The 62,058-nt window shown below is 35.1% G+C and overlaps 1 protein-coding gene across 2 annotated transcripts; it reads right to left on the reverse strand.

Moving 5' to 3' along the window:
• Positions 1-27,299: 27,299 nt before the first annotated feature.
• LOC128994195 (autophagy-related protein 13) lies at positions 27,300-60,608 on the reverse strand. Of its 2 annotated transcripts, none has more exons than XM_054418573.1 (7): positions 60,482-60,608; positions 57,860-58,057; positions 40,432-40,548; positions 37,106-37,316; positions 29,920-30,100; positions 28,422-28,800; positions 27,300-27,733 (listed from the first exon to the last, which is right to left on the reverse strand). In XM_054418573.1, exons 2-7 carry the CDS (start codon positions 58,055-58,057, stop codon positions 27,524-27,526), a joined length of 1,296 nt encoding a protein of 431 aa, XP_054274548.1. In that variant the 5' UTR covers positions 60,482-60,608; the 3' UTR covers positions 27,300-27,523. The 2 variants fall into 2 exon arrangements, with proteins under 2 accessions (XP_054274548.1, XP_054274549.1); XM_054418574.1 differs by lacking the exon at positions 60,482-60,608 and adding an exon at positions 60,294-60,382.
• Positions 60,609-62,058: the final 1,450 nt, after the last annotated feature.

Below are 62,058 nucleotides of genomic sequence, written 5' to 3' on the forward strand. Positions count from 1 at the left end.
TCGTCAGCATAACATTAACTTTTATCTCTCTCACTTCATGCGTTCCATTTTAGTTGGACTGTTTGCAATAATTGTCTTTGGTTTAAAAAACTTTCAAAATGTTTAAAATAATTTGTAATTTATCAGTTTAGAATTTTTATCTGATATATAGCTTGATTTCTATTTTATACTTTTTGTTGTATTGTTAACTCTAAAACACTCTCGTATGGTTCAAGAAAAATAGTGTTGATTCAAATGTTTTTAATAGTTCAATAGGACTGTTTATTTATAAACTCAAGGAATGTATCCCGTTAAACTATTGATCCTAAGGCAGATTTAAATCAGTTTTATTTTTTTATTTTGGGTGTTTTACGCCAGTGGCATTTTTTACGTTTTGAAAAGGAACGGTCCAAACCCTGGTATTGTTACTGTTGTTCTTCTTAGCATCATTAATTTATATCCCAATGACAAATGGTATTTGGGTCTAGAAACGATCACGCTTGGATTCGAACCAGCGACCATCAGATTTGAAGTTGAGCACTATAACCATTCGGCTACCCATACAATTAATTGTTATTATATAGTGGCGAAAGCGGCAACACCAGCATAGGGTTTTGAAAATGTTATTGAAATGTTTGGTTTTTATATAATTTATAATTTTGAAATACTGTATATTGTTGGTTTAATATTATCTACGGAACAGGTCACAAGTTACTTAAAAATCACGAAAACATTTAGAGAATTGAAGTTTTCCGTCAGTTTCTAAAATATGTTATTTGGAACACAGGCTATACTCTACGCTGAAAAATGAAATTTTGCAAAACTCTTTTTCAATTGTCCATCGATTCGCGAGGCTGGTCTTTAAGGCATTTTTAGAAATGTCGGAACTAACGTTTACTAACGAATTACAAACTAATTGAGAATGCAAAAAATACCCATGGTAGGAACTATATTCAAGATTCTATTGATCACAACCCATGCCATTTATGTATTACAAGCAGTTACCCGGCGCGCGTTGCTGCGCTTAACAACTATTATTTTAAATGGTAATTTGTTCTTTACGATGAATAATAAAAGTGTATACCAAAAATAAAAATTGAATATTTTACTTAATTGTCAGTGGATAAACAATGTTTTTGTTTTTTCATTAGGTGTATAAATATATACGTTTTGGCGTACCTACCACCACTGTGGGTATAGAACAAAATATAAATATAAGATTTACCAACAGGGTGGAGCACTATATTGCTAATTTGAGCTAAGCAGCAACAACAAACTGTGATTCGCAATGAGAACTGTCAAACTAGGATTGTTTACAGTTATATTTATGTTTTTCATTTCATGAATATTTTGTGATATTTTGCGAATTGTTGATAATTTATTTTTCTCTATTGTTTTGGTGAAGTGGTAGAACATTATGGCTATGGTAGATGTGTAATACTATAGAATACTGTAAATTTAAAAAAAAACAAATTTTATCAAACTGTGTCCTCCCTTATTGCAAACGCAAAGCTTGAGTATAACTGCAATAAGCATGATATTCCAAACCCGTACGAAGGACGGGTACTCTGCTAGTACATACATAGTTCCTATTTTATAGATATAGATTGTAAAATGGTATAACTGCTTAGAGAAGTCCTATCCTATGTTATAATAGTCTATGAGTAAGGTTTGCATAGCATCTGTATTTTTCGTAATCCAAATGGTTGCGGTAGCAACTAGTTTCGGCTTAACGCTGGAGCCATCATCAAGCTTTACAAAGACATTGTCGCTTCTTCAGAACGTCGCCACAGTTCACACATAATCACAAAACATCAAAACATTAAAACACGACACGCTTGACTAGGTACAACGACACTACTATAAACAGTAATATAGTAGGTGCGTTTTCGGTTAGTAGTTAGCAGGAGCTTTGACGGAAGGTAGACTACCAACAACACAAACGGCCCATTAGACGTGGAAGGTATGCGGGTAGAATGGTTCCAATCAGCAACTAACAGATAATGATGTCATTATGATGTGACTGACAGCTTGAATAATTGACACCTCCTATTAGAAACTCGAATTCAACGGCGCAGCGTATATTTTCAGTCATTACTATAGATTGATTTTTGGTTCTATTGCATTGAAGACGGCTGTTTTCACTATATTCGTTAAGGAGTTAGAGTCATTTTATGTCTAGGGTACAATAATCAGTAGATTTTGACTGCGGAATATTTGTCTCGCTTGCGATCTTCGTCCGCTCACCCGTCGTCGGAAAATAGTTCTTTCTCGTTAATACAAGTTTTTTCGAAATATATTTTACTTTTGTAAATACTGTATAGAAGATACCACGTAGATGCCTTTATCAATATTCAGACTAGTTCAAACTATATTTCAGTAATTATAATTTTGATTTTTTTATCGCGCTGGTGGAGTAATACCTTCTTTATTAAACTTTCTTCATCGCCATTTATATTTCTTTGTTTGGCTGTGTCAAAAGTGATTATTTTTAACTAATAGAGTAGTAAGGGCAATATAAATTCCTTCAATCGAACTAAAAATATCTTTCCGACCCTCAATTATTTTTCCTGAATTTTAAGCTTAAAGTCGAAAAGTATCACTCTAGGAAAATGAAAAATACAGTACTACTTACTACCTTTAAATCAACTAAAAAAATGTAAGCATGCTACTGTACGATTCCAAATACTATAATTTAGTCTTTTATCGTGAGAAAAAATAAAAAAAGAATTAGATAGTAGGCCTAGCTTGATCAGGTGGCGTCGTCCTGTAATCCAGCTACTAGGAGGTGACGAATTGTGGATATTTATAGGCATGCACTGTCAATGCGATACTCCCTGGTGTGGATTAACGTCCGCACTAGTGAGTACTACGACTATCCAAAGTACTATCCTGATAATTAGACCAATTCGTTAATACCAAGGCAAAATGTGGTTCAGATTACACTATAAACTGTAGGTCCCTTAGTTGCCATATTAGCTTTTTGGGCTATTAATCAACAGCTGTGCCTAAGGAATATGTCGGCCTTAGCCACTAACAAGACTACAAGATCGCGCCACTCATCCTACACTCATCTCCATTCATACTTGGCTTAAAATACCTACTTTGTATGGTCGCCATTTCGATTTAAAGTATTAAAAAGTATTACAGTATCATCCATGTAGCCTACAATATTACAGCAACATGTCTAATCTCGTTTTAAATAGTAATACATGCCTTATTTGTTAACTTTATTACAAATTTTGTATACAAACTCCAAATTTCCCCCCAAACCTAAATGATGAGCTTTACTGACTGTGCATTATGCAGATAGTTGATTCTTAATCCTTGATAATTTATTTCTAAAAATCAATTAATGTAAAATATAATTTGTCGCTTATCTTCACTACAAACATTTTGTACGCTAATGGTGGTTAGTGCGTAAAGCCACATATAAATTATATAAACCACATTTAAAATATTCGGGGGATGTTAAGTTGATGTATCGCCTGTTTAAACCCCTGAGTGATAAAAGGGCAAATGAAATCTGCTTAGCATTTGTTTGTTCATCATTAGCATTTACATATGACACGAGCAGAACGTGTTTTATCTACTCTGGATGTTTAAGCAGATCATTTTGGCGGGGAACAAGTTTAAAACTACCGAAATTTAAATAATCCCATTTAGTCCAGTGAATAGAGGTATGTTAACTTACAAACGGTCCGGTAAGTCTAAATTTTTTATATGTTGTCTAGGATGGTAAGTAGGTGTTAAAACCGCAAAATGCACAATTCTACCCCCTCCGCGCCCGCCGCCATATTGAAAAATCAAAAAAATCTGTACTTTCTTGAGATTTTCGCCTATATCTCCGTTTTTGTGCGTTTTAGCGAAAAATATGTAATTGCAATGTTGTAGACAATTAAATTTCCTATAATATAAGTATAACAATTTGGTTCTAAGACTTATAAATACGAAAATATTTAAATTATTTTACAATAAAACGTAATTTTTTTTGTTATTTTGCTAAATCTCTTTCTTTAGATCGCTGTAATTCAGTAATGAAATATTCTAGGATAACAAGTATCCCAAATACATGTATAGAGCATTTAATTACCTACAAGATGCTTCTATTCTTTAGGCCAACCGTTTGATGTGGGGCTGAAAAACAAACAAAACAAATTAAAAGAATGGGTTTATTTGTTCGCTTTTGTGACCTAAAAATTGACAAATTAACTTTCTGTTTTCAATTTAATTTTCAGTTAATGATACCATACTTACTGTACTTACTACATGTAACAGTGCAATGCTCATGATGCAGGTACTATATTCCTCCCTTAAAGTTATACACTGGTGAGAGGAGGTGTTAAAACAACCTACCAACACAGCAAGTAAATTTTTAAAGATTCATTTATTTAAACAAAATAAGATCAAATACTGTAATAACAAATGTTTAGTAAATAAGTAAACTAATGGCTAATAGAATTAAAATAAACTAAATAACTAAGACATAGGGAATGGTGCCGGTTCATACGATAGGTAGTTCTGCAGATCTTCTTCTGATTGTTTCGCTATACACATGCGGTTAAACAATGTGAGGCCTAACCAACTCACAAAACTTAGATTCAGAAATATAATTAGTTTAGCATAAATCTTATGAAATAATCTGCACAAAGAGTACTTACCTTTACTAATACTGCAGACGCACTACTAAAAGTTTATTAAAAAAAAGTTTAAGTTATTTATTGTTATTGTTGAAACTCGTATATTTATTGTTTGTCGTTCATTTATTTTTTCACTTACTATTCTTATTTGTTGTTCTTGTTCATTGGTTGTTATTTAAAGTTTTGCTTTGTGTACGTCTATTTCGATACTGCTCAAATCAAATTGTATTTACTTACTGCATGTCATTGTCAAAAATTATTTTGTATGTTATGTTTAAGTTAGATTAAGTCATCTATAACACATTGTAAATTGGTTCTTGGCCGTTGGAAGGTAAAATAAAAATAAAAATAAAAATAAAATAAAGTAAACTATTCAAATTATCTCTAAGTTTAAACGAGAAACAATGTTTGTATTAGAGGTGATTCGTGATGAATGAATGCAACAATAGAAACTAACATATTATGTTCATGTTATGTGAAAGCGAACAAATAGACCCATTCTTTTAATTTGTTTTGTTTGTTTTTCAGCCCCACATCAAACGGTTGGCCTAAAGAATAGAAACATTTTGTAGGTAATTAAATGCTCTATACATGTATTTGGGATACTTGTTATCCTAGAATATTTCATTACTGAATTAAAGCGATCTAAAGAAAGAGATTTGGCAAAATAACAAAAAATTTACGTTTTATTGTAAAATAATTTAAATATTTTCGTATTCATAAGTCTTAGAACCAAATTGTTATACTTATATTATAGGAAATTTAATTGTCTACAACATTGCAATTACATATTTTTCGCTAAAACGCACAAAAACGGAGATATAGGCGAAAATCTCTAGAAAGTACCGATTTTTTTTTATTTTTCAATATGGTGGCGGGCGCGGAGGGGTTAGAATTGTGCATTTTGCGGTTTTAACACCTACTTACCATCCTAGACAACATATAAAAAATTTAGACTTACCGGACCGTTTGTAAGTTAACCCCCCTATTTTTGTCTCTATTTACTGGACTAATTATGATAAAAACTTAGTGGTTTAGCAAGTGTTTAGTTTCTCTCTAAACGTTGGCTCATTTTAAAACATTGAAAATCTCTGACGTTATCTACTTATTCTAAACTTTTCCTTAGTGCTGAAGTTTGAAATTAAACTTAAATACTATGCTTAATTCAACACAGTTCTTATGTGTCCAAAATAATTCGTAAGTGATTGCTCAACATTTATATTTCATATTATTATGGACCACGCACCTGATGACGTAGTTATCTCCGAAACGGCCGTAGTGCAGTATCATCCCTGATTGCATACACGGTAAGAACAAAATATATTATTATTCATATTTCAATTAATTACTTCTCTAATTTGGAATTTTTTAACTTTTATAGGCTTTATCTATGTCCAAAAATCGTACAACTAGGAAAACCTACTTTTCAAGTCTAAATCAATTACAAGATGATAATAGATAGTTTTTACGAAAAACTACTGAAACATGAGTGATGTGTATACTTTTCCCGTGTATTTGGTAGAAAAAGCTTTAAAATAACACCTCATTTATGAAAATTTATAAAGAAATAAGGAAGATATAGCCTACCAACAAAAACACTTTAGAAATTATAGTATATAAAGATTTTTAAAGTACCAAAAATATTGATTTGATTTAAACATTTTCATTGTAACTTCGAAGTTTACAATGTTTGCTAAGACACTGTTAAAACGGTTAAAACTAATCGATCGATCTGTTCTATAGAGGCAATGCTTATGTAAAAAGCGTTCTTGATCTAAGTACTCTTAAGGTAAGAGCCTAAGTGATTCTATTGAACTTTCATACAATGCTGCAGATATCGGAGCAACCTTCATACAAAATGTGAAACATTTTGATAAAACACAAACTGTTTAAGTATACCGAACAAGAAGGCCAAAGTCAATTATATCAATCAATCAATTATTTAAGATGTGGACTCCTCTATGTGTGTATTTTAACCCAAATATGAGTTTAGGATGAGTGGCGCGAACCTGTAGTCTTGTTTGTGACTAAGACCAAACATGTTCCTTAGACACGCTGTTAATTAATAGCCCATATAGTACAGGTAAAATAGGGTTTTATAAACAACAAAATTTGTACATTCATGAAATTTCACCTGTGAGTTACTAATAATATGAGAAATGAAGATCCGATGAGTCCCCAAAATTTTGGGCGTCCTAAGGCCCTTGTTGGGGCCCTTTTTGTTCCGAAGGGCCCTTGTTCCTGAATAATTTTTTTTTTACATTTAAGGTCAAGTGAAGTGTGGTTTTCGATGGTTTTAGTTATTTTAAATCGATTGGGACTAGTTTTAAGCGTATTAAACCGCTCCATACAGGGTGTTTCGAAATATTATTACTTTTTACGATATTTAAACATTTATTCATAAAGTAATAAAATTAGTTACCTCCATGCTCTATATAAAAGGGAATTATTGAAAATAACTGTAATTCTTTACTACATAAGGGGAAAGGATCACAAGGAGTAAGAGAAAATATTGAATACCCCCGTCACAGGAAACCTGCATACCTAGCGAATTTCCATTTTACTTACTTGATTTTCAATTAAATCTAAGATAGCATTGCGTTTAACGATTACCTAGGTTTGCTGCTACAAGGAGGCTAATAAAGTGTGTTTATAGTAAAATATTAATAGCCTAGTATAAAACAAATAAATTTGACAAGTTTGATCAAAATATATTAACAAACAGATAAAATCATTTTACACTATTCTCCTTAAGAATAGGCTAACATGGAATTTTAAATTTTAAATTTTAGTATTTTTTTTTTCGTAACTAATAGGCCTAACCATACAAAAACACGTTAATATACCAAATTATATGTTTTTAAGCTATTTAAAATGTTCTAGAGAAAAATTGGGAAACTTTGTGTTTTGAGGGTAAAGTAAATAAGAAAACCCATTTTTTACCCCACAAACCTCGTTCCCATTGTTCAGGACAAAAATGCTTGTACCGACAATGCTGCTCTGATGTCTTAGTGCTGTCCTGGTCGTCATGACCACGAAAGATAACCGTACTTGTATTGATTGAAAATAAGTTTGAGGAACTTAAAATACAAGTTGCAAACGTCAGTATGTATGAAAGGTGTTTTTGCACCACATTGTTCGTGCTTTAAGATTGGTGTTGCCTGTTCTGCAATATGCAAAGTTTTAGGTTTGTAAAGGGGAATCCTGCTTTAACACCAACTTGGACAAAATCAGTAAAGATGGACAAGTTGCTAAGAATAATAAAATTGTTAATGAGTCGTCTGAGAATAATTATGGTGATGAGGGAATTGTAAAGAGAGATACTACGGAAATTGTAGAAAAATAGCTTTAGTTTAAGTACTTCATTTTAATATGTAATGTAAGGTTTTATAAAAATACAATTGTTTTAATTTTTAATAAATGTAAAAAAAATAACTTAAATAGCTACCTAAAAAAAAATACATATCAATTTGAAATTGGTATTAATAGATTTGCATAAAAAACACATTGAAAGATTGTAAATAATAGTTATTTGTGCAACTAGTGAGAAAAGTGAGCAATTGACTCACTCGAGAGAAATCCTCACTCACGAGCCGTAGGCGAGTGAGAAATGTTTTCTCGAGTGAGGCAATTGTACTTTGAACTCGAGTTGCACATTATACTTTTCCTACAGTTACCATAAAACAAATAAATTGGTGAAGAAACATAACCTATTTTTACACAGAAGTGAACTTTTAACATAACATTTAATGTGAAGTGACAAATACAACAGTACAACAGCCGACCAGCTGATTTACAGCCAGTGCTGCCAACGTATTTCGCGCGCATACGACGTTGCCTGCATGTTACGCGCTCACTATTTCGTGCCTTCACGTTGCAAATCTGGAGTGAGACAAAGTAATTAGAGTGAGACAAAGTTAACATTGTCTCACTGATGAGCGAATTGGCCACTTTGCTTTCTCAAATCAGTGAGAGAACATGTACATTGTTAGGTAACTGTAGGAAAATAACTATTGTTTGTTTGTTTATACAGGGTGAGTTTTAATTGTCCCCCCCCCCCACTTTTTTCTACATTTTTTCAAATATCAATCCCAGACCACTTCCAAACCTTGTTAGGTAGTAAGTACTTCATTTTGACAAGGTGGTCATTTCCGGCCGCCATCTTGGATCCGCCATATTGGATGCAAAATTTTTTTTTTAAATGTAAAGGTAGGGTTGTGACCCATTATTTCGAACTACATTTTTACCCTAATTACAATGCCGCAAACTGTTTTTAAAAATCTTGATTCATTCTAAAGTTATGAGGGCTTTTCAAAACTTTATTTTTAGCCCATTTTAACATTGTGCATGTGCAAACTAAGACCATAATCTCAAAATAGTGCTAGATAAAGATAAGTATACACTACCAGTAATTGTTGACCTATTTTCACTTGGTTATGACTGATGTATTTTTTTCGGCCGCCATCTTGGATCCGCCATTTTGAAATGTGATAAATTATTTTAAATATGAAGTGGGTGTTGTGACCCATCATTTCTAACTACTTTTTTAAGTTAAACTTAATTCCATGATCCGTTTTTCATTTTCATTTTTTGATTTTTAAATATTGACATTTTTTACAAAAAAAATTGCAATATTTCATTAATAAAACTTGATAACAAAAAATGGATTGCGGCATTGAGTTAAGCTTAAAAAAGTACTTCGAAACGATGGGTCACAACACACACTTCATATTTAAAATAATTTATCACATTTCAAATTGGCGGATCCAAGATGGCGGCCGAAAAAAATACATCAGTCATAACCAAGTGAAAATAGGTCAACAATTACTGGTAGTGTATACTTATCTTTATCTAGCACTATTTTGAGATTATGGTCTTAGTTTGTACATGCACAATGTTAAAATGGGCTAAAAATAAAGTTTTAAAAAGCCCTCATAACTTTAGAATGAATCAAGATTTTTAAAAACAGTTTGCGGCATTGTAATCAGAGTAAAAATGTTGTTAAAAATAATGGGTCACAACCCCACCTTTACATTTGAAAAAAAATTTTTGCATCCAATATGGCGGATCCAAGATGGCGGCCGGAAATGACCACCTTGTCAAAATGAAGTACTTACTACCCAACAATGTTTGGAAGTGGTCTGGGATTGATATTTGAAAAAATGTAGAAAAAAGTTGGGGGGGGACAATTAAAACTCACCCTGTAGATATGTCTTAATAAAACTTGTCAAATTTATTTGTTTTATACTAGGCTATTAATATTTTACTATAAACACACTGTATTAGCCTCCTTGTAGCAGCAAACCTAAGTATTCATTAAACTCGATGCTATTTTAGATTTAATCGAAAATCGGGCAAATGAAAATTCGCTCAGTCTGCAGGTTTGCTGTGACGGGGGTATTATATATTTTCTCTTCCTCCTTGTGATCCTTCCCTCTTATATAGTAAATAATTACAGTTATTTTCAATAATCCCCTTTTATATAGAGCATGGAGGTAACTAATTTTATTACTTTATGAATAAATGTTTAAATATCGTAAAAAGTAATAAAATTTCGAAACACCCTGTATGGAGCGGTTTAATACACTTAAAACTAGTCCCAATCGATTTAAAATATTTAAAACCATCGAAAACCACACCTCACTCTACCTTAAACGTAAAAACAAAATTATTCAGGAATAAGGGCCCTTCGCAACAAAAAGGGCCCCAAAAAGGGCCTTAGGACGCCCAAAATTTTGGAGACTCATCGGATCTTCATTTCTCATATTATTAGTAACTCACAGGTGAAATTTCATGAATGTACAAATTTTGTTGTTTATATGGAGTGTTTTTGTATTATTTATCTGTACTAATACAGCAAATAGCGGACCTACAGTTTTTAGTGGAACCCGAACTACAGTTGTTCCTTGTAATTAACGAACTATTGGTCTAATTATCAGGATAGTACTGCGGATAGTCGTAGTACTCAGTAGTGCGGACAATATTACACAACAGGGAGTATCGCATCCACAGTGCATGTCTATAAATATCCACAAATCATGACCTCCTAGTAGCTGGATTACAGGAGGACGCCACCGTCACAGTCTTTTATTTACTGCATCTTTTAAATCCCCATCAACCATACTGTAGTATGAAAAACTTGATGAAAAAACTCGATGAAGTTCAAAAGAGGCAAATTCTACAAGCTTTTGGTTGGCAAGAGGTCGGCGGACACTTTTATCCGTAAACTATAAATTACAAAAGAAGAAGCTCGGTGTAATTTGAAAATTGTTTACAACTATTGTGGTGGTAGCTGGATTATAAGAGGCTGTGGTTTCATTCTTTTCACACAAAAAACGCCCATTATTTTGTCGAAAGAGAAAGCCTGAACCTCCCCCAATCAATTCAAATATTACCTTATGAAATCTTCGTGACAACTGCCACTTGGAAGCATAAAAGCCCGAACTGAAGCCTCCGTTGATGAATACTGCAAATTAATTATGCAGATTGCGATGCAGCCAATTGTATTGCGAGTTTCGCAATAGAACCAATTTTCACTGGAATCGTGTTGTATTTCATTATGCAAATAAAACAATCCTACGTAAAACTAATCAAACCAGACTTTTCATCATGAAATGTCTGGAAAAATTATTACATGTGCAATGTGCAGTTTGAAACAATCGAAATGGATGGATTTTAAAGCTGCAGGGTGTTTGTTTTGCCCTACATTATTGTTTTGATTCGGTTGTTTGTTAGATTAAAGTTAATTTGCCACGGAAAATACTTTTTACATGCTACCTTGATTAACTGTATTTATAATTAGAGTGTAGTGATTGCTAAAGTAAATTGGATTTTATGGAAGTCCAAATTTTGGAGGTTTCCAAATTAATTAGTTTGTTGCTAAATTTAAATTCATAATTTCGTGGAAAGAATTTTAGTTTATTTCTTGTTCTCCACAATCTTACTGAGTTGAGTTATATTTTTTTTACTCCATACAAATTGTAATTTGTTTGATGGGTTTGGTAGGGGAAATTTAGAGATCTTACTACACATATGAAATTTGATGTTTATAGTTTTCTGCTTAGTCCAACCCCCCTAGCTTCAGCATTTGCACATAAAATAAGCGTTTGGCTATTAGTAGGGTCTGAACCTAGCAAACCTTCGGTCGGAAATTGTGTACTATATACCAGATGTAAAAGGAACAGTCACAATCCCCAATTGGATTAACAATAAAATTGTTTAAATTATAAATAATGGTTTCAAGTCACAATAAGGATATTAATACCCCTACATCGGTAAACCTGCAAACTAAGCGAATGTCCATTAACCTGGTTGGGCTTTCACTATATAATATTCACTTCAATTCAAAATAAAAAATAAAAATAACTAAAATTTTTATGAATACTTAGGTTTTTTGCTATAGAAAGATAAATAAGTGTGTTTATCTTTTAGAAAGGTAGATAAATAAAATTATGGTAAGTTTGCCAAGTTTGATCAAAACTTATCCATAAACAAGCAAATTGCAATAGTTTACTTATCCATAAAAATAAGATGGGAATTTCAAATTTTTTTAAATTTTCTATTTAACCATTAACCTAACCGCACGAAACCCCTTCAATATACTAAATTGTAAGTTGTTTTAGCTCTGCAAAGTGGTTTATAGAGAAATTGGAAAATTCTATCAAAAATTAAAAACAAACAATTTTTACCCCATAAAAACCCAGTTCCCGTAGTCTGTTCAAGCTGTTTTGCAAACTCGTTTGAATAAATGTATGTTTATATGTTTGTAGAAAATTTCATCAAAATTGAATCATTTTTACTAGACTTATATAGTAAAATTTATAAATACTCTCACAAAACCAGTGAATTATACTCACAAAATTACTAATTATGTTGGTGATTTACCAGTATTTACTTTTCCTATACAAAATTGGATTTCGATTTAAAATTCAAGCATATCTCTTTTGTTTAAGACTTACCAAAGTAAAATGTTATTTAACGTCAACAGCTGATTTTCCACTTCCACCAATCCGTAAACCATGCCTTCACCATATCAGCCCGGTACACTCAACCGATGTTTTACGCTACACGTTCTAGTAGGGAGAAAACGTATAAACATTGCAAATTTATAGGTTTCCCTCAAATAAATTAACATTTTACATTTTGACTCATATGAATTTTACCCAACAAAGCATGTTATCACTATTGAACACACGGATGGGCCTACCGGTACTGAAAGTTTTACTATTATTTGTTGGTCAAAATCCGTTACGTGCCCACAACTCCAAAACTTGTTAATATGAACATTAAAGTGCGCAAAACGTAGTTGAATCATGAATGAATCACTGTTGACTTGTCGCAACAATGAGATAACATTAAAATTTAGTTAAAAAATAATTTTAAGCTGTACGAGAAGTTTGGTTGGGTTAGGTTAGGTTAGAACAGTGTCACCAACTTTGCTTTGCTAGTGTAGGTGCCCAAGTGAGCTACACCAATTTTTGACCCTGCTTAGGTTTCTCATCAACGAGATAATAGAGTTCTTTTTAGAATGGGTTTATGAGATAACGAACCTAAAGTGCTTAATGAGTTTTAAAAAACTCCAATGGATACAACAGAGCGTTCTGTCCTTTGGTAAAGAACCGAATCAAAACTGATATAGGCTAAATTTTTTCCTGCTGGTAACAAATTCGACTCAAATAACCATTCATTGAACATGTAGTAAAGAAAATACATGAGGTGATATTTGAAGATGGAATGATTAAATACATAGCATGGTTGGTAGCACTTGGTAGGTATGTCAAAATGAAGGCTATGTCGTGAATAAATAAATATAAAAGCTAAAGAATGCAAGCGGTACTTACTTTTGAGTTGTTTAGACTTCTTTAAAGTGAATACACGGGATTTCATTTACGGGGTAGATAAATTTTTTGTCGTCATGGATGAAGTAAAGACTAAACACTTTGATTTACGAAATTATTCGTTTGTTTTGATTAATTTAATTCACATGATCAGCTGATAAAATAGATGATAATAGACAGTTTAAAAAAATACAGAAAAATTATTGATTTGAATATTCTCCCGTGTGGCATGTAGTGGGTAAACAAAGCTTTAAAATGACACCTAAATTATTATGAAATTGGTAAAGAAATGAGGAAGTTATGGCCTACCGACAAAAGAGCCCTTAGAAATTATAGGCCTTATCTATTATATAGATTTTGTTTGCTTGTTTTGATCAGCTCTGTTGCAGGATTAAATCAAAGCATTTTAAAATTTAAACAAGATCATGATATTATAAAATACAAAAACCTTAACAAACATATCAAGCAGTAGAATTATGTCCAAAATTTAAGGATTTTGTACTTGATGTGGTCATTTGGTCCAAAACAAACAATAAAACACAAACTCTAAAACTCATTATTCCAGAAAACTTAATAAAAATATTAGAGTTAATACTTTCTATAGTGCTTGTAAAAGTAAGCCTTCAGTAGATGTATTGTCAGAAATACAGCTTCACGTTATATTATGCAAGTGTAAGTAAAAATTCAATTCCAGGTTATAAAAAAATGCTACTAAAAAACTTGCATTATAATTTGGGAAAATATAAAATAGTTGGTATAAGTAATAACAAATGTATAATGTAAAACTATCAAGCCCAACAAAGCAAGTTACATTGAACCATAGTCAAATCTCTACAAGTTAGGTATTGAATCAGTGCCTTTAGCTAGAGCTGAGTCTGGAGACAATGAAATTCCATTAGTGACATTAGCATTAGCTCAGGCATTAGAGGGCATTAGACAGGCATTAGGCATTAACACAACTCACGCGATCAATGAGTTGCAATCATGAAACACAGTTGACAATATATATTGTAGGTTAATAAATATTATTTAAATTGTTTGCAAAAATTATATTTATTCATATTTTGTAAAACTATTCCCTTTACATTTTAATGTTTTGCAATTAGGAGTGTGCGAAGCAGCAAAAAATTTTCGATTCGAAGCAACGATTCGATTCAAAATCTCGAAGAAATACGAATTTTTTCCTATTCATACTTGTCAATGGAGTGAAGTAACAATAGGCCAATTAAAATTTACTACATTTTTGTGTAATGCAAATTTTTGTTGATGTCGCACTACGCCTATACATATGGCATATATGAATTTTAGGTGACGAATATTTATTTTTAATCACATATTAGAATAACCTGAATTGCTGGAAATATCAGTGAGCTGCTTTACTTGCTTATATCATAATTTTTACTTGCAGAATTATATTGTTAAACATGTTACCTATTTTATAATTTTTCAAATAAAGATATGTTTTGGTGTAAACAAATATAAACATTTGCAAGATTTATACTGAAACTTTCAATTGGTTCAAATTGATAAAATGAGAGGATAGAATCAGGCCTACAAACTACAAGGAATACATAGCAGACAAAAAAATACCAAATTTCAAAGTCTAAAACATCAATTACTAGTTAAGTTGCGACGATGTTTTCTGCACTGGAAAAATATTACAAATAAGTGCAGTCGTCGCAACCGTTTGCCGGGGATAGCTCAGCCTACAATGGCTGGGTAAAGTTCCAGGGTCTGCGATAAGGTCAGGGAAACCACTAGGCCGATAGCCGGGTCTAACCGGTATAGGACTGGCTCATACACGGGCACTGTGAACAAGTCAAAAACAAGTCACCAAAACAAACGTGCAATAATCACTACCAGGCCTACGCCGATTCTCCACACTCCTAGGGGGTCGTTGCTGACTACGCAACTCGGGCTTCGTCCTAACTATCCAATAGTTAAGCCCAGAGTGCCTAAAACACGGTGAGTTACACGACGACTTGCCAATAAAAACCACAACGCGTGTTATTACCAGGCGGGGTCTACTAGGCCACTATAATCCAATACACAACTCTAATGCCCAAGCTAACAATCAAACAGTTCACTCAATAATCGTACCACATAATAATATACAAGTACACTATAGGTCGAGTGACTACACCACTAGTAGCTGGTCTCAATAAATACCAAGCCAAACAAGCAAAACTAAATGGCAATTGCACTATTAAAATATTGAGCTACTTAGTAGCAGATAAATAAATATTAAATACGTTCCAAACACTAGATAAATATATTATCTGATAGCCGGTACTCCGCTATCCAAGCTACCAAGATAACGTGTTGGACTACCAAACAAGCTGTTCAGGTTAAATTAAAATAATCAACTGAATAAACAATAACAACCCTATTACTGCTACTGCTACTACCAACTTTATGTTACTAGCTGGGCTTCTGTTAATTGGCTAATAATATTAGCTACTAGCCTACTGGCCACGTGTTTCCAACTACGCACGCTAAATCGTGCAGCCTAGGTTTGTCGGGCCTCAGAGTTATTAGTAATATAACTAACTCTAGGTATAACGCAAAATAATATCTACTACAGTCAATTAAATTATATTATTTGCGCTCTAGCACCTGCCCAGAACCGTCAGGAATACACTTTAATATTATTCCTGACTAATATAAATCCTAACTACCGTCAGGCTTTGACCAGCACGGTTACAACTCTAACTATCGCAATAAAATCAGATAATAATATTATCAACTCTTAAACAAAAATGTAAGGAACGTCGTCCACTCACCAATAGTGGGTCTGTACCCAACTTACACCAACACTCGGCGCGATCACACCACCAACGTACTCCGACACCACTGTCACGTACACTCCTCTCTACGTACACCACACCGACGTATCCCAGTCGTCCACAAGACACCACACTATCCTCACTGTCCAGGATCCACGACTCGAATGTCCGTCCTAGGCTATCCTGAAAATCTAGGATATCCCAGGCTTATCGGCACTGATAAGCCGGGTCAAAGGGCGCTCGCTTGCCTCGCTGCCGCCGCTCGCTCACCTCAACAATCGGTGCCCGGCCAAATAGCAAATATTTACCCCCCTAGGAAAATAACTCGTTACATCCCCCACTTACATCGGGATGAAAAAAAAGAAAACGGCAAAAAAAAAAAATCTTTGAACTCCGGCCAAAACAAAATACTCCAACCCCTAACCCAATGGTGAACCCTACACCACAGGTCTCAAACTTAAAACAAAGAAAAACTCTTTTACTCGCCACTACCAGCCAACATGGTGCTGAATGGTCATCAGGAACCAGACGGGGATTTCCATTGCAAGGGCCTTCGGGGTCTTCGTCACCAATTTTGACACTGTCCATGCGGCCCCCTTGGCCAGAACAGTCATCACCCACGCCCATTGTTATCACCTCGGTCACGACCGTCACAAGTCCGAGATCTCGTATGGCATCCATACCCAAAATCATATCCGTGGTAAGAGTGGGAACGTACAAGGCGTCTCCAACCCACCGTCTTCCCGCAGCCTCCCCTGCCAATCGGAACGAATACTCGGCCCTAGACCGTGACCCATCTGCCATCCTTAGAGGAGAGGGTTTCTTAAAAGGTTCTACCCCCTGGCGTTGAAGATGATCGGCGACTTCTCGCCCAACCAGGTTAACTACTGACCCAGTGTCCAATAACGCCTTAAAAACGCTGCCCATCAGCACAACTTCAACAAAGGGCCTTGTCTCCGAAACCAGCCGGTTCTCGTCTACTCCACCAACCAGGCTGTTTAGTTTTCTGAGCCACTCGGACCACTCTTCTGAGGTCGTTCGTTTTGGGTGGCCTTGCCCAGTTGACCTCCTGATGTCTGAGCTGGCCTGCCGTTTCCCGCCCGACATCCACACTGACTCACCGTCAAACCAGGTTTGCCACATCCATAACAGGAGACGGTCCTTGGTTTACCACATTCTCGGGCAAAGTGACCAATCTCCTGGCACCTAAAACATTTCACCGTCCCCTTTGGACCCTCAGGCGCTCTAGCTGCCGTCACGGGCCGTTGACCGTGGACCCGATCCGACTTAAAAGTTACCCGCCCACGCGACTCAGCTTCCGGATATGGTCTCTCGAAACTCCGCTTCTCGACGGTGGCAGTTTCGGCGCGCTTCTCCACCTTCTTTTTGGGTGTGTAGGCGGTTTCCAAAACCAGCGCTACGTTCGGAGAAAGAGGAGGTCTAAAGGCCGCCTTCTCTCGCAGATAGGCCTCATAATCTTCGGCCAACTCAACCATCTCGGCCAGGTTCCTGAAGTCACGCCGGCGTACCATGAGTTTGTATTCCGGACGCATGTTGCTGTAGATTAAGTCTAATCTACCATGCTCCGACAACGTACCGCTACGCCTAAGCAAGGTACTTATGGCAACAACGTAGTCCCGGAATTGCTCGCCTTCACCCTGTGTCCTTTTTCGGATCTCCTCATCCAAATTCCTCTGATAACCAGGTGGAAGGAACTGGATCTCAAATTGATGCCGAAAAGCGTCGAATGAATACAGGAGCTCCTTGCAATTCCTGTACCATAGAAGCGCTGAGCCTTGCAACAGCTCCGGCAGCGCTCTGAGCAGGTCCTCTGATGTTATAGAGTACGAGACCATCAGCTCTTCAAGGCGCTCCAGGAACGACACAGGGTCTCGTCGGCCATCAAACCTTAAACCCCACTTCCGTACCGTGTTGCATACTTTGGAGCAATCCTTTGGCTCCACCCTGCTGGCCTCATTTGAGAGCATATCCGAGCCTCGTGGCAGCTCCAAGCTAGAAGGCCGGGCTGGTCTCTCAGAACTATCATTGGGCCGCTGCCATCCCTCGGGTCTACTAGGTAACCCAAAGGTAGGCATTGGAGCAGCCACAACAGGGGACGTAGGGTTGGCGGGTCTTTCGAACCCATAGCCGACCCCATTACTCGGCGAGCCCCTCGCCTTCCGCACCACCAATGCAAGTTGTTCTCGAAGAGTCCGGGTATCAGTCTCCAAAGACAACCCAAGAATCTCTTTGACCGCCTCTAACTCCCTGCTAATTCCCACTACCTCGGCTTGGTCAGATTCCGTATTACCCAGTACCTGAGGTACGGTTCTCGGGGGGTCAGGAAGCTCCACAGTTGTAGTAGCTGGCGGTACATATGTCGGTGCAGCAGCCCCAGCCGTACACAGCCTATCATCGCTGTACCGACGGGCATTCCGCTGCTTCCAAAACGTTGAAAATCTCTGCCGTAATTCCGCAGAAGTCCCAGTGGTCACCAAACCATACTGGTCCATCGTTCTCATGAGCTCCCCTTTCGAGAGGTCATAGATCCAACCCACGCGACCGTCCCGGGGCTGCGACCCCAAGGACATAGTCGCTGGCGCGGAATAGGTCAAAGAAGTTGTCACCGTCGTAGCCACGACCGATGAAATAGTCGGCCAAACGAGCGAAGACGCCGGCCACAATGACGATGTCGTCATCACCGACAGTTCGGAGCTAACCCCAGAACTAGTCGTAGTAATAGCAGACGTAATAGGCGTACCGCCCAGCACAGACGTCGTACTCGTAGTGACAACCATATTTAAAATTCAAATCCCACGACAAATCCGCAAAAATAAGAGCGAAACCAATTAAAATGTATTTAACACCGTTATAATAAATCAAACCAATTATATGCGTGAAAGTCAAACCACAAATACACAATAAGGGTTCTCACTCAAATAATATTCAATGATAAAGCTCAATTAATTAGCAAAATAATATTTACCAACTAATATCTATGTATACAACCACTAAATAAATTAGGGTTCACAACACACCACGCTGTAACAGAAAACAGGTTAGGCCTACCCAACCGACTATAAAATCACAGCAGGTCTGCCTAAAACTCTGCTCAACAGCTCAGGTCCGCAGCCAATCTGCACAAGTCCGCAGCAAATCTGCACAAATAAAATTATTTTGTTCGGGCGCCGTTAATACGTCAGCAACTCAGCACCACTGCCAACCTCAGTCCCTGTTCGGGCGCCATCTTGCGACGATGTTTTCTGCACTGGAAAAATATTACAAATAAGTGCAGTCGTCGCAACCGTTTGCCGGGGATAGCTCAGCCTACAATGGCTGGGTAAAGTTCCAGGGTCTGCGATAAGGTCAGGGAAACCACTAGGCCGATAGCCGGGTCTAACCGGTATAGGACTGGCTCATACACGGGCACTGTGAACAAGTCAAAAACAAGTCACCAAAACAAACGTGCAATAATCACTACCAGGCCTACGCCGATTCTCCACACTCCTAGGGGGTCGTTGCTGACTACGCAACTCGGGCTTCGTCCTAACTATCCAATAGTTAAGCCCAGAGTGCCTAAAACACGGTGAGTTACACGACGACTTGCCAATAAAAACCACAACGCGTGTTATCACCAGGCGGGGTCTACTAGGCCACTATAATCCAATACACAACTCTAATGCCCAAGCTAACAATCAAACAGTTCACTCAATAATCGTACCACATAATAATATACAAGTACACTATAGGTCGAGTGACTACACCACTAGTAGCTGGTCTCAATAAATACCAAGCCAAACAAGCAAAACTAAATGGCAATTGCACTATTAAAATATTGAGCTACTTAGTAGCAGATAAATAAATATTAAATACGTTCCAAACACTAGATAAATATATTATCTGATAGCCGGTACTCCGCTATCCAAGCTACCAAGATAACGTGTTGGACTACCAAACAAGCTGTTCAGGTTAAATTAAAATAATCAACTGAATAAACAATAACAACCCTATTACTGCTACTGCTACTACCAACTTTATGTTACTAGCTGGGCTTCTGTTAATTGGCTAATAATATTAGCTACGAGCCTACTGGCCACGTGTTTCCAACTACGCACGCTAAATCGTGCAGCCTAGGTTTGTCGGGCCTCAGAGTTATTAGTAATATAACTAACTCTAGGTATAACGCAAAATAATATCTACTACAGTCAATTAAATTATATTATTTGCGCTCTAGCACCTGCCCAGAACCGTCAGGAATACACTTTAATATTATTCCTGACTAATATAAATCCTAACTACCGTCAGGCTTTGACCAGCACGGTTACAACTCTAACTATCGCAATAAAATCAGATAATAATATTATCAACTCTTAAACAAAAATGTAAGGAACGTCGTCCACTCACCAATAGTGGGTCTGTACCCAACTTACACCAACACTCGGCGCGATCACACCACCAACGTACTCCGACACCACTGTCACGTACACTCCTCTCTATGTACACCACACCGACGTATCCCAGTCGTCCACAAGACACCACACTATCCTCACTGTCCAGGATCCACGACTCGAATGTCCGTCCTAGGCTATCCTGAAAATCTAGGATATCCCAGGCTTATCGGCACTGATAAGCCGGGTCAAAGGGCGCTCGCTTGCCTCGCTGCCGCCGCTCGCTCACCTCAACAATCGGTGCCCGGCCAAATAGCAAATATTTACCTCCCTAGGAAAATAACTCGTTACAAAGTATCAAGTAACAATTTGTCAGGCCTGTGTTATTTTAGAATGATTTTGGAGTGACTTGTTTCGGCTATTACAGTAGTAAAACATGTCTCACACTGCTTACACTTAACAAAACTTATCATCATTTGCAATATCAAAACAAAAATTACTAAACCAATTTAAAAGCAAAGCATTAACGAAATGAGAACGCCTTCGCAAAGGAAACGCAACATCAATGCGCTCCTGTATTGCGGGTATTGCGTTGACTTTCTGCAGGCGTTTTTCGTACCGGTATATGGATACTACCTTTCTTATATGAATCGAGTAGTTTTTTGATCACCACTGAATCGAATCGGAATTTCGATGCATCGCACACCCCTATTTGCAATAGAAAAGATAGATGTGAGAGTATTGGTAAACATTAGTCCTAGGATTGTTAAAAAAGCTATATAGAGTGTTATGGAATGACTGTGGAAGTTACCCATTTCCCCCCATTACCAATAGAAATTACCATAGATTATAAATACTTACAAAACAATGTAAAAACTTTAATCGTTGGGTAAAACCAGCAACTGTAAAACATGATGACTCATATTCTATTGTGCTACCTTTTAAAACAAATTTGACCAATTGTTTTCCGATCTTGTAATTGTGGAAGATTACTGTGACTAACCTTACTAGTTGATTCATCCTGAATTTTAACTGGGCTATTCTATGTTTGGCCTGAAAGTATCAGGTTGGCAAAACCTTGTAACCTTACTATAGTTCGTCCACAACATTTAGGCAGTTTGAAGGGAAGTTCTCCCACCACTTTTTCCTGCTTAATGTATAGACAGCTGATAGACGTTTTGACATATCTCAGCTGTTGAGCTTTGTTTTAATTGTAGGATCATGACATGGAGATAGATTTCTTCCCCTAAACTTTGTGTGAGTTAGCCAACTAGAGTTTAGAGGCTATTCCACTTCTATTGCACCTTCAATCAGTTTATTATTATAGTTTAGACTTGTTTTGTTTCAAGTAAAAAATCATAAGTTGAGTGGTGTTAGGTGCTACAAGTAATTTCAAGAACAATCTACTACACATTTTTAAATCACAAATTGTCAATTCCAAGTGCTACGCTGTTGCATTAAACTTTTACGCTTATCTTTTAGTTGCCAAATCATCTGCCAGCAACCAACAAAACGAATAAATGCAAATATCCGTCAACAACTTAAGTTTCATACCACAGAGAAGTAAGAATCAGAGGATACATTCAATGGTACACTTATGTGGTGTCTAGCACTAGTTGTTGATGTATAGAGCAAACTCTATTTGTCGTGCTCTCCTTTCCTCCCTTCATCATCACATCTACAGCACTCACGCTGTAGGAAGGCCCTGTGCTAGAGCTGCTATACAAATATGGTATGTGAACATCCCCATTCAGGCTCTTCCTTGCTCGATACTAGTACAGTTCCACCCCAAAATACCAGAGCTAAAAGAGCACAGTTGTCCCATAAGCTTGTATCTTTATCTTACTTCTCTGTGTTTACCAATCATTACGGGGAAAATAAACCCAAATATACTTGCAAAGGAGGTTTATTTGCTAATAGTTTGGTTTTGATTGCATTAAAATTAAACTACACATAAAGCTGTAATAAAATTATTGTATTCTACACTTAACTAAAATAGGGTCAAGCCGCTAGTCTATGATTGATATTTTATGCTTTATAAATCTAAAGAAACCGAATATATCTGTATTGGAAAATATGCAAAATAAATATTAAGTTACATAGCCAATACCAGCTATAGTAAAATGTACATAAAATATCAGTCTTATTACAGAAGTAACTAGAAGCACTGGCATAACCATCCCGGCTAAAGGCACACCATAACCTAACCGTAAGTTGCAACTTTGAGTGGATGAAAACTTGGGCAAAAATAGTCAATTCTTTTAAATGTTTCAGATAATTTTTGTCGACATAACCTCACTTTCCCCATAATGTATTTTCCTAAATCAAATTAACAGTTTCAACCTAAAGTTGATTAAATTATTTTTAACATGCTGCGTCCCTCATATGGTTTCCTGATGTATTAATGAATATATTTTTATCATGTTTTACCTAATACTATTTTGTGAACAGAAAATTTTAAATTATTTTAAAACAAATCCTGTTAAGTTACACACATACAGAAAGGATGAAAAGTTACAAAATTATTAATTTGAGATGCAACTCAATAGAATTCAAGTAAACCATCAACTTACACCCGAGCAATCCAACCATTTTTATTTTGGGTTAACCTCAGAGCTTTCTGCTACATAAAGGTATACTCTTCACTAGTTGTATTTTTTCTATGTTCTATCAGGGAATTATTTTCCACATTAATTCAGATTAGGCCTAGGGGGTTTGTGGAATTATCCATTAGAAATGAGCCAAATCCTTTGCAGGAACATTGGCAATTGGCGGGATTTGAACAAAGGACCTCGGGGACCGAAGTCCCAGTCAAAAGACCAGCTCGTTTGAGGAGAGTACCGCTAAGTTTGATACTGATAAAGAAGATTTTGGAACACACTCAAAATGTTTCTAATAAACTACACGACAGATAATTAAAATGTTATCCAGCTTGACCAAGTCTCCACTCAAAGGTGCAACCATTATTAACTATTAACATGACACAATCATTTTACATCCTAAAATCAGTAACAACTTTCACCTTACAAGAAAAATTTATTTTGTGTAAATTTAGTAAAAATTGTTATTTTAATGTTCAGTTCAGTTAATTTTACTTTAAGAATGTCAAAAAAGTTAGTTAACACCAGTTTGTGAGCTATTATACAAAATATTACTAAAGATTTTTTTGTAATTAAATAGTTATTTGTGTAACTAGTGGTGAAAGTGGCACTTTGCTGCACACGAGAGCAATGTTTACGCACGAGCCGCAGGCGAGTGTGGAATGATCTCGAGTGCAGCAAAGGCCTTTTTCACTCGTGTTACACATTATATTTTTCCTACAGTCCCTATAAAGCATATAAATAATTAGTTAATTAGTCTTTCAAACACTATACAACACGTTTTGAGGTTCAGCTGGCAAAACAAATGGTGCCCTAGAGAAAGTAGTACCCACGGTCCGTATCACTCCGCTATTTTTCCTCGGCAAGAATTGTGCTCCGCGTTTTGAGAATATAGTTCCGTATGATTTTGTAATTTGAAGTGGTTTCCGTGCCTAAAAAAATGCTTTAAAGGTATTTTCTTGTTTATTAAGATAGTAGGAATGTTTTAAAAACGTTTAAAAGAAAAATCCAGAAAGTTCAGAAATACCGAAACTATAAACACGAAATGACAGTTAAATCGTAGTTATAATAGTCAATCAGCTGCTCATAGTATTTTTATCTTAAAGTGTTGCCAACCTATTTCCAAGCGTACACGGATTAGGTGTATACTAGAACCACGCTGTTTTGTGTTGTTTCGTTGGAATCCTGATGTGCGGCAAAGTATAAACCGTACGGCAAAGTATAAACCGTACGGCAAAGTATAAACCGTACGGCAAAGTATAAACCGTACGGCAAAGTATAAATATGCAGCAATTAGAAGCTTTCTGTACTATAAACAGTACAAGGAAACCAACTTTGTCGGGTGACTGTAGGAAAAAGTTCTTTAATATCCTGAAACAATACTTACTCACAACATCTTACTATTGATTGTGGTAAGAATTGAAACATTATATTTTGTCATTAAAAACCAATTTTAAAAAAATCACAAGATATAATTGTAAAAATTAAAGAATTATACATATAATTATTTATATGTATAGCTTGCCTGATGAAACCTAAACTTACAACTTTAAAAAGTTCATGCATTTCAAAATATTTAATCATACTTTCATGAAAAAAAACTGGTGATATGAATTTAAAAATCTTCTGTTTGTTTAAAGGTAAACAAAAGCAATACAAATATTATAAACAATAACAAACCAATGGCACTACATTATTTACAAACTTTCAACAGAAATTAAATGATATTCAATTTTATAACACTGCAAAATATCAAGTGAAATATTATTACTTCGATTTAACAAAAAGTAAAAATATTATATTACATTACTATATTATATGTAGATTAATAATATTTAATATGTCAGTAAACTAACTTGAGCATAAGTATTCACAAAAATGCCATCCCATTTGCATGATTTTTATTGAATTTAAATTTAATTAAAGAACAGTGGTATATGGTACTGAATATAATGTTAAATATTTTAGCCCAAAAACTTGTTTGTAGAATGATAATCCTGCAGTTTAATAAATACTTATCAATATTCATCTTAAATGTCAACACAAATTAAAACAATGCAACACTATTTATTAAGGAATTATTAATTTTTGATACCTTATCAACATTAACATTTATTTTATTAAAGTTTTATAGTCGTGTAAATAACGCAAATATAGAGAATAATTTTAACACGATACCAAATATTTTAGTTTATTTAATTAATACTGTAAAGAGCAAAGAGAAAATTAATTGTGCTCAAAATACAAAATTTATAGAACAAACAACACACATACTTAAACCAGTAAGTACAATAAACTGTAAAGTTTAAACTATTATAAATATTAAATACAAGACATACAAAAGTAAAACAAAATTACCTTGTGTACGCTTATTACATAAAGTACTTATGTAAATTATTTACACAAATAAATAGATTCAAACACACTAGACATGGTTTTATCACAATAAATTTCTTTAGTTCATTAAGGTAACTTATTCATCAACACACAAGCAAAACCTAACAAGCAAGAAATATATGCACCAATAAATTGGTATCCAAAAGACAAATTTACAGCATAGAAACAAGCTTGTAGAAAAAAAGTGTTACAAAAAGATTAAATGTATTGTTGGCTGAGGTCCAGCCACCTAAACAAAAATAGGTACAATTTACAAAAACAATCAATTTAGTTAGTGAATAGGAAAAGATAAGCACCAATTTATTCACTTCAGACTTTCCTTATGTTGTGTATAACTAAAACTCAAGTGTAATTTTTTTACAGAAAATATATTGAAATAGTTTTAGGTTTTAGGGTTTTTAATCGATTTTCAATTGTACATTTAGAATTCTCAATTTTAGCTGAAGTCTATTTTAATAAACATCATGTTGGTTACGTTTGAGTGTACTGTCGACTAAATAAATCTATCTTATTTTAGGTTAGCTTTTATAATTTTTGGTTGTATTACTTAGAATTGATCAATTAAAACAGTTTTCGGTTAGTTAAATATCTGAAAAAAACTAATGTGTCAAACAATATTACGCCCTCTAAAGTAATAACAGGAACATATTTTAAAACCGTGTTAGAATGGAAATGAACGTTCCACATGAAATTGAGCCATCCACAGAGGTTCTTACGTAAATCACTGATTTCTGTCAAAAAAGCCAATTTTTTTACCAAGCCAAAAAAGACAATGTATTGCAAGCTGAAGCATTTTGATGTAATATGAACTGTCAAAGTAACAATAATTAACACGTTGACTGCTGAAAACCTTCACTATGGCGCTCCCTAAACTGCGGGAGGAGCCCTGGTGCGCTACTGAATCAGCGATCGCTAACTGTAATATCATCATTGTAATATCTCAGTAAGACGAACCACAAAAGAGCAGTGATGATTGTTCTGTGTTACCCGGAATGTGGACGTAGTTCAGTGAAACACCGAAAGGGAGCAGCACTGTCTGGATCAATAACCAGAGTCTTTGTAATATGGCTCGAATAGAGAAAATCCCCAAAAAGGGGACAAAATCATTGCCAGACGGGATTTTTCGGGAATGTTTGGTACCAACCTATATCAAAATAAAGTCACATTCTAAGCTACAGCCTGGCAACAATCAACAATGTTCCCGGCCGTGTGCTGGGCTCATACTGACACAATGTTTGGCAAGCGCACACTACTGATATAGCAGTAGGCCGTGAGCAGTGCCAGTGCCGCGCTACTGCTATAGCAGTAGGCCACAGTCAACAAGTTAAGGGAAAATAGGATTTTAGACTGTGAGTAGCACATTCCACCTACTTAAACTATTAACATTTGAAAAAAAAAACACTTTTTTAGCCTCCCTGTTGCATCAAACCTAAGTACTCGTTAAACTAATTATATTTAATTAGGGAATAAATGTGATATTTTTAAGGAGACATTTTAGTGTAAATCCAATTAGGCAAATGGAAATTCGCTTAGTCTGCAGGTTTGCTGCGGTGAGGTTATTCTTTTTTAATCAGTTGGCTACATCAGATCCATATAGATGGGATGTCTACTTCAGTATTCAAAAGTCTAAGCTTACACTTTGTGTAATCCTAACATTTTGATACTTATTGAAACAGTAACATTAAAGAAAAACTCACTTAATCTTCCGTAATCCTTTATAAATATAAAAAAAGGCAGACGCAAATCCAACGAGATAAAACTTTAGACAAAAATCAATCTTTTAAGTTATACACAACATTTTAGAGCACAATTTCCAAACAAAAACCATGTCTACAATCACCCAAGATAGGTTTGTAGCCTGCAGATCAGCAACTAGAGATGATTCTATCACATTGGTTAGTTGTTGTTCTCCCCTTGACAGAAGGAGCTGATGATGTTGTCGTACTCTTGTAAACTAGTCTCGAAGGCCTCCAGTTGCGTGGACAGGTCTCCCAGCTGTTCAGATACTGTCTCCTCTTCGAAGGTTTGTAATGGAGGAGCGCTCTGACACTCCCGGTAGAACAATCCCAGATCTGTATTGGCGTTGGACCCGGCAAATGGTGTTTTCTGTATAAAAAAATAGGTACTTAGTTCTGAAGATGAGTAACTTAATGGAAAACTCAAGTTAAAATCTACGACAAGACCTTTCATCAAGAAAAGTTATTCTTAGGTCTTCTAGGTTGAGTTACTTTTGGTAGGTAGAAAGGTTTAGCTCATCCTTGCTCGTCAAAAGTATATTTCCTGCACAGCGTACTAGAGCTTAAATCGCATGGTAAGCGAGTTTTCTCTGTGCCTTACTTCTCTGTGCTTGCACAAGAAGAGAGTTCCAGACAATCAGCACACAAAATTTTACAACACAATAATTTAATAATTTTTCCATAAAAGGGAGGCTTCTTCACTGCATGGAATTCTTTACTTGGATAAGTTAGTTGGGTCATATAATTATTCAAACAAAAAATTAAAACTGTAGCAGACAAAAATCGTCACTGTTTTTAATCAAGGCAGATCTTAATCAGTGTCTTTACTGGAACATATTTGAAATGTAAATCAATTCTAAACACTTGTTTGCTTCACTCTTTCATTATTATATTGATAAAGGTTAGTTCCACCATATTTTAAATAGTTTTTGGAAGAGGGATGCATGTTTTAATAAAATATCTATTGGGACGTACCTTCAAAATAATATTTTCTCTAATATTGATTAAATAACAATTCTAGTAACTGAATGTTGTACAATATTTGTTACTTCACCCACCAGGTCAACCATGATGAAAGGTTCTTCGTTGTGGGATCCGATGGAGCCACACCTCGGCGTGATGTTCCCGTTCTCACTATCAGCATTCTTCAGACTGTTGTTGTCAGCGTTCTTCAGACTGATGTTGTCTGCATTCTTCAGACTTACGTTGTCTGCATTCTTCAGACTGATGTCTGCCATTTTCGCACATGCGTTGTCTGTGTTTTTCATCGCCGCAAGTGTCGGACTGGTAGAAGGGGTAGGGGGAGACTGTTGGGGTGTTGTCAGCAGGTTGCGGAACGGGATGTCGATAGGTTCTGGTTCTGGGATAACCGGCTTGATGTTGGCAAATGCTCCTATCCTCACCTGTTTTTCACTGATTGACGTTTTCATGTCCAGGCTGAAATTGAGACGAAAACTAGATTAGCTTAGAGTTTAATAAAGAGTTTTCCCATGGAAAACAGTTTAGGAAGTTCATCATGTTTAGCATACAATGGTTGAGAAAAGTTTATAGATTAAAGAGCAACAAAATAAATGAAAAAAAATAATAAAACTGCTTTATCATTGTCTGAATTCTAAATTCCTTTTACTACTAACTTATGCACTTTCCTCTATAGTGAAATAAGATTAAAAGAGTGAGATTTGAAAATGATTGTATTACTTGTGTAGGAATAAAAAATTATTATTCAATCAGTTTTTTTAGATAGACACCACCTAGGTGGGTATTTTAACCCAAATATGAGTGAAGGATGTCATGAGAGGATATGTGTAGCTTTATTGTATTACAGTAGTACTACAATATCCGAATCAATTGGGACCAAAACATTTAGATAGTAAAAAATTTGGATAATTGGATGATTACCTAAATTTGGGGTATTTAACGGAAAATAAGCCAAGCTTTTCCTACTAATCGCAAATGCATCTACGCATCGCGATCAAAAATTCTTTTGCCAAGATTATGATTTTCCGTGACCGAGGGAGATGATGATGTTTATGTCTACAAGACTAGGGAAATATTTGAAATTTTGCCGCTATCATGGAAGACGATGATGATGTTACTTTGACCACGGGAGATGATGTCTACACTGCCGCAAAAGAGGTATTGATTAGCCGAGATCACAGCTTCCGTTTCAGCCTTCTTAAATGTGATTCTGTCTGTTAACGATAGGATATTGTGCCTATCGTGTTGATACATGCCGAAGAGGCCACGGAAGCAATTGACAGCATAACACCTGGTGGTGTATTGTTTGCTACATGGTAGTTGACACATTTAATCCCATCATCGGCAAATCACAGCCATAAATCTACAGTGTGTGTAAGGCTAAACCTAAGACATTACTGATGCCCCAGATAATGCTTTTGGCAAATGGAATATTCCGAGTGATCCAAAAAGTCCAAAATTGGCAGAATACACCAAATTACACAGGCGTAGTATGAGATAGAAATTGTTGGTGACTCATGATAATGAGAACCAGTAACTAGATAGCGTTACATGATACAGGGGTGAAGAACTACTAACCAGTTCTTTGTGTTATCAGTAGGACTAGGCTCAGGTCTGAAGTGATCACTCTTCACCATGATGGTAGAGTTGTTGGTGTGGTCTGGAGAGATGGTCAGCTTAGTCCTGTATGCTACAGACATGTGTAATGTCCCTAGACTGGTGGCTACTTGTCCTACGTTCATCTGAGTGTATCCCTTCCCTGTAACAGACAGTGGCTATGTTAGACCATGATGGTAGAGTTGTTGGTGTGGTCTGGAGAGATGGTCAGCTTAGTCCTGTATGCTACAGACATGTGTAATGTCCCTAGACTGGTGGCTACCTGTCCTACGTTCATCTGAGTGTAGTCCTTTCCTGTAACAGACAGTGGCTATGTTAGACCATGATGGTAGAGTTGTTGGTGTGGTCTGGAGAGATGGTCAGCTTAGTCCTGTATGCTACAGACATGTGTAATGTCCCTAGACTGGTGGCTACCTGTCCTACGTTCATCTGAGTGTAGTCCTTTCCTGTAACAGACAGTGGCTATGTTAGACCATGATGGTAGAGTTGTTGGTGTGGTCTGGAAAGATGGTCAGCTTAGTCCTGTACATGCTACAGACATGTGTAATGTCCCTAGACTGGTGGCTACCTGTCCTACGTTCATCTGAGTGTAGCCCTTCCCTGTAACAGACAGTGGCTATGTTAGACCATGATGGTAGAGTTGTTGGTGTGGTCTGGAAAGATGGTCAGCTTAGTCCTGTACATGCTACAGACATGTGTAATGTCCCTAGACTGGTGGCTACCTGTCCTACGTTCATCTGAGTGTAGTCCTTTCCTGTAACAGACAGTGGCTATGTTAGACCATGATGGTAGAGTTGTTGGTGTGGTCTGGAGAGATGGTCAGCTTAGTCCTGTATGCTACAGACATGTGTAATGTCCCTAGACTGGTGGCTACCTGTCCTACGTTCATCTGAGTGTAGTCCTTTCCTGTAACAGACAGTGGCTATGTTAGACCATGATGGTAGAGTTGTTGGTGTGGTCTGGAGAGATGGTCAGCTTAGTCCTGTATGCTACAGACATGTGTAATGTCCCTAGACTGGTGGCTACCTGTCCTACATTCATCTGAGTGTAGCCCTTCCCTGTAACAGACAGTGGCTATGTTAGACCATGATGGTAGAGTTGTTGGTGTGGTCTGGAGAGATGGTCAGCTTAGTCCTGTATGCTACAGACATGTGTAATGTCCCTAGACTGGTGGCTACCTGTCCTACGTTCATCTGAGTGTAGTCCTTTCCTGTAACAGACAGTGGCTATGTTAGACCATGATGGTAGAGTTGTTGGTGTGGTCTGGAGAGATAGTCAGCTTAGTCCTGTATGCTACAGACATGTGTAATGTCCCTAGACTGGTGGCTACCTGTCCTACGTTCATCTGAGTGCAGCCCTTCCCTGTAACAGACAGTGGCTATGTTAGACCATGATGGTAGAGTTGTTGGTGTGGTCTGGAAAGATGGTCAGCTTAGTCCTGTACATGCTACAGACATGTGTAATGTCCCTAGACTGGTGGCTACCTGTCCTACGTTCATTTGAGTGTAGCCCTTCCCTGTAACAGACAACGGTAATGAATAATACTGTACACACATTACATCAACGTGAAATAAAATTACTCGAACGTTACCACCCTTCAATTTAAGGACTGATAAGAACCATTAAGCTACATGGGTTGAATGTACAGTTTTAAAAAGTTGTTTTGTTAAATTTGTTGTTTGGGATGGATGGCAAATTACATTTTTGTAGAAAATATATATTTTTGATCTTTTGACAGAATTACATTCAATTTGGAATTTTTTGGGAGGGTATTTGTTCCTACAGTCTGCAATTTCGCCGCGATCCCAAATGAAATGTTTATGATTTAACCGGTACGGTAGGTGTGGGTGATGTTTCCACGATCACGTAAGATTATTATAGCAATTTTGACGGTATGGTGGAGGGTGATGATGTCTCCGTGGTCGCGGTAGACGTTCAAGTTTTTGCTGGTGTTGCAGAAGAAGATATAAGTTCCTGTGCGTTTGCTGGAGATCGTAAGGTAGTGCCCTGATCTGGATACAGCACGGACTACATGAAACATTGTCAATTGCAATTTTCAAGATATTTAATACAAACTATAGGTTTCCTTGGTGCACACCAAGGAAAATCTCTTCCTGTTAATTAGGATGGAAATAAATCACTTTCCCTCTCGAGCTTAAAGTACAAACCAAAGCCCAGTTGGAGTTATCTTAATTTTAGGGGAAAACAATAACAACCAAAACTCTTAAAACTCGATTTTTCATTATTAACAGTTAGGCCTACACTATTTTAACATTCTCCCTCATTGCATAGTATATGAAGAAAGTGTGGTTCGTCAAAAATTTCATTAAAGATTTTGATGAAAATTTGGGTATTAAATTAAGGTATCACCGAAGTTTTTTTTATTTTCTAGAAATTTTGATTTTTAGTGATGATTCTTCCTATATAACCCCAAAAATGACAGAAATAAGGATTTTCACTAAAAAGGCTTAAAGGATTATGATTCAAATTTGTACAAATTAGACCTACATTAAAATTACATGTAGGGAGTTTGTAAATAAATACAAGGTTTTAAATAGATTTACAATGCATGATTTTTACAATTTGTAGCACTTTAAACTTTGGTTAGTGTCTGGACTCTTAAACAAGAATCAACAAATTCATGAACCGTGGAAGGGTCTTGTTGATAAAATGAACCAAAGGCTGCGGTAACAACACGAAGAGATATCTTATCTTACTAATATTATAAATGTGAAAGTTTGTGTGTTTGCTTGTTTGTTTGTTTGTGTGTTTGAAGTTCAATCACGCATAAACCACTAGACAGATTGGGCTGAAATTTGGCATGATGATAGCTTGTTTCAACTCAAAAAGTTGGTTCTATAATATGGAAAAGCATTAAAAAGTTATAAGATTTACCAACAGGGTGCAGCACTATATTTTTTTTTTAATTTATGAAAACAGCTAATTTGAACTAAGCAGCAACAAAAAACTGTGATTCACAATGAGAACTGTCAAAGAAGGATTGTTTACAGTTATGTTTATGTTTTTCATTTCATGAATAATTTGTGTAATTTTGCGAATTGTTGATAATTTATTTTTCTCTATTGTTTAGGTGAAGTGGTAGAACATTGTGGCTATGGTAGATGTGTAATACTATAGAATACTGTAAATTTAAAAAAACAAACTTTATCAAACTGCGTTCTCCCTTATTGCAAACGCAAAGCTTGAGTATAACTACAATAAGCATTTTATACTTATATTCCAACCCCGTACGAAGGACACTCTGCTAGTTATTAATATTCCTAAGAAGTGGAACAACAGCTGAATTTTATTAATTAGCACTAATTAGGCTACGTAGATTAAAATTATATGTGTAAGGAGGAAGGACAGGTGAAACAATCATATCAAGTGTTAATGTCCAATGGAAAAAAAATATCTTTTCAATGCCATGTCAGAGGTGAACGAAGACAAAAACTTTGGTTGCTATCTCGTTCTATAACCTTTAACATGTGATAAAATATGAACCGATCGACAATACGTCAATATTTTTGTAACTCTGACGCTACTAGGAATATCAAAACAAAATCCAGAAATAAATAGGTGCGATAACCTAACTTTAACCGAGGAAGGCTTAAATTTATCACTTGGGCTATTCTTAATGTATCAATATCACTTATCAAAAATTTAGGATGGTAAAAAGATAGTTGTTACATATTAGTACTCCTTGTGTAAATGATTTTTCCCCATGACTTGTAGAATATTAGAAATTTTTCAAGGAGAAAGGAAGGGTACACAACTAACTCCCCTGAAGAAAGTCCCAGGAATTTAAAAAACACAAAATATTAACACATATAAACTAATATTTCGTCCTTTCTCAGGGGCTTCTATAGAGGTAGAATGCTTCAAAATATAAGTTTAAATGTAGTACTTTTTTGTGTTTTTTTTAACTTCCTGGGACTCTCTCTCTTTAGGTGATAAGTCGTGTATCCTTCATTTCTCCTAAACAAGTTTTTAAAGCTAAACTTTTCCTTTTAAAATAATTAGTGTTTAATAAATGCAAACCCTTTTTAATTACAATTGTATTTCAATTTATTTGAAAAAGTGATGACGTCATTACTTTTAATCGGTTAACCGCACAATGATAGCCAGAAAATGATAAAATTAATTTATACAATTCCCAACAGTTTGGTCAGAACATCCATTTTTTTTTATGCCAATTGAGTAAAAAATCACAACAAAAAATATTAAATGATAAAAATAAAAAAGCTATGGGTATTTAAGTATTTTATATTAAGAAAGCAATGTGACAAGTTCATGTAAATAGGGAAACCCAAGTACCAGGTACGACCGGTATAACCAAGGATAAGCCAGCGACAACCGGTTTTCTTGACAATTGACTCTTGGTCTACACCATTGCAACTACTGGAGCCGGCAGATAGAGAAATCTGTCTGTGTTACGCAACACAAACAACATCCGTATACCTTGTGAATCTTGCACACATTGTGCTGTCTAATGGGTTTATTGCTCTCTTTCAAACATGGAAAGTTAGTTTTTGGATTGTTGAAATTATGACTTATGGCAATTCAAAGAATATGTTTGGAAAAAAGAAAAAAAGGTACTATATGATGTTCATTTTAACATATTTTATAGTAAATAATCTGCATGTCTTAAATTTGTGCATGATGTAGGCCTATTGTGAACGAATAAATAATTAATAATTTCTATTCAAAATAACTCGCTAAAATAATATTAAAACGGTTATAATACTACCAAAAGTAATATAAAATATAAAACAAAATTTATTTTACAGCTAATTGTGAACAAATCTGTTGTTTTTAAACTACCGTATGTCCCATAAGGAGTCAGCAGAAGTAGGTAATATCTACTACAGGGAATATTTTTTATCAACTTGTTAAAGTTTGAAGAATGAATCTAATTGGAAATGGTACTCTCTATTTATACGACCCAAGCACCGCAATTGATAGCAATTATTGATCCTATAATTTGTTTGTACATTATTTGTTGATTTATTTAAACTTTCCATTAATCATATTCTATCTGTGATGAATTAGCACACAGAACAAATTAGGGCCATTAAAAGTTTGTTTAATAATAGGCTACATATAAAATAAATTTATGAAACTTCATGAAAAAATCCATGTGCATTAAATAGAAAATATCCTATGTACAAAAGCAAAACCTTATACAAAGCTCAGCATGAACACCCACTGATACAACAATTTTTATCACAACAGGAAACATTGTTATCTGACTGAACTATTTTTATCTGTCAGCGAAAACAGTTTCAGGGACCGAGTATGAATCTAACTGTTTCACAGAGATGTGTCAACGATGAAACAAACACTCACAATCAACAAACATACCTTGACAGTGAATCAGAGATCATGACTAACTGACTTATCACTGAAAACGTTGTTATCATTGAACAATGCCATCCAAAGTTTACTACATCATTGTGTCGGCAAGTTATATTAGACAGATAAATACCTGGTATTATGACCCACATGCTTATCCGTCTTCTAAGATTTATAGGCATGGTGTTGCAGATGTTTTTAGTTTCAACCACACAAAAAAATAACAAGTTAAACTTAATTTACTATTACTTCTGTTACAATACTAAATTTAGGCGGTTTTAGGGTAAGAAACTTAAAAACAATATCCCAACAGCTGAAGTTTGCCAAAACGTCAATTAGCTGCAGCTTACATTTATCAAAAAAAGTGGTGGGGGAACTTCCCCTCAACCCGCCTAAATTTATAGTATAACTAAACATCAGTTCACAAATTAAATTTAAAAGGAGTTAGTTTTACAGGTTTTGATTTGCAGTAATGTAATTTGACAAGTGCCTGAACTTGTCTAAAGAAGGCTGATTAATGTTGAGTCAATCCTAAAGTAAATTTAGAGAGTGTGAAGGTGAACCAGGTCGCTATCCAACATTTAGATAAATCACTGTTTTAGAAAAAAGATCAAGAATAACATTTCTGGTAGAAAGATATCACAAACTGATATTAAACCCTTTTCAGTCAAAAAATTACTGGTACACCGAATATCCAATATTTGTGTGTCAATCAATCATCCAAAACCTTTAGGTAGCCTACGTTTTGTAGATGTAACAAATTTATTTTACTATAAGCATAAAAAAATTAAGCGAAATTATTATTTTCAATAACCGATACTCATTGCTAATAAACTTACGAAAATTGTGTCAATGTCAAAAACTGTTTCAAGACACAATGTTGTAACACACACAAAATATGCACAATCACATCTCAATACGCTGATGTTATAATTATAATTCCATGAGTCAAACAACATTTGACACAGGTTGAAGATAATGATGGCATGTTCGGATCCACAGGCTGGCCTTGCAGCTGTAGCAGACGACATGCTAAGTTGAGCATGATATCTGGCCTCAGATTGGCCGAATTAGCAGACAGTCTTGTTTCTTTCCGGTAAATAAGCCGCAGTAATGATTTGCTAACTACTATATACTACATCCGACTGAAATCTCAAACCTACTTACTTTCTTACTTAGTTGCAGATTCTTTTCCTACAGGCTATTTTTTTAAGTCTTTTGTGTATGTTTTGAAAGTGTTTAAATAAATTAAAAATTATAAAAATGTGTGGGGAAAGGATAACAAATTTATTTCAAAACACTTTCCAATTTTGTTTACAACCACTAAATGATTTAGGTACGTCCTTTTTTCATCTTAAGACATGGTCGGATTCCAAAGCAGGATACTTCTGTTTTACTAATCAATGATCAAACTAAGACACAAAACTTTTACTTACGATCCCCGATTTATTTGTTTAACTCTTATTTTTATCTGGAAACCTTCCAAAACAAACTTTTACTAACAAATAAGCCAATGAACTCCCAACTCTGCTTTTGGCCAATTGTAAGGTGTTTTTTCATTGCTTTATAGACCCAAGTTTCAATATGAACTCTTTATGTATGTATGTTTACTTTAGAGTATTTCCGAGTGTGTTGCTAGCCTAGTGGATAGGGTCTTGGGGTTTAGTGTGGGAGGGACAGGTTCGATTCCCGTTAAACACCAAAAATTTTAGGGTTTGAATCACTTTACTTTCATGATACGTAACTCCTTTATACAAAACGCCACTAGCTGAACCAAAAAAAGACAACTTACCAAGGCCATACAACTGTGGCTCCCCGACGTAGATCCTGTAGCACATGACGTAGTCTGACTTGTTCCGGGACAACTTGTACGCTCGGGTGAGGGTGACCAGGGACTTAAGCAGGATACCCATCCGGGTGTACAACGGGTATGTCACCCGCATGGTCGGGTCGATCAGGTCTGTCCGGATACCAATACACCATGTCTCCAATGTCATCGTCTCCTGTAATGTGAAACGTTCAAACAGTGTTGATAAGTTAATCAGTTATAATTTGAGTTATTATGCTGAACCATCATGAACTTAATGTTCCTGATCTTAGGATAAAATGTTTATCCCTTATACAGTATGAAATATTATAAAACACAGTTACCCGTTGATACCCGTTGTTGACTAGAATGTTTTTAATAGACTTATATATGTATATGTGTGTGACTTATATATTCATAATAGTTTAGTAAATATAAGTTCAAATTGTATCCTATGACTCTGGTTTTGTTCATAGCCTAAACATACAGTATACTACAAATTAAGCATAAGAATATGTTGATCTGAAATGAAGTAAATAGCTTTAAGACAATTATAGTGAGTTTATAAGCGTATTACAGGCTATACAAAATTCATTCCAAAATATCTTTAAAAAAAAAATTTTCCCTACCTTCAGCGATCAATTGTACAAGTTCATTAAAAATTACCGACCCTAATAATTAATTACATGTTTGAGTTAAGCATGTTAAGCATTAAGCATGTTTGAGTAAACAATAGTTGTTTTTCATTCCATCAAGCAGTTTAGGAAACAACGGCAATTGTAATGTAAATGTTTCATGCTATCAATCACAAGGTAAGTGAGTATGTGAGTGGGCAACTAGGGCAGACAATTAGATCTGGCAGACAGTCTGGGCTGCAACGCTACGACTTGTACGGCTTCAATGCATTTCAACCTACTCTACACTAACTGGATATGCTGACCTAGGCTAAGCAAACCATCTACTAACCAACTAACCGAGATCAAGAAATAATCTACTAGTTCTCCAGGTTACAAAAAAAATCTTCTATTGGAAATAATTAAGTTTTTACATCAAAATTTCAAGTTTTTGTACACTGACACATTTTTTTCTTCTTCTTCTAACCAAGTTTTTATAAAATTTAACTCTAAATTGACTCTATTGACCAACGCTAGAGACAAGTTTTGGAAATAATAATGCTTTCCTAGTGAAAAAATTTAACCAAGTTGAGTAACCAAAACCAAGTAAGTTTTACAACCAATCAATAATATCCAATGTTTTTCTAGCAACAAACTTTTCCAATTCATAGTGATTTTACTGTAGGCTTTGATTTTTTGTCAATCACTAATTATTAATTGGTGCTAGCCCTTTGTTCCATTAATGTATTGATAAATAACCCACAATTCCACATTAACAAACAATAATTTATAGGTAAAGTAATTATTTAAAAAATTTTACATAATATTAATAAAAACAAAAAACACTGAAATAGAAATATTATTATGATAACTCCTTCAATATTAATAAAATAGCCTACGTTGTAGAATTTAAGTTGCATATTCAAGAATGAACACTTACTGACATATGTTTTACATGAAACTACAGATCATTGATTGACAACAACATTAATGCAATTTCAAGTGATCTAGATCAGTAAGACCTTGAAGGCCGTTTAACAATCGGTTTGCAACTAAGTTACACATTCTGCAGTCCACTTTGCAATGCAAGCTCACTGTATCTTAAACATCAACTTAATGAGTTAACAACAAAGCGATTTCATTGTGGGGAAAATACTGTTGACGTGTTTTTATAAATATTAGTCCATCCTTTGAAAATCAGTATACTATTTGGGGAACGAAACCGTAAAGATAAGACTAATAATCAGATTTGACTCTATTTAAAAATCAGGAAGGAAGAAAAGTGTATTTCACTTTATAAATTGACATTCAAACTTTTTAAGTAGGCCATGACCAAGGCTTATAAACACAAGAATGTGTAAAAAATGCTAACAGCAATAGTTAGGTAGTTCTGTACTCAACTCAATGTCACAGCTAGTTAGCTCTGAGTTGTTATTTTTTGAATGATGTAGCCATCAGCAGATTTTCTGTCCTTGGTTTAAAGATGGAACAGCTTTGCAAATGAACCCTTTAAGGCATTTCCGTTTGGTTGTTTAAATTCTCTGACAACACATAGTATAGGCTATGGAGAAAGTATTGTTTTTCAAATAGTACCAGTATCATAAACTTTTGAGATGCCCTAACTTTTGATTTTAATCTGGTAATAAATTATCAGGTTTTTCCTACAACCACTGTAACAAAAATAGGCTACGGCTTTTTCATCATAAAACAAACAGCTGTTTTAATACATGTGTTGTGGGTCTAAATTAGTATTTTTACTCCCTAGAGAGTAAAACTCAACCGTTGTAAGCCATGTCAATTTCATTTATTTTTATTTCGACAAGTTCATCTATGAATGAATGCTGTTTTATCTAACGTTCTGCCAACAACCTGATGATGTACCCTAGTGGTATGAAACAGCTGTAGTTGTACTAACTACACATGGATCGTTCAACGCAAAAAGGTAAAATAAACCATTTTTAATACACGTCAATTTCAATTGTAAGCAATCACATGGATAAAAGTTATCTATTTATCAATTAATTTATTGGATTATATTTTAGCTTATTGTTGCGTTCTTGTCAATTAATTTTGATATATCAATGGTATAATGTATAGTAACACAATGGTAATTGACAAAATGATTGAATCACTTACTAAACAACTACTTATTTACATTTAGCAGGATTGAAAACAAGTCGTTTTAAGAGGTTTATGAAAAGTGTTTTTGTTTTTTTGCTTAGTTTATTAATTAGTGATGCAATATGACAAAAAATATATTTCATCAGGAAAAAAAAGACTTGAACCCTCACTGATTTTTCTCGGCTTCGCCTCCATCGTGAAACTTGAGCTTAAGTTAGAAAAGAGTCACTTTTCACCCTAATGATAAAATATACTATTCAGTAATGCATTTATATGCCTGAAAAAAAAAACACAATGCCATTTTACAATGTTAAATAATTCACACCACAAGTTGGTTGCAAAACCAGCAACAAGTATCGTCAAAAACAAAGATAATTGACTATCGGCAAAATCTTTTTTTGAAATTAACTTCCAACGGTTCTTACGATTTTGGTAGATCCTGACTTCAAATTGGAGGGTGTCTAACTTAGCTGACTCAATTAACATCTGGTTCAAACTAGTCTATAGTTTTCCTCGAATCTCATCCAAAACACAACAATACAACTTGTACAGTCAGTTTAGAGTTGTAACACTCACCTGGTCGCTAGTCCGTAGAGAGATCTCCACACACAGCGGCAGCCGAGAGCCAGCTGTGTTCATAGCCTTCTTAGCCTCCGCCAACACCTCAGGCAGGTCCTTTATAGCCAGGTTGAACTGCAACAGAAGAGGCATAGCTATAGAGTACACATTCATAAAACAAGGATTTGGTAAAAATACTTTACCCGACTGAATCTGTTGCTTTAAGTTGATACATCATTGTTGAGCTATTGAGAACATTAGGTTAATTTTCTATATTTAGAATCAGAGGTAGACTGTGAAAATAGGTTGCATCCACTAAATTAATTCCAAGGATTTTTACAATCTAGGTATAATATGCATTTAAAAAATGTTATTTTAGCAAATCTTTCACATAGGGAATAAGCTATTACCTTCTGTATCCAATAGTCAATGCTATTACCGTACTCATGGTAAGACCTTGACCTGGGACCGGTTTACATTTTTGTTTTTAGGTCCCCAGGGGCCAAAAACACCCTCCGTTCAGATTCATATAGGCCTAGGCCTATATCCGTCTGTTAAAGCAATAACTCGAGCAAATATGATCCAATTATGTAGAAATTTTTTATAAACCATGTGAACCTACATTTATTCTAACAAGTTTGTGAACCAGCATGGGAACTATGGAAAATGGGTTTTTTGGGTAAAAATTCCTTTTTCCCATTTTTGACCCTGAAAATAAAAAATACCCAATGTTTTCCTAACCATTTTGTGGAGCATAGTAAAACAAATGAAACATTTTTGCACTTAACAGTTAAGAAGAAAATTTCAAAAACTGTTAATTTAAAATCCTGTTATTATTCTTATGGAGAAGTTAACTGATATAAGTTTGCTTTTTTATTTAATTATTTTGGTTAAATTTTAAAAATATATTTATTTCATACTAAACTATTAACTTTTTACTAAAGAACACTACACTACATTTCCTATAGCAGCAAATCTAGGGGAGAGGGGTATTTATCTTAAGAATATACTGTCGTTTCTTGTAGGACTTACTACAAAAACAGAAAGCCCACATAGGTTAATAAAAAACTCCAGGATAAGAAAATCTGTTTTGTACCATATTCTACAGTACCTAAAGAGGTTTTATTCAAGAGACCTACCACAAAAAGTACTAATTCCCGTCTTTCACAATGATAATTTAATCCAACACTCAAACAAATTTTCTCAAGTACAAGTACACAAGATAAGAGGGTTATCTCAAAGAACAAGATAACAACCATCAACAAAGTTTACTTTTCATCAGAGACAGAAGGTAGTTAGAGTTACAACCAGTACTTAGACAGACAGATTAGTTGGACACTATGATGAATGAATGAGTCAGGAAGGGCCTTGGGTACAGTTACAGTTTGGCCAGCTCACTTGGCGGCCGTAGCCGTGTAGCCGTGCTACCCACACCGGCTATCCTACACTCACACACCCACAGACACACCCACTTGGCTTCCTCTCACTGATCTGGTTTCTTACAAGTGCCTATCCGTATCTAATCCTAATAGAAGAAATGTTTGCCTGCATGCTTCATTAAACATGGTCCTATATATTTTTTGGGGATGGCTCATTTGTTTTTTATTGAATGATCAAACTAGATTATAGTTCACTAAAAAATTACAAAAAATTGTATGAATTAAAATTTTTCAATTGGTCTTTTGGTTTTGACAAACCATGATAAGAAACACCTTTCACTACACTGTATCAGTAACTTTTATTCTGTCGACTAAAAGTAAAGACACTAAAATATCATCAACTTTCTCAATTTACAAACAGTTTTATTTTTAACTAGCTATTTTTAAATAGCCCTTGGCATTCAACTTTCATTTACATGAAAATCGTAAAACAACATACACAAATGGTGATACGATTGTCATCATATTTTATACAAGATTTAATAAAACATTTCAAGCGTAATGATTCAAACTTTTAACAGCCAGTGTGTCATCTAACATTACATACCATATAATTACCTACATGAAGTGACTAATTACAATTATTTATCACATGTAGCCCAACACTTGTGCTGTAGGCGCCAGACAAGGTCACCACACAAGTGTTCACTGTCAGATGGTTTGTCACTGTAGGCGACATGTAGCTTATCACGTCAGATAACCGGCCAGAGTTCATCAAATCTAATGACCACTGAAGGCTCTCTCAGCGTTGCAACATGTTGATAAACTTAAATGAAAACAATTTTTCAAGGTTGGACAAATACCATTGGCTTTTAGCGAATTTTCTATAGGGAATTTAAGCTATTACTGTAGGTTTCATGGTAAGACCTGGACTCGGGACCGATTTACTTTTTCGTTTTAAGGTCCCCAGAGACCAAAAACACCATCCCTTCAAATTCATATATGTATTTATATATGTGTCTGTTAGCACAATAACTTGTGCAAAAATGATGATTTTGATGAAATTTGGTAAAAACGAGTTCGCAAATCAGCACGATTGGACCATGGGAATGAGGGTTTATGGGATGAAAATGGGGTTTTTCCATTTTTTACCCTAAAAACATAAAATTTTCCAATTTTGCAGATGGACTTGGAACAGATTAACAGATTGTAAAGAAAAGGAAGATATAAACAAAATGTTTACAACTTTGATGTAGTAATATTATGAAACTGTTCTCTTGTCTCTTTGATAATGAAAACAGAGCCTTTACTGAGGAAAAATAAAATGAACTTAAATCCACAAGTCAACCAACATCAGAAGAGGAACAAATATTTTTTTCCTAGAAAACTAAAAACCTTTAAGTGAAAAACAAATTGATCACTAATCAAAAACTATTGCAAATACGTTAGTCGAATGTTGTGAATTATTTTAGAAAGGTGTTTGAAAGGCATGTGAGAGGTTGCAGCCTGGAGTCTGGAGGTAAAGTAGCCTTGAGTGTTAAGTGTACGCAGGAAACGCCGACATTCCTAGTCTGGTCGCATGCCAGAAACGTGTGGAAATCAGTTTGTGAAACCGACCAAGTGTTAACCAGATGTTGACAATAAAATTACTGATTGCAATTGTCACTTCCTCAAAGAGATAAGTAGTGTGTTGTATTCTGACAATTTCCTCGTAATGATAGTGAAACTGGTGTGTTTGAGGTTAAATAAAGTGATAAGTGGAATAGGAAATATTTTAATATTGTATTACTTTCAATCGAGGATTGCGTTTAAGAGCAATTCCGTAGGCCTATGTGTATCAAACAAAAAAAATTTAATTTCCACTCTTGTATTGTATGTGAAGTGAACAAGCCAAAAATATTCTTTTATTGAGTGACTCCTTAAAATACTACATTTTAACAACTTTAGAGGCAAAGAAGAGTAGCTGACTTTGTCTGCCTATATGGTGATGATCTGGCTCTAGACAAAGTTATATTAAAAGCTCATAGAACAAGGATAGCTAAGTTGTGTTGCGCTCAAAAAGTTATCGACTACTCAGAATTGAACGGCGACCTTCAACTATTAACATTCAATTACAAACTTACAAAAACCCTCGCCTCCTACCAAAACTCCTCTCTTTAATTGTTTTTAATACGGCCATACTTGTTTATTGGGAAGTAATAAACAAAATTGTTATTGTTAATAATATTTTATGTTATTTTTTAACAACTGATTAAAAACCATAATGCTATCCTCATTGCACCAATCATAGCTAAATAGAACCTCACACCACAACGGTTTAATGAGTTCTATAAACACTAATCCACGAACTAACAATACGACCACAAACAACCAACTCAACCCTTGACACAAATTCGAGGAAAACAACAAACTACTCTAGGTCGAACAGCATAGAGCTTCTACCAAAAAAACACAGGTTATTCGAGAACAGAGTTAATTGATTTTGAAAATAGCTCAATCCAGGAGTAAACAAATGTGAGTAATATGTGGTTTGCCTTGCCCCAGTCATGGGTTACGTAACTCTCCGTCGTCTGCCGTCGTGGTCGTGGTGATGGTACAGTGATGCCACCAGCTGAGGTACCGAGTCTTGTGAACATCTGTGGTTGTGCAACAGATCATGGCTTACTACTACAGCTTGTACACAAGCGGAAGATAAAGTCAGATAGCCGAGCAAAAGTGAAAGGAATAAAAGTAATAGTGTATGGGTATGCGAGTTTGTGACAAACCATCGAATGTTATGGTTATCGGTGGTGTTGAGTTATCATCAAGTCAGTTATGTAATAAGTAACTTGGCCGTTTTATAATTAATTTTTAGCAACATTCCTCAGACTTTAAAAGGAAAGATGCTGATTTATTCAGATGTTCATACTGATCGTACAATTGCAAACTTAAAGGTACAAACACTCAGATAGAGAAGGGAAGTTATCTTTTATAAGAAGAGATTCAACACAATTCAGAATCAACGTTCAAAGAAATTTTGTGTAGGCTAACTGAGAAAAGAAAAATACAGGATAACATTTTAAAACTCAAAGGTAATAACACCTCTGAGAAAAGAAGAATGTTCTCAAATAAGGAGAGCTTCAGCGAATAAACTCAAAACAACCGAATTCAAACTCAAACTCATCTTGGAAAATTATCTTCACCAAATTCAAAATTCTCTTTAGTAGGATCATCTTGTTGTCAGGTTATATACTTGTGTGCATGATTCTATTTTGGATAGGCTGAATTTCATCTCGAGCATCATATTTTTAGAATTATTATTTAATTTATAAAGGTGAATTGTTTTATCATGATTTAGAAATTAAGTCAAACTTTGGCTCTCAAACAAAGCAAGTTTTTAGTCATTTTCTATTTCCAAAAATATTCCCTTCCAAAGATTTGCAAAATTACAAGAGATTCTACTTTATCCAACAAACTTCCATGGACCAACGAGGAAAACTTTAGCACCAAAGAATCTCTCCAACACAATAGGAAGAGAAGAGAGAGTGAGAGAGATAGGGGGGGGAGAAGCAAGAGAAATCTCAAGGACGCGAGCCGCAAACCAGTAATTTACACTGCAATCGTGAGTCATCCGCAGCACCTAGCTATAATTGAACTCTCTCACACCTCCTGGCATGCAGTCTATTTATAGCCGTCCTTGTGTTGTGACAAAAACGCGACCATTACTGTGATAATGAAAAAGGTTAAATGCAGGAAAACAGGGGAATTTAAATAATTTCCTTCAAAACAGCACAGTTAATCATCAAACCCTATGATAACGCCTTAACTTATTCTGTGCCCCAATTTTTACTATTGAAAACAAAAACTATTTCAGACTTGTAAAGTGTCTCATAGCTGCAAAAGTATTGTCTTTGATTGCTTATCAATGTACTTTTTACAATGTTCAAGATTTGCAAACTGAAAATGTTGGAGATGAAATTAAATTCTACACTATTTTCCTTACCCATGCTTTATAAAGGATGTTTAAAGGGATTAATGTTACTCTATGAAACCGTTACCCACACCAGTTTAAACAAAACCATCTGAATAACATTGTTTCCTAAAATGGCAGGAGTTATCAATTAAACAAATAAATAATTAAAATGACATAGCCAACTGACCTATCTTTTCTTACTTTTCAAACAAGATAAGCACAAGCAAAAGATGAAATTAGGCTTACTTACACTAGCAGACGTAAATTTAACGTATATATTTAACCGCCACACTATGAACTGGATACTATTTTAAAACATTTAGGAACGCATGTAGAAACACTACAACACATAACAGTCATTGTTCAAAATTACTACTGAAACATTATAGAAACACTTTTTGTCCTAGGACGCTAGGCATGAGCCTGGGATTGTTTTTCACATTACTTCAGGCTAGACCTAGGGGTTGCGGCTATCACTTGGATAAAATCCATTGGTAATTTGGTAGGATTTGAACCTGGGACCTCAGGGACTGAAGTCCCGTGCTCTAACCACTAAACCAGCTGGGGTGGCGGAATTGTACCCCCCTGGAATTGTACCCCCTGCAGGTTAGTGACGTCACGATGACGTCTCATTTTCTTGACCAAAACGGCGTGTACGGGCTGGAATTGTACCCCCCTCATAAAACTTTGATATTGTTATGCACGAGTGGTTTGATTAAATCCACTGGCATCTAAAAAACTGTACGGACCGGAATTGTACCCCCTCAGTTATAACTCACTTTTATTTGGCTAGTGTACGGGGTGGAATTGTACTCCCCTGGAATTGTACCCCCCGGCAGTCTAGCCCTTCTTATAGGACCGGAATTGTACCCCCCTGGAATTGTACCCCCTGGAATTGAACCCCCCCAATTCACCCAGGAGCTTGTCTATTATGATTACCACCTAAAATCAAAACAATAGTTATGTTGGATATTAGAGGGGAATCACACGAAAGTGAACTGAACCAAGTTACCCGACACCTAATGAATTGCTTGTTGTGAAAGGATATTCTAAGAAACTGCAAATTAAGGCCATTCCGAGTAACGTGCGAGAGGCCTAACAGACTTCTTTGTACGTTATTCATTAATATTTTCTTACCCTTCCCAAGTACTAACTGTTCATGGGTTAGCTTAAATTCACAAAGGTTAAAACTTTGACAAACTGTGAAATACTTTGTACCAGATACCTACAACTAAATTTTACAACAGGTATTTTATCCACCTTTGCCAGTAATAACTGTTTATAATTTGTTACCGAATGAACAATAATGCATATTATGTTTGAATGAACAAAAATTAAATACATTAACTTCTTTTCACGGTCATATTAAATTACGTTGAAAAGAGTGACGTGAACAAATAACCATTCCATTCTTATAGCGTAGTTATTGTATACAAACTAGTTTAGCTTAGTTATTAGGCCTATGTGCAGTAATCAAGAGGTAAGTATTTCAAATTTATAGAACTAAGCCGAAATTCGCTGCTTGCGACTTCTCTTGAAAACAAAGTTTGTTAGGATCTGCACTGCTTGTATCGTTTTAAAAAAATCAATCAGCTTGGGTAATCAGGTTGTTCATGGTTTAAAGAAAATTAATAAAATATGCATATAGCCCGAGGCGAAGTAAAGTGGCGAAGCCAGATTTTTGGATAATCCCTTCACAATTATAGTTCCTTAGTACAATCACTATTCTGTACAGGTTTGAAAATCCAACATATGACACTGTAGAAGGCATTCTCTACTACTTCATTTTCATAATACCAATTAAGTTTATCGAGTGGGTGGGGGGTACAATTCCAGCCCGTACACAAGCCAAGCTAGCTGTCCAAGAGGGGGGTACAATTCCGGGGGGTACAATTCCACCCCGTACACATTTGGCTTTCTGATGGGGGGTACAATTCCAGGGGGGTACAATTCCACCCGTACGTAAATATTTTGATGAGCAGGGGGTACAATTCCGGGGGGTACAATTCCAGGGGGGTACAATTACGGGCCGTACATCTCCTGCTCTTTTTAATATCTAATATAATTATCCGGTTCACTGATCACTTGCCCACATTAAATATATTAGATTTCGTTCAAATCAAAGTGTACGGGGTGGAATTGTACCCCCTATGCGTGACGTCAAAATGACGTTAACGATCGCCGGGGGGTACAATTCCAGGGGGGTACAATTCCGGCGACCCAACCAGCTTGCTCCCCATTATAGAAACACCATAGCTAATAAGGAAGAGACAAATTTCAAGTGACAAGAGGAAGTGGCATTATGCAATTGAGTCTGCATAATGTCCTTGAACCTAAGCTGTACTAGGAACAAGAGGGTGGGGCAACTGATAGGCTAGCTGTGGTTAGAAAGAGACAGAGAACAAGACAGAGAAGATACCAGGCACACCCACAACTGTGTGACTATAACATAAAGAGGACACATTGTTTAGTCCTCAGTCTTAATCTCTGGGGTTCATGCAAGCCCTAAAATGTCCTTTTATTGTAAGAACTTTGCTTCTCCTCTACTATGCCCACACTCTCACATTCAATTTGGATTATTACTATATGGAGGAACGTCAAAAAATAACCTTAGTCAAATTTTAGTTATAGAGAAGAAGTTGATAGAGCTCTGTTAAAATGAACACCCAATGCCTCCATTAATAGATAAGTTTAAGGAATTAGGATATTTACCTAAATCTGTACATCTATCAAACAATAATGGGTCTATCCATATCAAGTGATCCAACAGGGGTTGCTTGACCATTTTTAAAATAAATAAGATTTTTATCCTAGATACATTTATCAATTCTGGGTTCAAAAGTGATTTTAAAATTTTGTTATCTATTTTGTTACTCCTACGGCGGCCATTTTTGTTTTGCGGAACACGCAAATTTTTGCTCATGTAAGGGTTTGCGTTAACTTGCACAACTCGGTAACCATGAACACTAGAGTGATGAAACAAAAAGCATTTTAATCTGGAAGAAACAGCCTAAATATTATGTTCTGTACATATTTATTGAAATGTGTATCAAAAACAGTTTTAAACCCATCTCAACATTTTATAAGAAAACGGAAAAATTTCAACTTTTGAAGGCGTATTACCATTGGAACGAATAAAATCTCAGTCTTGATTTTTGTTGTGTCTGTAGCAACTCAGTAGAACTGTTTGTATTTCAAATATCAACCATGAGACTTAATTCCTTTAAAAGTTATCATTTTTCAAAAACTGAAATTTTTTGAAAAATTCAAATTTTGAGTCTCAATATCTTTGTTGGGACAAAGTTTAAAAATCTGAAATTTTTACCAAAAACCCCTCTTATGGTTGTTATACTGCTGTATGAATTTCATCTTTGAGATTTACTTTTAAGCTAAGTTACAGTATCGTGAAAATCGCAAAAACCCCATAAGCTCGGCCAACGCGGCTAGTACTGTAGGTAGGCCCTAGCTTAAAAATTAATTTATAGGTGTAGGTAATTATTTTATTTAATGTAAACTTGCCTAACTTACTTTAAAGTAATGTATAGCCTTTTCTTGCAAATTTCTTGTCTTATGTGAAATTAAAAAAAAAAACTTTTTATCAGATTATTTTCATTCAGGTTTACACCTTTTTTTCAATAGTCCTAAATATTTTGAACTCATTTATTAATTTATTAAACCACTTTCATTTTAATAAAGAATATTAGAAATTTTACATACAAAAGCTGTTTGAAAGACAAGTTCTTAAAGTATACAACTTTTTTTTACTTGTTAGTGTTTTTTGTTCTACTTTGATCATGCTAATTAGGAAGTTTGGATGTTTCTTCATTCAGTTTGGGTTTGTCCTTCCAGTGGTTTTTGTCAGTTAAAAGAGATTTAATTTTCTCAAAACTTTGTTTATAGGCACCCAAGCTTGGTCTTTCTAATTTGTTTTAAAGGCGGTTGGTTGTTGGTCCTGCTGGATCTTTATTTTGATAACTGATGTCAATCACCTCTGCCACCCACCACTGTCATACACAAATGCAATAGAGTCTTTGGTATGAAGTGTAGTGTAATTATAGCTTTCAGTTGCTAGTGAAGTTATGAAGCACCTAACATTACTACTGTCCGGTAAAGGAATAAAACAATGGAAGCTTCTTGTTCCAGTAATCTTTAAACAGTTCTCAAATCGGTCCAGGAGTTTGTTGTTGTGGTGTTGAGTGATTTCTTCATCTGTTATAAAAATGAATTATTTTGTTAAGAAAAACTGTGTTTTGTGACTCATTTACGACTTCCTGTAGGTACTGGAGACTGTATCAGTTCCCACAGAATAAGAGTTATTTTTTTTCAAAATACCACAATAAACACTTTATTGATTTGTGTTATACAGGTTACGGTACATTAAATCTAAATAGAAAATAAATTATAAGACCTCAATATAAATAGAATTAACTAAGTTTTATTTAAGTTAAATGATGAATAAAACTTAAAATTTAGCAGGATTTTATTTATTTTTAGTACCGTAGCGGTACATATTAGGCCTAATTTGTACTTTGGGTACAAAGTTTAAGTTAAAAATCTGTTTTGGATTTTTGAAATGTACATTAAGATAAGTTTACATTAAATAAAATAATTACCTACACCTATAAATTAATCTTTAAGCTACCTACAGTACTAGCCACGTTGGCCGAGCTTATGGGTTTTTTGTGATTTTCATGATACTGTAACTTAGCTTAAAAGTAAATCTCAAAGATGAAATTCATACAGCAGTATGACAACCATAAGAGGGGTTTTTGGTAAAAATTTCAGATTTTTAAACTTTGTCCCAACAAAGATATTGAGACTCAAAATTTGAATTTTTCAAAAAATTTCAGTTTTTTGAAAAATGATAACTTTTAAAGGAATTAAGTCTCATGGTTGATATTTGAAATACAAACAGTTCTACTGAGTTGCTACACACACAAAAAAAATCAAGTCTGAGATTTTATTCGTTCCAATGGTAATACGCCTTCAAAAGTTGAAATTTTTCCGTTTTCTTATAAAATGTTAAGATGGGTTTAAAACTGTTTTTGATACACATTTCAATAAATATGTACTGAACATAATATTTAGGCTGTGTCTTCCAGATTAAAATGCTTTTTGTTTCATCACTCTAGTGTTCATGGTTACCGAGTTGTGCAAGTTAACGCAAACCCTTACATGAGCAAAAATTTGCGTGTTCCGCAAAACAAAAATGGCCGCCGTAGGAGTAACAAAAGAGATAAAAAAAAATTAAAATCACTTTTGAACCCAGAATTGATAGAGGTATCTAGGACAAAATTATTATTTATTTTAAAAATGGTCAAGCAACCAATTATTTTATTTCTGGATCACTTGATATGGATAGACCCTAATGTACGTTTAAAACAGATCGAAGAGAACTAATTAAAATTAGAAAATGTGCAACGCTACGACACAAGAAATGAAAACAATTTTGTACTTAATCATCATAGAACTAGTAATAAAACGTTACAACCAAAAGAGAGTAAAATTTTAATAGATCTTAAACTTTTAAAAAATACATTAATTTTTTTTATGATCCTGTAGAAGATTTTTCAAGATATTATAATCAATTTGAAAATCATCCTCAGACATGTCGATGTCACTGACCTGATTTTCTAAACCAATTGGGCTTAAGGGGGAAAACCAAAATATGTGTATTTTTTCCCTTTGTAATTAACTTAAATGGTCCGATAACTTGTTTATTTTTTCTAAAACAACAATACAACAATATGTAGGCCTATATTGATAAAGTGATTTGAATGTAAATCTAATCAGAATAGTCTTTCTCCTGTTCTTTTGGCTGAAACGTCACGAAGAAGAAGAAGAAGAGCACAGGTCAACAACACTGTTATACAATGTAGATATAGCACCACTTATATAACAACAAACACTGTGTCCCTGCTGATAGCTGTGCAATTCTCACTAGTAAACACTAGGCTATATGACCTCAGAGAAAACAGACAAAGAAACAAGTGAAACAAGTGATGTTAAATTTGTCTGAATTTTCTTACTTTTATTCATTTTGTTGAAATGAAGTTGAAGCTATTGTTTTGTCTTGCACAAAATTAACATTAATGATTTACTGACAAAAACTATTCTTAACAATTCATTTTCATACCGTATGAAAAATTGTTCCTATGTCAATAAAAGAGAATTGTACCACATAAAACCAACTAAAAAATTGCAGTATAGAGGTAACGAATTTTAATCTTCTATAACGTGTGGTTTTAAATCAAATAATTCTCACTTCACAGCTAAAAATTGCAACACAGGTAACTCATTCAAAGTGATAGAATGAGAGCACCAAATCAATCATTTTCTTCTCTACATTTTTTTTAACACTACACAAGGAAGAATGCTGTAGCACATTACCATATGGAACAGGTATGGTAATTCCTGGCTGAGAACAAAAATATTCCATTGGGAAGGCAGTACTAGACACTAACTAGTTTGTTAGATAACCAAAGAAACTAGTCACAAATAAGATTTTAGTTCCTCTTCAGAAGATTAGACAATTCTTTACGAACATGATTTAAAAGCAGTAAGAGCATAATGTATTTGATTTGCATGACAAACAAAAAAGGACAGCAATCAAAATTTTGTTCTAATAATATGCTAAGAAACGTTTTGTTTCAACATGTTTTTAATCACGTTTTATGTTATAGTTAAAATATGAAAAACAAACCAATGACACAAAATAAAAACACTGTGTACAACAATTTTTGCCAAGAATCTAGTTTAAAAACTATTACAAGAGGTTGTAAACAAACGTTTTTATTGTTTTGCATTCAAGCCAAGACACATGAAAATTCCTACAGCCTGGAAATATCAAAGAACTCCTCAATGGTCAAGGTCAAACAACGGTGAAGGTCGCTCAAGGAGAACTAGTAAACAGAGCAAGTCAGCAAAGAAGGGGGGGGGGGGGAATGGCTGAAACATTAGGCAGTAGTTCCGTTCAAGGAATTCCTATCACTACAGAGGTATTTGGGCGAATCAAAACACAATGTTTAGACAGGAATACAACTAGAATGCTAAAATGTTGATTTAACAAATGTAAATCAATAACGATTACAAAGTTATTGAATGAACTTAAATTTATTAAAATGCACTTTCTAACCAATACACTTTCTAGCCTACAATATTGTCAATCAATCAAATGAGATGGGGTCATCACCTTGTGTGTATTTTTAACCCAAATATGAGTGTAGAATGGTGTGAGATGATCTGTGTAGCTTTGTTACTGACTAATATCAGCTGTTTCATTAGTCAAGCTCATTAATTTAAAGCACAATGATCAGGAACAGCTGGGTCTAGTTTCGAACCATTGAAGTTGTATTACATATTTTAATTTTGTTTTGTGGGAGGTAATGTTGTTATTGTTGTTAGATCCAAAAACATGTTAGGCTAATGTTAACATGTAAAAGTTACTACTTTCTTGATTCTATTGCATTCTAATCAAATAATTAAGTTTGTTAACTAATTAAGATTTAAACACTTCATAGTGAAAATGCATGTTTTGTGTTACCAAAGAATTAGCCAGAAAGCTAACGTAGAGATAAAATCGTCGTGATTGTATGTATGAAGTTTGGGGAAATGTGCACTTATAAAAAACATCCATCAAAACTTGCTTGGAGAATTATTAGCGTACTAAGATAAAAGATGATGAGTCATTTAATTCAAGGTAGCTCATCAGGCTCATAGCAAGATTACCACAGGCTAACCACCAAACCCAAGGTCTGACAAATAATTCTGTTTGCCATCTCAGATTGTCAATGCTGAGTTTTGATAACTCTAGACTAAAAATGCACTCCGAACAACATAATTTTTTAAAAAATTTTTCAATAAAATATTTCATAAGGATATTTAGTTTTTGTGTAGCAAATAACCAATATTCGGCTTAATATAACGATCATTAATTTCAATTTCAGTAATTAGAGCAATTACATTACAATTACGTAACCACTAAAGGAGTTCTTTGATCCAAAAGTTGGGAATTTTTTAGTTATTTGAAGGTATGAGTTGGGATTTTTGGAAGTTTTTGAAACTGTCGTTAAACTGAAGACTTAAAGGCATATTTTCAAACTAACTATGTATAAACTAACAAAGTTAAAAGAGTGTTGGAAATTTCATATATTGAGTAGTTATGGTACGTATAGTAGTTTATGTTACCTTGTTACTGTCCAAAACGATCCTTTGTAGTTTGTTATGAAGAATTATACATAACAAACCATTGTTAGTCATAACTACAAAGGATCGTTTTGGACAGTAACAAGGTAACATAAACCACTATACGTTAATTCAGACGATCCAGAGGCCATACCATCATGAGTTATAGTACGTTACACAACATCTGTAGTAGGTACACAGCTGCAATTCAATGCTTTTAGAAAATTTCTTTCTGAGCTGCGCGTGGAGCATATCCACTTAATGTTTGTTAAAAAAATGATTTTAAGGGGCTGTAAACTTAGTATTTACTGATCAGATCACTATACCACAGTGTGAACATTTGTTGAGACACTTCAATCAAAAATGAAGTCAAATTCAGTCAAATCAACATTCAAGAGAAACCTTCATTTTTTGTTACATTTGTACCGTATGTGTAGCTATAAAGGGGCTTTGAAGGTGAAATATGCATCCTTCTTACTGTTAAAGCTTGATATTAATTAGTTGGAAAATCTAAGTAAATAGGAAATTCAAGTAATATAGTTGCGAAATCCAAGTAATATTGTTGGAAAATTTGTACAATATAGTTGGGAAATCCGCGTAAAATAGTTGGAAAATTCAAAGTGTCTCCGCCCCAATGTTTTTTCTGTGCGATGCCCCTGATGACACTAATAGTAGGCCTATTTCTTAAAGAAACGTCAATAAAGAATTGATTGATGTACCATAGTGTATCGTAACATTTATAATTTTAATAGAAACCTATAGGCCTAAATAAATTTTATAAAAAAAATATATAGGCCTACAGAGAGTTTTAATTTTTAATGTTTCCAACATCACTAATCCGAAAAAAGGACACCCAAACATGAACCTTTTGGAATATGGTTATTAGCAAGAGGTTAGAAAACAGTTTATATCCATTACTAGCACCAAACAATTCACTACCAAGCGATCAAGTTAAACTTCCAAACAAACAAAGCACTTAGGCAGTTAGAGCACAGAAGGACAAACTATAACCCAATCAGTACAAGCGTCTACAAACTTCAAGTTGAGGGACAAAAAACTTGCTATAAGGACTGCTTTCATAAACCATAACTGTAACCCTAAATAATCTAGACAAACCCTAAATTATAAAAATATTTTTGTCTTTACTAAGTAAAATAATCTTACATTCTATGCTATAAGCTAAAACTTAAAACGTAGGCTACTGTATTAAAATTTTGATCAACCATCGACAATATTACCTACCTCTTTATATTGCTGCTGTCGATTGCTTCCAAGTTGAAAATAATTTGACTCGTCCAGAGTCTTAGGTGAGAAATTCGCACGAGCCCTTGGGGCTCCTGTGCATTCTCGCTCATCTATAACCATTGTGAACATTATTTTCAAGGTTATTCTCCGTTTACTATAAAACCAAATTGGTTTTGGTTGATGAGACAAATCTCATCTATTACCATCGTGAACATAGTCTTTTAGTGTTATTTTTTATCTATCATTAAATTATTATAACCAACTGATTTTGGTAGGCTAAATGGCCAACTGGGTAAGTAAACAGCGTGCCGCTGCATTTTTACCACATGGAGTTTCAAGAACAAAACGTTCTTAAAGCAGTTAACTACGTTAAAGCATAAATTAAATAGCCTAGGACAAAAATAATAAATTTACAAAGACTAAATAAGGATAACCTTAATAGTTTTAAGTATAGGTTAGGTTTTATACTTTGTTCACAAAATTTTAGGAGGCTTGGGAAGCGATTCCATTCCCTCTACCTCACCTTTCGAAACAACAGCTGACAGCTGATAGGTATATGATAGGTGGCGGGGGAACCCAGAAAACCTTCCCCTCATGCCGCTTAAATTTTGTGAACAGACTATAGTAGTTAGTAGATCCAGGTGTGTAATCCAGTCTTATGGCTAACGATTTTCAATACGTTCCGCTACATTAAATTAAAAACATTCAAAACAAACCAATAACTTAACTCCTTTTTTCATTTTTGGTAATCAAGCTAAAAAAAAAACTGACCTGCACTGATTCTATAGACCCTACTCTCTTGCATAAGAGTTTAAATGATAAAAGAAACATTAACGTCAAGCATGCCTCTTATCAAATTAATATATCTGAGGCCAAACGTCCACTCAGTCCGTCTGTCTGGAAGTGTTTAACACGTGATTCATTACTTATTTCAGCCCACGGTAGCCTATTATAACATCACAATAGTACTCTATGTTGTAATTCTAACAGAGCCACAATCTCAAATATGAATTTGTATTAAGTAATATTACTGAGAATTTTACCTCTGATTGCCTGGTTGCTGACCTTAAGAATTATTAATTATAATTTTGATATCATATTAATGATTATATTTAACTACTGATGTTAGTAGGTCATATCATGCTTCTTTACCGTATTCGACATTTAAAAAACTAACGGTAAGTTTCTTTTAAATCTTTGAGAAAATGTATTTCAAATTTTTATATGTTGAAAGACACCTCTTCCAATACTGAACGTTTTAACATCGTAATATCGTTGTGTAATTATTATGGTTTACAAAAGCTTTATGCCTACTTTAATAGGCTTCATAGCATTCGAGAATTTAAATTTATTTTTTATGAAACTCAATCTACTTCAGAGCCCCAAAACCAACACTTTTGATACCAGACCTTGATAACAAGAACTATTTTTCTCTTGAATTCGCTACTGATGTGCACAATTTTCAATTTCAATCAATCAATTAATTATTTAAGATGGTGACGCCACTGTGTGCGAATTTTAACCCAAATATGAGTGAAGGGACCTACAGTTTATAGTGGAATCCGAACCACATTTTTCCTTGTAATTAACGAATTGGTCTAATTATCAGGATAGTACTGCGGATAGTCGTAGTAATCACTAGTGCGGACGTTAATCCACACCAGGGAGCATCGAATCCTCAGTGCATGCCTATAAATATCCACAATTTGTGACCTCATAGTAGCTTTTAGTCCAACAATATTATCTCCCCTATTCTTCAGCACCAAGGGTCTGTTGGCAAATCTTAAAACCAGTAAGGAACCCTCCAACCGTAGATTACAGCTGAATTAAATTAGGCCTACTTTATATTTACAATAGAAGTCCACCAAACAAACTAAATTATTTTATTTGAATAAATATACTGCTCAGTTATTAAACAGTATTAGGCAAGAATGGCAAATAAAGTAAAGTAGGCCTATATACCCATAAATAAACATAAACTGAAACTAAACTAAATAGATCCAGAAAGAAGTACGGAACAGAGGATACACTCCATGGTACACTTAAGTGGTGTCTAGCACTATTGCTGGTGTCTAAGGCCCCCCCCTCGACCTAATGTAGGCCTACTACAAATCTCACAGAGGAGGAAGACACTGAGCCCTGTGCTACAGGAATTTCCGCACAGTGCTCGCCCTTAAGACTGAAAGCACACGCTCCAATAATTTTGTTTCCTCTGTAGGCTACCTTACATGTCTGTGATAGTTCAAATCAAGCGATAGATGGGTCCAGATAGATCTATGAATTTATAACCTAAGGAATACCGGCGGTGGAAATTGTGTATTAACTTTTACAGTTTATTACAGACATTACCGGTATTCAACTATTTTTTTTCCCATTAGCATACATGATGTTAACTATCTGCCTTTCAATCAATTCTGCAAATAACAAAAAAAAAAAGTAAAAGAGCATGAGATAAGGCAGAAGGGAAGCTAATTTAATTAGGCAAGTAGTTATGCTCCTTTCATATTATTCAACATTTCACTTGCATTCATTATTACTTTTTGTTCATTAACTTTAAATCTTTCAATACTGTATTTTTATTAGTATTAATATCAGCATGTCAACTCTGAAAAATGGTGTAGCGGTACCGTAAATAAATAAATAAACTTAAAAAGAACCTAACCAATCAAAAGCACAGCTCACTCACCCAGTCTGTCTGCGTAGAGTCAGGGTTGCATTCCGTATGGACTTTCCCTCCCAATCTTCCCTGAACGATGATCTGAGCCGATTTCAACGCAAAGAATTTGATGAGTTTTTCCAAATAATCCAAATCTTTTTTATCCTGGGAGCTTTGTGAAGCAGGTGCTGCCATTTTAGCACCGCTCACTTCACAACACACGGACATCTGCAAATTCATTAAAGGTCAATCAGAAACAGTAAGTTACGGTTGGCCTAAAACAATAAAGTAGAGCCAATCCTACAAATTATTTTACGTTGGCAACACAACTGACTCTGGCAGAGGCACATAGAATCTATTTAAATACTGTAGCATATCAAATTAAAAATTGTACAAAACTCAGTCCCTAAAAGTATCCTTGTCACTGCCAATATTTCCAAAAATGGAGTGACCCTCTTTGTAACATTCTTCTGATAAAATTGTTCTTGGTACCGGTTACTAATCTATTGATTGAGCCTAGATCTACCGTACATAAATAGGGGCTTGCACTAAGTCACTGTAGGGCTATTCCTAATTTCTTAGGCGGGTTCTTATTGAGTGAAGCGAAGCTCTTTGAGGCTGTCTTTAATGCGAACTTGGTTAGCCTACGGTACATCAACACGCAATAAGTTAACGGAACATTACTTATTCCTGCCAAGCTTGATTTCTGAAAGGCCCAGGGTTTCGGTTTGTGAGATTCTAGGCGGGGTCCATTATTTTCAAACGGGGTCTCCAAGACCAGGGGTTTCAGTTAGCGTCAGCCTGGCTAGGGTTTTGGTACCTATTAGTGTTAAGTAAATAGGCTAGTAGGCTAGTATAAATCAGAAATTATATGGTGTTACCATTGTCTTTAAACAGTGTTTTGACGGGTAGACTTCCATATCTGTTGTCAAAAACAACCGAATGAAAATAGCGATTAGGCCTATTCGATTTTTTCATTCGATATATCGATCAATATTTTCATTCGGTTGTTTTTGACAACAGATACGGAAGTCTGCCCTTTTTGACAAAATCAAGTAAACTTCAATTAACCTAGGCTACCTAACTTAATTAATCAAATAGTTTTTGATCTAAGTTAAGTTAAGTTATCAGAGTTTACATAAAGTATAAAGTAAGGTAACTTACTTAAGACTTTCAAATTTGGCCAGTTTAAGTACTAACAAGTAGGCTATATGTAGAACACACCTACTTATAAGAAATATTTTTTTCTGGTGTTGTTGCAGGCTTATGAATTTAATTTTTACATATTTTTTCGTATTACGAAACATGTTTTTGATATGTACAGAAATAAAAAACCAAATCTAACCCAATAAATTAAGTATATTACCTAATTTAAAGACAAATTTATAACTAATCTAACAAAAAAAGAATTATTGTTCTATGTCTAAAGAGACAAGAGATAGCCTAGAGCTTGTTAATCAAAACATTGCGCTTGACCAAAAAATGGCCTTGGCAGTATTGTTGGCATGCAACCACTTTAAAATTGTGGCGCCGAAAGGGTTAATGGATAAACACCCATGTCTTTTAATATAAGTTACAGGTACCGTAGGCCTATTAACAGTAAGAACAGAAATATTGGCAATTTTAACTTACTGGCCTAACATATTAAGTTACTAATTAGTGATCATTTGCAAATGTAAAATGGTGTAGGCTAGGATAGCCTACGGTACCTTAAGTTATTCGTTTAAGTTTATCAAACATTAAATTAAACTAGAGCAACTGTTGCTCGAATTCGAGCAATTTTAAAGTATTACAGACATTATTTCAAAACGAATAACAGTCGTAATTTCCGATTATGACTCAAAAGAGTCAACTCAAAGATAATGTAATCAATCACTCCACTCTAGTTATCGAAACTGCAAACGAACTCACTCTGAAAACGAACACTATTGTGTGTGTATAATGTGTTTACTAATGAACAGCTGTACCTAATTAATACAAATATTATTCGTATGTTTAAGAAAACAAAATCTTTTCATCATAAGAAATACATTAGGATTTTGATGGCCTGTGGGGCAAAGCCCGAGGACTTTTATTACAGGAATCTGTGAAAGAGGGTGTCTACACAAAAAATACTTAATTTTGACACATCGTTAGTAAAAATCCGTCCATTATTAACAAATGAGTAGTGTTTCGTAGAAAATGCCTTCACGTATTATATATAAGGATAGACTAGGGCCTAAGATAGGTAACTAGAATAATAATTATTTTAGGCTAATAAAAATTTAGTACCTAGGCCTACTGCAATGTTTCATTAAAATGTATTGTGTGTACTGCAATGTTAACCTATCATGGGTCTAGCTCAATTATACAAAGTGTGGATTCGTGTAGCCAAGTAATTTCCTGGTAACATTTTTTTTCCTAAGTCTGAGCTGATTTAAACGAATTAAAAACCAATAATCAAAAGGTGACAAGACATACTCACTTTGAATATGATAAAAAGACCCCTCCCTACTGAAAGCAGATGTTGGAATGCATGCTATCGGAAAGGAATGGAATGTCATGCAACCGGGAAAGTCATCCTACGTCACCTTATGGCAAATTAGGAAACTTGCATACTACTACAGTAAACCATATGTTATATCCTTCAGATCTGAAGTTCTTAAAACTTACCGAAAATCTAATAATCACTAAGGACTTAATGCCACGTTCGCCACATACACTTGACACTCACGAGAGAGAACATAAACAATTCAAAACACCCAGACACCTTGACAGCCATTACAGACGTGGTTGAAGGGAGCGAATCCGATCCGTTAACGAATGGCACACCCACACGTTTTGGAAGGAGAAACAGCCTGTGGAGTAACAGTTTTAAATTCAATGGTTGTATCATTGGTTATATGCACATATAATTAGTTGGGGATCTGACAATGCAAACCCAAGTGATGCGGATATTCCCTTGATCATTGATGGATCATTATGAAGCCTTTGAACAAATTTTAAGGTAAAAGGTCCTTTTAGTTTTTGTACAGATACAGTAATCGTTTTTGATTCTTGGTATTAATGGTGAGAAACAGAATGTTTATTTGCCTACCAATGCATGGAAATGATCGCATTACCACAGCTGTAGGCAATACCATAGATAAAACATGATAAAACATACTCCTCCCATGTTCTATGGCAATAAGCAAAATAGCTAATTTACACTCCTCTAGGTGGTGTGTTGTTGTTCCATACTGTCCATATCCTCATCCAGTGCAGTCTCTGCAAAGGGGTACTAAATTTCATCTGGCCCGGGTATCAAAAGACAAGTCACTAGTACACTCTAAATAACCTACTCCCAGGGCCGTCTAGGGCCCCCTATTTTCCTGATTTAGTGTCCAGCCACCTCCCGTGCCAGTTTTTAACACATATAACAATACAGTTTGACAATAGTTGCTCACAGTTGAAACTTTATTCAATTCAAAAATTACTAAGTGAACTGAAACCCAATTTGTTTAACTTTAGCAGATTACATGCCCAGAAAAGATTTTACATTTGATCGGGCCGGGCCCTCTTCAGAGCGCCGGGGCTCTGGCCCCCCCTGCCCCCTGCCCAACCCTCTATGCGGCCCTGCCTACTCCACCCACTCAATAATCATGTGTTCCATAATGCTACACACTACAAAACATGCTTCATCAGATTTTGCAATAGAATGATAAGTTTACTTACAGCTGGTATTTAATGGCAATGCTTTGATCTGTGTACTTCACAGTCCGAGTTCCTTTAATTGAGCGGAGCGAGCGAAGCGAGCGAAGCTCTTATACGTCGACTTTTATGCATTTCGTAATACGCAAACTCCTCCTAGACGGCTGAATCAATCGTTTTCAAATTTTGGATGGTGATAAAGACCATATCGGTGAGTGCCAACATCTATATGGCGTTAAAAATAGCTCTCAGGAATCCGCCCCACTGGGTCTCAAAGTTTCAATGTAATCCTTATGGAAGCAGTATTTGACACATAAACAAAGACATATGATCAGCTGTTGACTTTTGAATGCAGTAGATAAAGAAATAGCTGATAGTATTATTCCACAGATATTAGAACAGAAATGGTATGAATCATAAATATAATCAAATGACGACACTACCTTGAGGCCCGTGACGTAGGAAGTGTTAAAAGAAGTACTAAAGGTGAGCAGTCTGGAGTGTGGAAACTGTTTATGGCGATTAGATTTAGGTATCTGCATTCCAAAAATTATAAGGGA

The sequence above is a fragment of the Macrosteles quadrilineatus genome, unplaced genomic scaffold, assembly GCF_028750875.1.
Source record: "Macrosteles quadrilineatus isolate MER2022 unplaced genomic scaffold, UCM_ALF_1.0 Scaffold_5__1_contigs__length_97177068, whole genome shotgun sequence".
NCBI classification, from domain to species: Eukaryota; Metazoa; Arthropoda; class Insecta; order Hemiptera; family Cicadellidae; genus Macrosteles; species Macrosteles quadrilineatus.

Bases quoted from the DNA above. Each gene is read 5' to 3' on its own strand.
- LOC128994195 (XM_054418573.1), bottom strand. From the start codon at position 58,057: ATGTCCGTGTGTTGTGAAGTGAGCGGTGCTAAAATGGCAGCACCTGCT. The intron at 28,801-29,919 runs GTTAGTAGTTCT...TCTCAATTTCAG, and splicing joins ACTGATAACACAAAGAACTG to CCTGGACATGAAAACGTCAA. The intron at 27,734-28,421 runs GTGGGTGAAGTA...TTTTTTATACAG, and splicing joins CTTTCATCATGGTTGACCTG to AAAACACCATTTGCCGGGTC.